The 72,089-nt window shown below is 33.3% G+C and overlaps 5 protein-coding genes across 5 annotated transcripts; 2 read left to right on the top strand and 3 right to left on the bottom strand.

Moving 5' to 3' along the window:
• Positions 1–9,422: 9,422 nt before the first annotated feature.
• On the bottom strand, positions 9,423–16,359 carry LOC138314356 (uncharacterized). Its single transcript, XM_069254657.1, has 7 exons — positions 16,023–16,359; positions 14,935–15,031; positions 13,863–14,005; positions 11,536–11,626; positions 10,770–10,864; positions 9,930–10,056; positions 9,423–9,564 (listed from the first exon to the last, which is right to left on the bottom strand). Exons 1-7 carry the CDS (start codon positions 16,199–16,201, stop codon positions 9,505–9,507), a joined length of 792 nt encoding a protein of 263 aa, XP_069110758.1. The 5' UTR covers positions 16,202–16,359; the 3' UTR covers positions 9,423–9,504.
• A 1,631-nt stretch (positions 16,360–17,990) lies between these two features.
• Positions 17,991–21,423, bottom strand: LOC138316418 (acetylcholine receptor subunit delta-like). Its single transcript, XM_069258113.1, has one exon. The coding sequence runs from the start codon at positions 21,421–21,423 to the stop codon at positions 20,152–20,154; it is 1,272 nt and encodes a 423-aa protein (XP_069114214.1). The 3' UTR covers positions 17,991–20,151.
• Positions 21,424–25,472: 4,049 nt separating this feature from the next.
• Positions 25,473–41,422, bottom strand: LOC138314357 (lysosomal acid phosphatase-like). Its single transcript, XM_069254658.1, has 11 exons — positions 41,230–41,422; positions 38,005–38,100; positions 36,962–37,048; positions 35,718–35,870; positions 35,336–35,431; positions 34,477–34,566; positions 33,872–34,013; positions 33,160–33,242; positions 31,393–31,570; positions 30,212–30,340; positions 25,473–29,248 (listed from the first exon to the last, which is right to left on the bottom strand). The coding sequence occupies exons 1-11, from the start codon at positions 41,326–41,328 to the stop codon at positions 29,139–29,141; spliced, it is 1,263 nt and encodes a 420-aa protein (XP_069110759.1). The 5' UTR covers positions 41,329–41,422; the 3' UTR covers positions 25,473–29,138.
• A 6,147-nt stretch (positions 41,423–47,569) lies between these two features.
• LOC138314359 (asparagine synthetase [glutamine-hydrolyzing]-like) lies at positions 47,570–56,274 on the top strand. The gene is made up of 10 exons (XM_069254659.1): positions 47,570–47,715; positions 50,391–50,656; positions 51,142–51,379; positions 51,840–52,010; positions 52,522–52,614; positions 52,879–53,006; positions 53,454–53,580; positions 54,038–54,245; positions 54,919–55,156; positions 55,553–56,274. The coding sequence occupies exons 2-10, from the start codon at positions 50,408–50,410 to the stop codon at positions 55,748–55,750; spliced, it is 1,650 nt and encodes a 549-aa protein (XP_069110760.1). The 5' UTR covers positions 47,570–47,715; positions 50,391–50,407; the 3' UTR covers positions 55,751–56,274.
• Positions 56,275–58,741: 2,467 nt separating this feature from the next.
• LOC138314360 (asparagine synthetase [glutamine-hydrolyzing]-like) lies at positions 58,742–71,988 on the top strand. Its single transcript, XM_069254660.1, has 10 exons — positions 58,742–58,917; positions 65,750–66,031; positions 66,430–66,667; positions 67,891–68,058; positions 68,431–68,523; positions 68,858–68,985; positions 69,466–69,592; positions 70,051–70,258; positions 70,751–70,988; positions 71,625–71,988. Exons 2-10 carry the CDS (start codon positions 65,783–65,785, stop codon positions 71,772–71,774), a joined length of 1,599 nt encoding a protein of 532 aa, XP_069110761.1. The 5' UTR covers positions 58,742–58,917; positions 65,750–65,782; the 3' UTR covers positions 71,775–71,988.
• The last annotated feature ends 101 nt before the right edge of the window (positions 71,989–72,089 follow it).

Below are 72,089 nucleotides of genomic sequence, written 5' to 3' on the forward strand. Positions count from 1 at the left end.
TGTCAATATATGTGGTCAAAATATAAACCTTTTTTTTTAAATAAATCCTATACTTAAACCTCATTTGTCCAGTCTAAGAGATCGTAGTGAGGAAGTTGTCCTTTCTCATCTGGTCCTACCGTTCTTAATGTTTTAAAATCATTTATACAACGCCGTCGTAATGTCATAGACCACCACAACCCACTCGCATAGCATATATATATCTATTATAAGAGAAATGTATACTTTTTGGATTCTACCAAACGCATACATGCATGTAGCCGCGGGGAAACCATAAGAGGCTGTATAATTTGACGGTTAACCGTATTGTTTAATTTTGCATCAATATGAAATTTATTTTACAAATACATGCTTGTATATTTCTTTTCGTTGACTACTAGAAACAAGAATAATACTATTTGACTCCGCTTATTGCATTATAAACAGTGTGACGTCATATCTAGGATAATTACGTCAGTTAGGTAAATATTAACGTCATTAGTGAATGTAAACTCAAGATATAATATACTGGCATTTGCACATTGGTAAAATATGATTATTCACGAAGTGACCTTCACTGTCAGTTACATATGCAGTTAATAGTCTTGTCGAATCATTAACATTCAGGATATTAGGACACGATCTGAATTTGCATAAGCTACAATTTTAAGAACTCAAACTGCAAAATTGACAAAATAAAATACTTATATGTGTTTCCATATTACACTTATTCTCTAACAGTATTGTACTGGCAAAAGGTATGGATAGCGGGTAAACTTAGAAATCCTCATGGACCATTTTGGATATACATACAGACACACATACAAGGTTTGTTAGAAAAACCTTGAAGTGAAAATACTGTTGTATATAATCTATTTGGTTCTTCATAGCTTTATCAATCCAAATCGTTACATATGCTAACTACCATGGGCATGAAATAATGTTGTTTTTAAATCACTAATTCATAAAAGGTTTTCAATATCACATATTGTTTTCAAACGCCATTTTTAATTTTTGTGATACATTTAATTAAAAAAATCGAAATATTATATGGTGCTTTAATAGAGAGCAACCAACTAAATGATTTTACATAGACCACAGTGTTAAACTTTGTTAAAGTTTTGTACTTTATTATTAAAACAAAGAATTATGTAGTTAAGTATTGTTGTTCTATAATAAAATTTCTCGGTTCTCATATAACGACTAGATAGAAAAAAAAGTTTGGGTCCTTCTAGCTCAAACTCCAACCAGGGTAGCACTTTATTGAAATCAGCAAGCGCATTTTTGCACTAAATATTCCGGAAATTCTAAGTTTTTTTACCTATTCATATTATCAAAATTGATATTTTGAACACTAAATCTCAATATGAAATTCAATTGAATATAAGTTTTCCTAGGAATATATTACCTGTCAGAAAACATTTTTACTTTTGAATCATGATTAGCAGACCATCAGCGGCCGGGTTTAAAATTCAATCCTGGGGCTCAATCTTGTATACACAGGGCCATTTCGAAGGTCTTATTTTTATTTAGTTGGTTAACCTAAAGCAGAAATTAAAATTCTAATACTCACCTATGATGAAAAGTGTATTTTTCGGCCTGTATGTCAAATCTGTAAATATTAACTTAAAGCGGTCATTTGGTTTGTCTCATGGACAGGGCTTCACCGATCGGGACAGTCCACCAGCTCGGAGTAATTCCTGGGAAACATGAAAAGGATGAACTTACACACACACTGTGTTGATTTAATTGCAAATTATGTATTAAATATTGAAATAGTATTAATGTTGATTTCGTGAATGTATTAGTTACATGAGTAAACTATACAGAATATAAAGAAAAAATATGAAAAGTCACCAGCCAAGGGGAGATAATCCATTACATCAAACAGGACCCCGATAATATAGAAAAATAGTCAAGAATTTGGAAAGAAACAATGATATACCAAAACCTTTTACATATTCAAAATTTACCCGGGACATGGTTCCAGAGCTCTTTCTGTTTAAAAATAAAACAAATTAAACAAAGTTCAAACCTGTTAATGTGCACGTAATGATGGCATGTCTTTGTCTAAAATCCAAGACAGAATCCCCCAACACCCCTCCCTGAATCACCAATGATACCTGGCATTAAAGGAAAAAAATTACAAAATGGTACATCCCCATAACATAAAACATTATGTAAAATACTAATGCCTAATTGTCTCCCCTTAATCAGTTACCAAAGTTCAATTATGTACCTAAGCAGTCCCCCCACTTATGTTTCTAAATACCACACCCCAAACTAGACATTATTATAGGCATGTAATTTTCTCCCCTTAATGTTACCAATTTCAAATGTATAAGCTGTAACTTATGTTTTATATACCTTTAGTATGCTCTCGGCACTCCAATATGGCAGAGATGACTGACCCCCCCAATTTCTTGTATTTGACCGCTAATTCCTGGTTCACCTAAACTGGAACATGCATACAGTTCTGTGAACTAAATTCTGACAACTGAGGAGACCCATGCACCGCGCACACCATGTGATCGTACCCATCTGATGTTAAACGTACACATGTCACTCGTTTACAGCCGTGCTAATTACCTGAATCTACGTTATATGTACCATTAACTTACTGGCCAATTCTAAATAAACTGCATGCATAGTCACAGTGACACATATTATTCTAAAACTTGGCGACTTACCTTTGTATCCATGGACTCACTCGGCTCCAGTGACTGACTCTTATACTTCCGGTTGCGTTCGCTATAGAGAGCAACCAACTAAATGATTTTACATAGACCACAGTGTTAAACTTTGTTAAAGTTTTGTACTGTATTATTAAAACAAAGAAATATTAGTTAGGTATTGTGTTCTATAATTAAAGTCTAGGTTCTCATATAACACTAGATAGAAAAAAAAAGTTTGGGTCCTTCTGCTCAAACTCCAACCAGGGTAGCTTTATTGAAATCAGGCGCATTTTGCACTAAAATATCCGGAAATTCTAATGTTTTTACCTATTCATTATCAAAATTGATATTTTGAACCTAAATCTCAATATGAATTTCCAAATTGATATTATGGTTATCTAGGAATAATTACCTGTCAGAAAACATTTTTTACTTTTGAAATTCATAATTAGCCAGCCAATCAGCGGCCGGGTTAAAATTCTATCCTGGGCTCAATCTTGTATATACACAGGGGCCATTTCGAAGGTCTTTTTTTTATTTAGTTGATTACCATCAATAATTTTGATCCTATATAGCGGGAACTTCCCGTGGTAATTTCAGTTTAGAAATGAACTTTATATCAAACAGAAGAGTTCACGACCGATAAAATGCAAGGGACTGTCTTCCTGAAAGATGCTGACTGTGTAATCATAATACAGAAAAATATCTCGACGTATATTTGATGCCAACCATGAAACATAAAATGAAGATTAAGTAACTACATAAACACAGAAAAACTAATAATGAAATTGGAATGGCCACCCGAAAAAATTTATAACTAGTTCCTTAAATACAAATAAGAAGATATATATGTTCCAGTTTATAGCGAGTTTGTAATTGTCTATGACAATACGATGCGCGTTGTATAAATGATTTTAAACAGTAACGGGGATGTATTTTTGATCACCCTTGTTTTCATTTTACGTTAATGTGTAGAAACAGTGGTGGTAACGAACATATTTTCATCTTCAATTTAAAAATACACTTAATATACCAATGTTGTGTATATTACTACTTTATTATCTGGTGATTGCGCCTTTGGCGTTTGTGTTTTTTTTTTTGAAATATATCATATTCTCTTTTCAATATGTGTTAAATATATAACTCAGCTCAATGTGTTATAAGGGAAGTTTTAGTGTTTTTTCTTATTTTTTATTCTTCGTAGTTATAAGTCTTGTATATTAGTTTTTGATATGTTTTCTCCTAATATTGACTGTATGCGGTCAATGTATTATGCTACGTATTCTATTTATCGCGATTAATGTCGTTATAATCATTTTGTATGGATTATAAATGAGACTGTTGTCAATCCTCGAAATATTAAATATACGTATAGATAAGACATCTGTTTGAACATCAACACACGGGTTCCTGCGTTGAGTTGTAACTGTCAAAATAATTATTGAAATTAACTGTAATGAGATTATTTACCTATTAACATAATTTCAGATTTAACACTCAATGTTGACAGTATCAATTGGTAAAACAAAAATTAATTTATATAACAGGTACTTACAAGAAGGAATTTTCAAATGACAAAGAACTTTATGTTCTTCTGTCTATTAAAATATTTGCTTCATGTTTTTATGTTTAATTGTGTACACAATCTAGTGTGTTCACAAACAGTGTGAATGGCATATTATGTGACAATTGTTGTCAAGACTAATTGCACATTCGCTCTTCACAATCAACATTTACCAACTACGATTGAAACAATCAGAATAAATAACCGCTGTATTCAATACAACCTGTCTCCGGCCAACAGTGTTACATCAAGGAGATACCGACATTTCTTTTCCTCGGATTTCATCTTACAGGGTGGTTAAAGGAAACATCTTCATATGATTTAATCAAGATTGATTTGCAATTGAGTTAGAAATTGCGTAATGCATCAGCGAAATGTATTCGATGTATGTATGATAAGAGTGGGCGGCTTATGACAGATCGCAATCAGAGCGTCAGTGGAGAACATATATGTATTGTTATTATGTGCGTTAAGGATTCAAATGTGTGGTAGGCAAGCACACATATGCTATTTGTATTTAAAAGTAGGAACATATCAATCCATAGGTATAAAGGATGTTGTATAGTCAGCTCATTCCAATCGTAAAGATGTTGTACATTTCCATTTGGAGTGCTTTGACCTTTTGACTGGGCATTTATCGTTCATGGATATCCGAACTTTCTTATAAATCTGGACAGTGCGATCTCGTATCGATCTAATACGCGCTGCTAGGCACTTAGGTCCAGAGGTTAAGCTTACATGTGCTTGGCATTTAAAAATTCGGTTTTCTGTTTCTACTATATGTTTAGTTCTTAGCGCTTATTATTTAAAATGGTTCCTCTCATTGTATTTGTCTACGAAATTTTGATCATGATCAGATTATCAACACTAGAATGATGCATTGGCTACTTTCATTTCAAAATTTTCTAATTAACGAACTTTTAAGTTGGAGTCATGTTATACATGTCATAACAGTAACAATCTTTCTTGAGATAATCCCACACTTCTATGTCCGCTGTGATTAACCAGACAAAAGTCAAAATCAGCCATTAAATACGCATTGTGCTGTCTTACTTTGGGGTTTTGTGGTGGATAGAGGAACATTCAAAAGTATAATGCGATGTTTTTTATGTACCAAACGAAAAGATTCTATTTCCATTTGTCTTATGTTTCTCTTCTTGCATTTGACATTTCGATTATTCACGTATTTACTTTGATTTCGTATATTTAATATTATCTCTTAAGACTTATACTCATAATTTGAGATTGAATCCTTGCATTGACCTATTTCTTCATTTTCAATATTTAATATTTACTTATTTATCTTTTTAGCATCTATGTATTCCTCTTGTTCATGTCTCAATAGGAACAATTGTATATCAGTATATAAGGATAGATATTACCACATGAGAATGATGAAATGGTTTGAATGTGTTTCTACACCCAATACAACCAAATCGTAACATAGAATCTTTGAAATAAGAAAAACAATCGCTGAAACGACAATATACAAATGTGTTTTCTAAACATACACTTTACATAGACATAAATGCGGTTCATTGTTTTATTCAGATTTAATTACACCATGTTTCTGTATTATAGCCTGTTCACTCTACCCAACATCATGAAATTCGCACTTTTCCTCGTTATTGCATTACCTTTGGTAATGTCAGCACCCAATAAGAAGGCTTTTGATTTCGGCTCAAACCCGTTCATAAACAGTCTGCGTGAGTATTAAAACCTATATATATATATTTGTGTACCCTACTATCTCTTCATTTCTCAGAAACATTTGCATTGTAACTGTTTTTGTTTATATCATATGTACCCTTTTATTTTGACCACGATAGTTTGCATCAGCTTACATCAAGCAAATGCTAAATCAGTAGGTATCCGGCTAAATTAAAGCCAATTGTTTATGTACGAAAGTCTATCATAAAATGTTCTTTTGTAACGAATTACAACATTTTACTATTTTATTTTAAGGAACAGCTGATTCTACGAACACCGTCAATAAGATGCTTATGTATATATAAATATTGATTACTCTAACATATTGCTTTTTAGTGGACGTCTTCCATGCTGACGAGCTCAAACAGCTGGTTACAGACTTGATTGATAATCTTGGATCTAATGCTAGGTTTGAACGAATGTCAGTCAAAGTGTAACGGTTTGGTAGACACACCAGTTTTCTGCTGGGACTGTCAACACACTGTCTCACAGCGCTTGTCCTTTAGCTTGCCATTCGTAAGTAGCCATTTAGAAAATTAAAGAATAAAGATAGCCTTGATTTCTTTTACATCTTTTGTACATTTGTTTGTACACATGTTACTGTTAATAAAAAACAGTTTTTGATTTGAAGGTTTTTTTTTTATAAACCATCAATCTAGTTTGAATGAATATGAATGAAAACGTTTATAAAGAATGGTAGTTTTGTATCAATGATATTTATTTCTCTGAAAGGTTTATCTATATATTTGTAGGCTTCAGGAGTTGGCGCACTTTTTCCATGTTCAAACCAACAACTACTGCTGCTCCAGCCGTGTAAACTTTCCCGATGGACTTTGTGTAGAATAGCGATGATCGGAATAAAATAAAATAAACCAGATGAAATAGCATTATTCTTGTTTCTTTTCCGACTTCTCATCAATAGTTCTGGTTTCCGCCATATTTACTATCGACTGATACAACAACTTAATTTATATTTCCCTTGAACCACTGTAAACATCTTCAGAATTGGATATAAAAAGGATGTTGTGTTCATACTGAGAAAAAACAATCAGGATTAGCTTATAAAATATTATGGTTGTCTTACATGGTACATATTGAAATTTGTGCGGGATATACGACCGTAAAAATAGTTAAATTGATCGATCACAGCAATTGATATATCTTTTACATGGATACATTTACAAAGGATACTGTCCATTGTGTAGTGTCAGTATAGAAAGGCCATGTTAAGTCAGTCACTCCTTGCTGAAACCAACTAAATAATTTTCCATAGACCCCAATATTAAAGTTTGTTAAAGTTTTTTATGTATTATTTTTAAAGCAAACTGAATATTAGTTAGCTACTGTGTTCTATAATTAAAGTCTAGGTTCTCAGACAACAACTAGATAGAAAAAGTTTGGGTCCTTCAGCTCAAATTCCAACCAGGGTAGCCATTTTGAAATAAGGTGCATTTTGCACTGAAGATCCTGAAATGCTAATGTTTTGTACCTATCCATTATCAAAATTTTGAACCTTAATTTCAATTTGGATTTCCAAATTCATATTTTTGTTATCCAGGAATAATTACCTGTCAGAAAACATTTTTAATTTTGAAATTTATAGTTAACAAGCCAATAAGGGACCGGGTAAAATTTCTATTCTTGGCGCAATCTTGTATACACAGGGACGTTTCGAAGGTCTTTATTCGTTTACTTGGTTGTTCCATGAAGGGAAAGGTTGATCGCCATGGTGACCATGTGCTAACCATCAGTATTAAACTCTTTTGTCAATATATATTCAAGATGAGTAACTCGATTGGTCTGATAAATCATCCAATTTTTGTGTAAAAGAGTTTGTGAAATAACGGTTGAAGTTTTGCGGCTGACATTAGTCTCGATTGAATGACAGATAACGTGTCTTTAATGTGCCATATAGTTCACCATATACCGTAATGTAGAATTGTTGGAATATTCAATGAAACATCGAGAAATTGTTTTTGGTTTGTCGGGCACTCATTTGTAAGGTGCATAACACGACATGACTCTAGTGGAAAACTTCACTACGAGTAGATGTCAACGCCAGTCCTTCCAGAATCAGATTAAATGCCAACAAAGTAATACAATTGAACATACGCAGATTTAAAGCAAATTCAAAACAAATATTATAAATTCTTATTGAAACATCGAACCCACTCATATTTGACTTACAAGAAATTATGTGAAAAGAAACCACCAATCTCCGACAATTCACAGTCTACAATAATAGTCCAACAACTTGAGGTAGGGCATTAGATGCTAAATCGGCGGGCGTACATACACACGTCCCTAATATACACATACAACTCAATACCACAATACAGGTTGTTGCCATTAGTGCAACTCTTCACAGACGATTCATTGTCTGTTCTATTTATCTACCTTTAAAATAACATTTTTTGTTGTGAATGTACAAAACAACATTGTATCGGATCTTCCAGTGCCGTTCATCTTTATGAGCGACTACAATGGATACAACAGTTTTCTGGGGTTCACCGATCACTGACGATATATGTAGACGCATTGAAAAGTTCATTTATAAAATCAAACTTAAGTCTGTTCATCGCCTCTGCCCCATCCTGCCTCTGGTTCGCTTACTCAACTTGACCTAACGTTGTGCCACTCAGTTACTAGATAATAATTGGTAGGGTCAAAACAATGATTAGGTGGAAGCTAGTATTGTGGGTTCTATTACCAACACTTACGCCGCCAAACAGTTCATCGATGAGAAGTGATAAATTTAAGAAAACCCTTTAGTTATGACCGATTAAAATCTTTCACATGTGCGCTTGATTTCAATCACACACAAACAAGGTATTCTTTAAATCCGAGTCAAAAACACATGAATATTTTCATTAGGGCTGCAAGAAACTGCATTGAAGGCCTCGGGAAATTAAACGTTTCAATCAGCTGGCCCAGATGATATTCCCTTCTAGTACTTAGACAATTATCAAGATTCACGTTGCCTATATTATATATATTCGAATCAAACAAATTTATGGGATAAAGGGTCAATCATTATACCTATTCTGTTCTAAGCCTGGGAAGGATGATAACTGTAACTTCCTATGTTCGCTCACGTCTTAACTTTTCTATCGAATATAATTATATGAAGTCGCGTTTGTACAGCATTTTTGAATATCACTTCTAATAGCAATCACTTTGATTTTGCAGTGTTTTCTTGTTAGATAAGCTTACTGCACAAACTTACAAGTTGCAAACACGTTTCTTGATCATTTGTTTAATCACTGATTCACAGTAAAATGAATATGTATGTACACAATTTACATAAACATATCGATGTCAAAGCAATAATGATATGAACGATAACTATGATATTAATGTTTATCATGTCATTATAATTGAACATCCCCACCTATCAATTATCAGTAACACTCATTAGTTAAAAGAACTAACAAATGGTCTTTGAAATCCATACCCTAGGAGTCCTGCAACCAGGTCACAATATTGTTCCAATTCACAATATTGTTCCAATTCCATATGAAATGGTTTTTTTTTTATCCTCAGTTTTGACAACACATGCTGGTAATTTCAATACCACTATATTCTATCATAAACTGTCGTTTTCCTTCCACATGTGAACACGAATCTAAAACCATCCTGAAAGAAATGAATATTTCTTTGTTTATGAAAAGTTTAAATTTTGCACTTGAGCAAAGTAAAGTATATTTATTTGTAAAATCAAAATTTTCTGACAATTGAAGAAACGTATTTGAAATGCAGCGCACATTTATTCAACAAAAATAAGAATTTGTAAAGTTGATTGAAAATTGTAAAGGGAAATAAATTTGAGAGCCATTTATTTTGCATAACTATTTACAAAAACATTGCGTATAGAAATACTTTTCTAGCTCTAAATTATGCATAACATGAAAACAAATTAATGAATATTCATCTCTTAAATTACTGATCAATATTCATTGTTTTCATTCATTGATTTATAAATATAAACATAATATTCTTACTTTAACTAGCCCTGGCATTGCTATCCAAAGCGACGCATTAGGCAGCCTTTCTATACCAATGTGCTTCCTATAGAAGATGTTTATCGACATACCCAAAGCTAAATATACAAAGGCTATGACAAAAATACTGAAACAGAAACACCATAATTACAGTTTTGTTAGCCATTTACGAAAGTCGAAGGCGAAACAATGATAGCCTGCATTAAAATCCATTTTCGAAAATCGTAGTAAGAACATGTAAGATATATTGGCAACTGGTCTATTGCAAGTTAATATTTACAAGCACATGAACACATTGGAAAATATAAAAAAAAATGTATTCGACAAAATACATTGACGAGCATTGAAACATTTTACCGTATGTTCTTCATTAATATAAGTTTGCTTTGTTTTCATAGTAAATCATACATTCTAATTAGCTAAATTTCGCATCAATAACCCTAACAAAAATCGCAAAAAAAAAGTTATCCTGGCGCAACAATATATCGACCGGGACAATTATAACGCCGTTACTGCAGGACAGAAATTAGAAAATAGTAAAATAAATGCCTAAGTATACGTGATAAGAAAAGCGATGAATGTTGGCAGGTTTTGAGAATTTGCGTAAATGTCTACTTGTTGACATGACTTTATCTGAGACTTGATAAATTTATCATTCCATATACATGTATATAGATAGTCAAAGGTTGGAATATACCCCCTGTTTCTCTTGTATCAAATTTTAAAACATTAAACATAATTAACCAGGCGTTATTGGTGATATTAAATTCACTCATAACTCATGTTACCATGTTATATCATTTACAATAGAAACGTATAGATACATTACATGTTACTTACGCTATACATATTATGGAACCTGCAGATATACCGCCGCCACCCTTAGAAGAACCTGGGCTTGTAGGACAAGCATATCTACTGTTTAGTCCGAAATACTGAATGTAAAAGTGATAAAACAAAAACATATTTAGATATTTATTTTTTCAAAATGGAAACAATATAATGGAGATTCGCAATAAAATAAAGTGTCTTTCCATACAGACGAAACATGGGAGAGTAAACACAAAAAAACCCAAAAAACACGGGTACGGACTACAACGCCGACGCCTGGTAAATTCTAACTATTAAAACAGAAACAGACGAATCAGTATTTTACTTCAGTAACAAAAGTTACTTACTTCTTAGCTATTACCATAATTCAAACTTTTGAGCTTCTGTTTTACTTCAGAGTAAAAGTACATTATTGTGTAATTAAAATTGCATCTCGCAAATCAATCTATGACACCTATGTTCTATATGTGTTATTTAAATTTATATATATACACGATTAAACAATTTATTGTCTAAATGGTAAATGCTGTGTATGCTTTGTCGGCGATGTGCCGTGTTTGATAATAATGACTGGAAACGAATGCATCATAAGGGTTTAACAACTAGGTGTGATATCAATTAAAACTGTACACAGTAGTTGTCTTGGTGTAAAAAATGAAATGAAGTTTATATTTATTCTATTGAAATGATTTGAACCCATATGCTGGTTGCACAGTCTGTAACCAGCTTACGTGTGTGTGTGTGTGTGTGTATGTTTGATAGTGGATACACTTACGTAATCTGGACTAGAAGGATCGGGTTGTGGTCCCTGCGCTGTCAGTGCACCGTCCTGTGATTGGTCACATGAGAGGAGGATGTGGGAGTTACTGTAACAAACACAGGTTAAATATTATCCAAAATGTACAAGTTATATAGATTTCATTCAATTCTTTTATTGGTTTTTGGTCAATGGCCCATCACGACAAAAGTAATTACACGTATACATATTGTGCAAAACATGCAGTATAACAAAAATAACAATTTAAATTACAAAAATAGTTATCTTATTAATAATAAATACAGAAAGAGAGTCATCATTTGATGTTATAAATTTGTACAAATATTGATATATTTTAATGACTACTTACAAAAAATAGAATACAATATATATCAGCTTTAACTTAAAGGCGATGCTTCCGATCAGAGGAATGATGAAAATAGACAAGACAACATATTAATATTTTTTATATCATCACATATCGCGTTTACAAGAAACAATTTCCATTAAAAGGAAACTAATCCACTATTCTGAAGCATCACATATGCCGCTGAAAGTGTTGATTTAATGCCAATGGCTTGTAGAGTAAATGACTCTAGATACATTCGTGTCTCGTGCTGCATCGTTAGGAAAAGTCATTCTTCAAACCTAACGTTATCGACACATGCCGTACCTACATGTATTAGGTAAAATCCTGCACAAAACACAATTCGAAGATGTAGTCTCTTTGATTATCCGCCAAACGCTATGGCATTGTGGAATATTGATGTGTACTGATTATAATTCCATGATTTTATCAGACATTCCAAATAAAGGCCTGGATATGTATGATTAGTGATTGAAGATTGCAAATTTCAAGCACACGTGATGTCAAATGATGATGTCCATTAATCAAATATCACTGTCCCATGTGGAGTTTACTTGGTCGATAAGTTGACCACCCCAACAATTATCGACAGATGTAGATAATAGGGGTATAAATCTATATTGCATACAGTACCACAGAGGGATGAATCAATGACCTGATGTAGCGGTGTGTACAGGTATATAACATTATTACAAGGAGCGGTATTTACATAGTAAATTATCATTCAGTAATATACTGACATATCTGAACCAATCGACCCCACCAAGCTGACCTAGTGCATGACCATGATATAGGCAAATATTAAATACACAATCACCTAATTTTTGGATATATTTAATTTATCTTTATACTATAAATATTTAAAGATGCTCCATCGCCGACAAAGCATAAACGATATTCATCATTTGAACAATAATTGGTGTTAAATCGTGTATTTATATGTTTAATTAACAAAAAAATACTATAAAAAATAATTCATGTTGCCTTTGATGCATGCGCAATCAGGACTTCATTCCATGTAGGATATAATGCCATGGAATTTTTTCGGGATGCAATTAATTATTTTTTATATTTTTAACTTAAAGTAAAATTAGAAGCTCAAACTTTTCAATGGTGGTAATGGTATAAAGTAAGTAACTTTTGGGACTGATGAAAGATACTTATCATCTGTTCCTATTTTTGATAGTGAAAAAATAAACCATTTGTCAGCGGTGGAGCATCTTTAATATATAATAAATAAATATGATAAAATAATAGAATAAATAGATGATCTAACATTAGTGGCTATGTGATATATAATTTATCAAACGAGTTCAATAATTTGATATGCCACGAGCCTTTCGGCGAGTTGCATATGCTATTCCTTTAACGAGTTTGTTAAATTTCATATCGCATACATGTAGTCAGGAGTACAATATTCTATTGATCACATAACTTTTAATAATAGAAAATATAACTTAAACTTCAAATGTCGTTACTATTAAAAACAGTAGAAATCCGGCTCGGATTTGACGTTTCTGCCTACTAAAACATTCATGCGACATCATATTTATGACGTTAAAATTACATATGACTTCATAATAGAGAAATTACTCATGTGTCTTACGATATTTTTAACATGGCTGAACGGACCAGTTATGTGTTAAATTTTAATATCGCTTGGAGAAGATGCCATCTCCTATTTGATGCTAATCCGCGTATTTCTCAATTTCTGACATGAACAAGCTACATGGTTATCATACTTATCACCATTTCTATTTTATTTGTGAGTATTTAAATTCGCGGAAATCAACTCCACTTTGTATATAACAAAATTGAATTACCGCAAATAAAAAAATCTGTACAGTAACTGATTTAATTTATGAAACAATTATAGGCAATGACATTTTAATTACATGTAGCTTCTAAATGAATATCCTGTGTATCCTATATAAAATATAAAATGTGGGAGTCATGTATTTAAGCTACAAACACCTACCGTTGTACTGTTGGTGTACCAGCTTGTGTATATTGATATGATATCGTCACTGCTCCTAAATCGTCAGTTGTATAAGATACAGAGTCAGTGGTTCCCAGATTGAAGTATTCCGCGTTAGGTAGATTTTGATGTATATTGCAAACCTGAAATTTCAAAGGAAATATAAAGCCAACAGTTCCACAATTACAAGACACAACACGAATATACGGCAGCCTCCCAAAACACGCACTGTACACCATATAACACGCCAAACATCGAAGACCGTCCTTAAATGGCCCTTGCTGTAAATTGGACGATAATTTGAAGGAATCAAGAAAGTATGTGGCATAGAAGAAAGAAAGAGAAAGAGTGAAAGTTCTAAATATGTTTCCAAATGGCATTGAAACGAATATCACCGATTTGTTTATAGTAACGTTTAACCAATCAAGCTTAAAGACATACTATTCCTTTCTACAACGTCGTTATATTGCACGCATTATTACTAATAAGCAGTTGACTCATAGACACTCTATATACGATAATGTATAATAAGTAAGTACGTATTCTCTATCAGCTAAGACCAAGAAATACATCTGTTTAGGGTTACATTGGCAAAAAAATAGGGTCGATAGGTCGAGATTTTTTAGTGTCTTTCACTCTAAAATAATTGCCGTAACCGGAGTCTGAGATCGAAATCCCTACTTTTCATTTTTTGTAGAAAAGTGGAAAAAACAGGGTCTTGAGAAAAAAAAAGTATGGTCGGTCGGGTAAACCTAAACAGAATTTTGTTTTTGTTTGGCCTAATAATCAAAATAAAAGATATATAGACTAAATGCCGTAATCTAGCGTGTTTGTATCATGTTAAAACGATTTGTAGTAATGCAAAGGGAACATGTAGGATAAAACCTGCACAATATTTTGCTTTCACGAAAGTTTTTCAAACAGCACCTAATGGTTGTGTGTGTATTAACAAACATAAAATAGATAAATATTCTCTGATTTTGCGGAGTCTAGGTTTTGATGGAAAAGTACAAACAGGTTTGTTTCTGGAAATATCGAGATGAAAAGTATTCATGAAAAATGGTTTACATACCGCTACGTTTTGACAATTATCTGGTCCTTCCGAGAAGTCAGCACAAGGATTCCACGAGTAAAGCTCACTTGTAGAAGCTCCTGGAATATCCATGAAACTAGAAAAGGAGAAATGCTGAATAACATATATTAATGTATTTGGTTGTAACTTTTCATTCAAACGACTTCTTTTCAATAACCGAAAGGCCCAGGGTACTGATATTTGGCCTGTAGCATGCTGGGATGAAGGGCTACCAAGTTTGTCCAAATGAATGACATTGACCTTCATTCAAGGTTACAGGGGTCAAGAAGACTAAAATCTTTAAACGCCTTCTTCTCTAAACCCTGATAGCCCAGGGTACTGATATTGGGCCTGTAGCAAGCTGGGATGAAGGGCTATCGGGTTTGTTCAAATGACCTTGACGTTTATTTAAGGTCACAGGGGTCAAATAGGCTAAAATCCTGTAAACAACATTTTGTGAATAACGAAGAGGCCAAGAGAACTGATATTAGGCCCGTGACATGCTGGGATGAAGGTTTTGAAAGATGAAAGTTTGTTCAAATGAATTACCCTGATCTTCTTTCAAGGTGACAGGGGTCAAAAAGGCTAAAATCTTTGAACGACTTCTTGTGAATAACTAAGAGGGCCTAGATACTTGATATTGGGCATATGACATGCTGGGATTCAATCAAAGTCACAGGGTTGTCAAATAGGCTAAAATCTTTAAACGACTATGTTTTATTGTGTTAATAGTCAGATAACCGTCAAGGCCCATGGGCCTCTTGTTCAAAATTTGAGGTCTTTATACAGGTGAAAATGGAATAGCGTTTAAAGATATATACATTAACAGTCTACATTACTGCTAAATCAATGGGGCGCACTACTTTAAACAATTCAACGGTATGGTAAAGAACAGTAACATTCAGAAAAATCATGTGATTAAAAGGTTGAATTCATCTATATAGAATACTGTTACATGTACAAAGGCTCGTCAATAATTCATCGATAACTAAATAATTTTATAGAAAAAGTAACAAAGTATTTAGAAAAAAATATTAACATCTTTAACGAGACGTTATACCATTTTTAAACCTGATGAAAATACTTACGTCGGGTTGTTCACATCTGTGCTGGACAAAGGAGTTAAATCAATTATTTGTCCATCCGAAAACTGACACGAGCATGGCCCTGTTTTAACACAATCAAAAGCCGTGATGGATTTTGTCAACACCAACAACACGGAAATCAATGTTAAAGAACACTTTCCAAACGCACTCGAGCAAGGCATCGTCGACCTTTGTTACTTTTTGGATTAATACTAAATATTGACACCCAGGACCATCTCTGATTCGTCTTACTGACTGTTTAGTGTCATATGATTTGTTATCGATGTACTCACTCCCACAACCGATATAGCTAGAGCAATGGTTGACGATTAAATATATCCACTCAGTATTCACTACAGTGGGGTTTATTATCAGTAAGTAAACGACATGTAAAGGCGTGTTTACATGTACTTACTGTTGAGGTAAGTCGTGTCATCATTCAATTTTCATGTTGCTATTTATCAGATAAAATATAACTTAAATTATTTTGATCGTCATGTTTCTTTGTTTATTTCTTCTACTGCCGTACATTCTGCCCGATAACTACTGCCGTATAAACTTTATCCGTCATTTACGATTCACGTGTATATATTCCACATTTAAAGTAACGTCCTATTAAAAGACTTCGACCTTAAGCCTTTCGTTGATAAAAACCTCATTAAAATCCGCAAAAACGTGACGTCACATTCACCGGAATGACGTCATTTTTTTCTTGGTTTATGCCAGTGATATTACATTCTGAATTTAAAAAAACAGGATTACTGGAACTGTTTACAAAGGCGCTCTATATAGTTCCCATGGCAATAAATTGGATTACACTGTCATTCAGGTACATTTCCCTGCGCAACAAAGTAGCGTCTTTGTGCATTAAATAAATTCCATAGATGGACATCATGTATTTCTAATGTATGGAATTCTTCAACACGGAATGTTGGTTGCATATTTTCTAATACGTAAAATGTACTTCCCAATGATTCAATGAATCAAATACAACTCAATTGCGTATGAAACGTGACAGATGTGATTAAGTTTGTTAATACGTACCAGTCCTTTGTTCTCCATCATCGTCTTAATCATCATCAACACACATTATCATCATCACATCATCATCATCATCCTTGTAATCATCATCATCATCATCATCATCATCATCATCATCATTCATCAAACATCATTATATCTTCATCCGCATCATTGTCATGATCATAATCATCAAAAAGAACATCATCATCATCAACTATATGTAGTTATACTCAAAAATTAGTCACATTATCTTCATCTACATAAACAACATCATCATCAAATCAATTATCATCTTCATCATCATCAGCCATATTCATTGTTTTTTTATTTGACATACACAACTCTATACTACCACATCCACACACCGATTCAAAAACATACATTCAATAATATATATACAAAAGAGAGAAGAGAGGAGAGAGAGAGAGAGAGAGAGAGAGAGAGAGAGAGAGAGAGAGAGAGAGAGAGAGAGAGAGAGAGAGAGAGAGAGGGAGAGAGAGAGAGAGAGAGAGAGAGATAATGATTATATTATAGATTCTATAGCTGGAGGTTGCAGTTATGTAAACTTTTGTATAAATACTTAATGAAGTGTGTTAAAATAATTTTGTAATAAAGTATATTTTATCTCATACTGTCAGGGATTTAGTGAAGTTTCTATAAGTTTAATCCATTTTTTCCAATTACGGTTAAATTTTTCTATGTATTTATTACCTTTACCAATACTTATATATTTCTGTATATCGTCATTTTCCTTTAGATTTTAATGATGCTACAGACAGGTTTTGTTGAAGACACCTAGATCTATAAATGTACTGTTTCATGATTAGTAAAATCAGATTATCAATTATTGAAGGAAAAAGGAATTAGTAATGCATCAAGTAAAAATTCAAAGTGTTCAAAAAAAGTTGTACTTCGCTGCATTCCCAAAATAAATGTGTTATTGTTTCTATCTCTGTCTTACAGAAAAAGCAGTGTGGATTTTCAGATAAACCAATTTTAAATAAATATGAGTTTGTTGTAAGGATAAACGATAAACGATCTCTTTAGAGATTTATGTTTATTACACATTACGATGAAATTATTTATTACATAATTTGTTTACACTGATCTATATATGACGAAATACAATATTTACAACTATTATCCCGACTGTTCAATAAAACCTTGTTATATTACACAGTTCGAAGTTATATTGCACGCTTCCATGGAAACGTTTTATTGCACGGCTCTAGATGTTATATTGCACGGCTTTAGGAACACCTCGTTGTTGTTGTTGTTTAGTTTTGTAGAAATATTCCGAGGAATCGCGCGTAACAGTAAGTTACGTTATTATGACGTCACAAAGGCTCACGCTCAATTTCGCGCTAGCTTTATAAATCTCAAACCAGACACGCCATGCAAACGTTTATCGAGTAGAGGACTGACACGGCGAATGTATTTGATTAAAAGGCTGCATGCAGGTCAAATAATGTTAAAGAAGACAATAAGACATCCAAACCGGAGTTACAATGTGACGTACGTGGATTATACGTCAATCTTCAATATGACTTGAAGCTTCTCCGTACGGTACGGTGCTGATGATTTTGTTAAGTGATTGTCTTATTATTTTATAAAAATATTCAACAAAAAAGCTGGTGATTATGTAATAAAACAAATATTTCATGGGTTACTGTGCTCTAGTTCATAATATTTACCCCTCGGTGGTGGTAATCAACAAATATTATATTGCACGAGGCCGAAATTTGTTGTTTACCACCACCTCGATTTAGATGAATCTCGATGTAGATTTAACCTACATTACAGTCAAATTCCCTCCGAATGGAATATGATTGATTTCAAAGTATGTTTCACTATCGATTGTTGTACTACCGTGCTACATCTATATGTATTATGTAATATACATTTTATATGCAAACTTAAAGACGCATTGTGATGGTAATTTTCATAATTAAATTAGAATTTAGACAGTTCTTTTTTCACATATCTTATGATGTATCTATGAATTATCTTTAAGATCAACAAATTTAAAAAAAAAAAAAATTGCAACAAAAGATTTTTGCGAGGAATATTGAAGGAGGACCAATGTACTCTATTGTACTTCAAAGCGATAGTGTATACTGTTTCAAGTCAAGTAGAAATCTGACCTTAAAATTCAGACAGACCGAATACTTATAATTATCCCGCCTCAGAGAAGTATCTTGTATTCCTATTGGTTAAAATGACGTCACGTGATATCCAAGATTAAAATAATCGTATCAGGTTAGTAGAGATCGTATCAGGTTTAGACGATAGAGTTATCGTTCTTTGCCCATAACGTCATTAGCAACACGCGATGACGGCACTCAAAGAGATGAAAACAAAATGTTTGAATAATAGCGCTGATGACCACATTCAAAGCAAACCGAAATCGGCAACACTTATTTAGGATTAAACTTAACAGAAATGAACCATGACAACCCATTCGAATAATTCAATGAGGTGAAAATTGCTTAAGCTTTGAATTGTTTTGGTTTCCATACTCAGTACATAATGCATTTTGCAGTAACTAAATGGAAAGGGTCTTCAACGAGATAAATTCGTTACACAGTTTTTTAGTGACCTAATACGGAAAAATATTGGGTTTAGACCCAATATTTTTCCATATTAGGTCACTAACAAACTGTGTAACTAATAGTATCACATACAATATATCTAGAAAAATAGAGTAACATATAATGTTCTCGAGACAAACGATTGATAGATATTATTTGCACGTGCATTAACAGTGTTTGATACTCTTTATTCCAGCGTGTATACTTGTTTAATGCATCGCCATGTTTTCATATTTCATTCTTTACCACTTCACTATGGAATTTCCGTTGTCATTTCCATGTCCTTAATGTATAGTTGGAATATCAATCCAAATGATCTTATACTTTTATCATAATTTTTAAAATTATACCATTTTCTTTAGTGTCTTGAATGACCAATATGGTGGTCCGGATTTCCCTGACAATAGTTTGGTTTGTTCCACAGGGTCAATACTCAAAAACGTGTAAAATGACATCCACATACTACACGTGCTCAGAATCACACTGTAAACCATTATCGCGCATTTGAAAGGACCTGTCTACTCGTCTTTGTTACTTCCGTTATATCCACCGACAAACAATGCAACTGTTGATACATTAACCACAAATAAGAACACCCAGAAACACAAAAAGTCAATCGCAGACGTCACATCCGGCCACGTGATTTTGTCGTCTCTACTCGGAGGTATCGGTATAGGCGACAAGCGTTCCTCAGCAGACACGGTTACGCTTTGTATTTTGATTTTCTCCGTGTCCTTCAAAGCTTGAATTTGTCCTGTTGAACGACATTGCAGCCGTATACAACATCTCACTAAGCTTTTAACACAGTTCGGGATTTCACGGAAGTTGTCCCTGTAATGTAAGCGTAGTTGCAGAGCCGTTATCATGATGATTGTCGTTCCTATACTTAAAAGTACCACAAGATATGTCGATAGTAACGACATGGTTCCGCTTTCTGGAAGTGACGAACTCACAATGGTCAGAAAAACAGCAAAGGCAAGATAAAGAGTCATCGCATAGCTCATCTTCTCGCCGCTTTCTATCGGGATAAGGAAGGTAAATACTGCCAGTATGGACAGCAAAAGAATAGGAAACACAATGCTTACCATGATATAATGGGGATTTCTTTTCATCGTTATCGAAAACGTAACAAGCGATTCACTATACACTGAAAGCGAGGCCACAGCCGACGTATTGACAACATCCCATTGGCCGTTAGACTGATAGTCGTCAAGCTGTATGCCTTTGGATCCAGCTTGAACATCAATGATGTCCACAGTGCTCATCCATACTCCTACAATGATAGAACAGGTCTGCTGGTCGAAAGGGAAGTATTGAATATCAATCGAACATTTCGTTTCAAAAACTTCGAACGGGAGCCAATAAACGTATCCATCGTCATCAACCCGCATTAGTATAAAGTCATCCCCGAGTTGCTTAAGTCTTGTAAATCCATTTTGAAGAGCAACGTCTGGTTTCCAAATGTCTGACTGTGGTACAAGGATGTGATCTATATCGTTAAACATAGAAGGAGTCCATTTTAAGTTGTTATCATACCAACTAATGGACAGGTAGGCGGTAGTGGTCATTCTTTCCTGTACTTCATCCACACTGTTGATCCCTATCAGATACAGGTCAATGTTCACTATCAATGCATCATCCTGGTATTCAATAGGTCTTATCTTCCTGTTGTACGTCTTATTCTTGAACAGGTAGTTGTGTAGTTCCTTTGTATCGTTGTAGGATATTGCTTCAGTCCATATTGGTAATATTGCAGAACAGAACACAAGTTTTATTGCGGTGCAAAACATGCCCAATCCACTGACACCATACACTGGATATAGAGTTCTGCGGTGAGTTTTTAAGAGCAATTGTTGACGTTCACACTTTTATGTTCAGAATGCTCTCTGACAGAGCCAGATACAATTATGATATTTGAATCGTATATCTATAAAGTTTTGTCCTGGGAAATAATGCCGGTTTTGCATACCATTACATCGGAAAATATTTCGCTGCTAGCTATAACTTTACGCGACATCATGGTCACAAGGGATATGTCCTTTGAACTGTAACTTTTATTGTAATTACGAATGGTACGTCAATGATATGATACTTTATTGTCTCTGCCTGTAGGGTCATGGACCTCATATTTTATTTACATGTTAAGTATCACTGATTTGTTGTAACCGATGCGTCATGAAATCATAATGTTGATAGGCCCTTTGCCAAATGGTAATGTCAGCCAGAATGTTTATTATTACTAGAATGTTTCACCACAATGCCCCGATGATGACACCAGTAATTAAGGATATGTATGTGCTTTTTTATTTATTTATTGAAATCTAACATTACTTTTCAGTTAATGAGAGGCATCTGTCCATGCTGGTGATTTATGGATGAAAGACATTTTTGCTAATGAGTATCGCAATGTTTGACATGCTTCGCACAACCTAAACATTAAATCATATATCAGTTGCGCATTGATCAATGTTCAAATGAGATAGTCGACCTTTTACGAAGTAAAGAGTGACCTTAGCACCTCTAAATTTAAACAATCTGAGCTGCAATATATCAAATGTGAACTTTTTCTGAACACAGAACACTAATCCTCTCTGTGGTCTCTGTGGCTGGCTCACCTGGTAACGCGTGTTCTCTGTGGCTGACTCACCTGGTAACGCGTGTTCTCTGTGGCTGACTCACCTGCTGCTAGCTGGTAACGTCATTTACAGAGGATAGGTAGAACTAGGATGTTTACCGGGGTCTGGGTAAGGAAGGTTTATGTTGTGGACTGGGAATCAATCGATTTTTAGCTTCAAATAATTACACGAATTTGCTTTTAGGCATTATATAACATTTGATAAACGCAGTAATAGAGTGTGACAAAAGTCTGGGCCACTTTTCTTATAAAATGATTTTGACAAACCAGGTAAACTCGTTTTGTACGTGTTATTACCTACAGTCTTGACGTGAATTATGGTAGATGTCACATAATCGAACTCGTATTGCTTCATGTGATCACATTAATGTAAAATGTAAGGTTAAGTCTTCAATACTAAATTTTTTGATGAAAGTTATATAAAAACCGCTATCACATTTGTAAATTTGTTCTATAAGATTTTTCTGTAGTATTAAATTTTGCCTTCCAACTTACCTTTTGCTCGCAGTCTTTTAACTCCGGAGCATGTCATATTTTCGCAAAATTATCATAAAAATCGATGCAAATTATATTATTATATTGTGTAAATAACAATACTTTGGCTAGACTTAATCAGATTTTGTCTCTGCTCCAACCAATTGTATATATAGTGATCCTAAATAATGATATTTCGTATCGATTTTCTATGATAATTTTTTTCTAAAACATTTAGAACTAGATATGCGCAGAAACGTGTTTAACTATTTGTACCATTTGCTAAATACATTGCTGAAATGTCAATTGAAGCTACGCTTTCATCAGCAGAGCATTTTATGTATTTTATATGGATTTCGCTGCCTACCACGGTTTGGACATTGTTTGTATTCTCTCCTGCTTTATTATTTTTATGTACAACTTTTCGAAGCCAGCACATAGAATGATTTATTCACCAGAACAGTATGAAGTCAATTATCACTATTTGTATATTACGTTTGTATGTGACTGCTGTCAATGCGCTACATCCTAATGTCTTCATAGTTACATAGACTGAGCGACATTGTAATAATATTTACAGCGATGCAATTTTACTCTAAAGTAAGTGATTAAAATCGCCGTTTCGCATTTAAAATCAACGCTACTGCTATAAAGCTTATAACTGAAAAATACAATAGAACAAAATACACCATTGCACAGTGGATTAACTATTCATATAAAAGATACATTATACTTTTTCATTTCAACATATCTTATTGACGAGATCGTATGTCAAAATGATAGAATAATAGGCGAAGCCTATATAAATTCTTTCCTTATACTTCACATTGCCACAGTTGAATGTAAGTCTGTTGAGCATTGGTTATCTGTGACATGCATTGGTGTGTTAAACACTATCGAATGTCAAGAATGTAACAACCAATGTTTTTAATTACATTTAAATTGGTCATAACCATTTCAAAGACAAAATAGTTAAGGTATGGAAATAAAACTTCTGTATAGACAAAAATATGATTTGATGAAACAGCTTATAATCTTATGAAAAAATATGAATTTAATTAATACAATACTCCCACTATTCTGTTATGCTCTATGATCTATAAGATAGTTTGATGGAGCCTAACGACAATAAAGAAAAGTATATGTAAATTTTGATCGTTATCTATATCTGATGTTACTGCAAACTTTCATTCGCGGTTACTAAATTTCGCTATTTCAAATTTAGAGTTTATTTGTGGTGATTAAGTTTCGAGGTTTAAAATTGAAATTGAAATATTTTTCGAATTAATCGTTGGAAGATACCTATTCGCTAAGATGAACTTTCGCAAACTATCATTAACTTCGAAATTCGAAAAAATAAATTATGCGCGAAAAAAAATGAATAACAGTATGTACCTATCGATAATGTTATTAATGACTACAATTGATGCAGGGTTTTAATCTATTGCAATGTTGTTTCCACATGCGTTTACGTATTGTACTCATTTTAGGGACTGTACGGACATTGGTAAACCCTACACGTGTCAGGTCCTGTCACGTCGAGTAATGACTTGTTTTCATAACTTGTATCTATTCAAGATTTTATTTATATGTCACTGTTTGTTCACCGTTTAGTAGATGCAATGAACAACCATAACCATCAATTTTTCTCTACCTACGACCGAGACAAGCACATGGGAGACGATTTTCAGTGTGCCAGAATGCGTCATGGAGGCTGGTGGTATAAATGGTGCTATCGTGCTAACCTCAACGGCAGATACATGAGAGATGATGGAGCGGATTTATCTACATCAATGAACTGGTGGTATTTTCCTAATGCGGGGACAGTTACCACATTTCTAAGGAAATCAAAGATGATGATCCGATAATTACAAACAGATTCAGATTTATTACACAGAAATGGAAAAAAATCAATTTAGGTTTAAATTGATATTAGTCCATCAGACGTGAGGGAGTTGTGTAAATTATAATGCCTTGTATAGTTTTGGTATCGATGACAAACGCACAGTTCCATTCAGTAGTAGTTAATGATCAGTGTATACAGTTGCAAGAAGTAAAATTTATGACATACGGGACATTATATTCGCTATTGCATTTTACAAACTTGTACACCTAGCTACGAAGTTGTTGGTGTAACGTAATGTATATTTATGATTTGTCCTTGATATTGGATGAGTATGTCATGTAGTATATTGACGATCATCTCCTCCGAGATGTACTAGACTTTATAAGTGAAACTTAAAGGCTGATGATAATATGATGTAAACTGAAAGTGTTAGCGATGAACAGATGTTTTGAATAAAAATTGATCAGAAAAAACCAACATCTAAACATATCATAGCGTGAATGTCAGATGAATGTCAAACACCGCCCTATGCTAAATTGATCTATAAAACTAAAAACCGCCATTGGGCGTTTGATTTCGGCTAAATAAGCATTATGTTCTCACTCATGTTTAGTTTGGTTCGTTAGAATTTATTGTTCTCGAAAATGGCGGTATTTCTGATCTATGGTATTTTGCAAATTGAGGATCTCACATGAGTGGCTATATGATATGAAATTTATTAAACTCGTTCAATAATGTGGTATATCATGTGCCTTTAGTTGTGAAAATTAGTTTCGTCATCTGCATTTTTGTCTTGTCTTCTAAAAATACATTGTTAAGAGATACCTAGAATAAGTAAATGATGACATCTGAACAATCCCCAATAGAATCACAGATTCCATAAATAGCATAAATAAATTTATTCATTGACAAGAACAAATTAGATTGAAATAACAAGAGATACATGTGACAGTAACATACAGAAGTGACAAAATATCCGAGACAGGACCATGAGGTACAATACAATGGCAAGAGCATACATATAAATTAGTAACATGGTGTCAAATGGTAATGGTTGTTTTTTCCCTAATCAAATATCACAAAAAGAAAATGTATTTCAATACTAGATTGAGTTGACTACAACAAAATACATTTAAAAACAAGTTACAGTAGAATAATAGAATATGTATTTCAATACTAGATCAAAGAAGACTATAAGAAATTGTATTTTAATACAAGATAGAGTAGAATACAAGAAAACGTATTTTAATACTAGATAGAGTAGAATACAAGAAATGTATTTTAATACAAGATAGAGTAGAATACAAAAAAATGTATTTTAATACAAGATAGAGTAGAATACAAGAAAATGTATTTTAATACAAGATAGAGTAGAATACAAGAAAATGTATTTCAAAACAAGATAAAGTAGAATACAAGAAAATGGATCTTAATACAAGATAGAGTAGAATACAAGAAAATGTATTTTAATACAAGATAGAGTAGAATACAAGAAAATGTATTTCAAAACAAGATAGAGTAGAATACAAGAAAATGTATTTCAAAACAAGATAGAGTAGAAAACAATATTTTTAAATCACTAGAGACACAAAGAAGACACTTATACGTAGCTGCTCGCATTGTATGGCTAGACCATAGTTCAATTCGTGAAGTATTCAAAATCTAGAAAAGTCCATAAGTCAAGTCCTGCAATACTTCTGGTTAATCATTTCCCTGATAATTACCCTCAAACGCATGTACGACACCCTAGATTATGGTCATAATGTTACGTTTGGCAAAATTTTGCAGGAAAGGTATTTATAAACGTAACATAACATATTGTACCGGCAATAAGCCCCTCTCCTGTTTATTATGTACATAATTATGCATTATGTACATGTACTGACTATTGTTCAACTTTAGTATTATAAATTAACAACACATAGAATCTATGAAACTTGATTCGCGGGATATTGGTGAGGATGAAGTGAAGACTTTGGAATCAAGATCACACTTTTAGATCATTGTTCATATGTAAGGTTATATTAAACAATAAAATGATAAAAGTAGCTGTTCATAATTATATTAACTTGTATCATTTTCGTATGAGATTTGGAGATTGGTGTAGTTGCTAAACGCTCAACCCAAATAAGTCGGTAATAAATAATTTTAATATACTAACATATCACAGAAAGTTGATTCACTAAAATGTAATTTTTCGTATTAAATCAAAATCATGACAATGTTGACGCACAAAAAAATCTGTAACTAGCTAAACAGTGATAACAATTATGATTTGTGTGTCTTTTGGTGAACGAGAGGAAAAAATATTTATGTATATCAAATAATACAACAGATTGTCAGTGATTTTACCCTGGGCTTGTAATTTGCCTTTGCACATGTATCTATTAGTATTTTATGGCCTACTCGTAAGTATTTTTTGCAGCTTCGTAGGGCAGGAAATCTATTGCGTTGCCATGACTACAACTATAACAAATGTTGTCAGGACACTATGTGACATTGAGATTGAGAACTGTGTGACAAAATGGTGACCTCTATTGTATCTATCTGTTGTATATTTTGACATTGAAATGTTTTGTATTTTATTACATTAATCAAAAGTATATTATATTTGTGTTAGCTTGTAATATGCAATTAAATCTTATTCATAATTTTGAAATTCTAATTTTACAGGCAAAAGGTCTCAAAATTTTAAACGACTTGTCAAATTACTAATTTTTTTAATTGATACATTGAAATTCATACAGGAAATGAACACTGATTCAAAGTATTATCTGTATATTATTTAAATTAATAGATTTTATTTTGTTGAAGTTATGAGGGTATAATGATAATGTTACATAAAATTTAGTCCATGTCTGTGTCAGTGCTAACTGTAAATATTTGTGACTGGAAATAAAGTGTATGTATACATCGATATATCTAGTATGTAAACATACTGGAATATTAATATATGAATGAGCAACTTTAGTTTATGGATCAATACATTAAATATTTTGCATTCAGTGAAAAAAACCATATGAATCAATAAACTAAATGTCATTATCATTATACATACGAAAATAAAGTTTTATGATGCATATACAAAATTAAGGACTTGTTCTAGATCACAATCACATTTTTGTTATATTTTCTTTGTTAGTGTAAAATTTATATAATTATATTAATATGATTTCACACGGAGAAATAGAGGATCTTACATGAATAGCTATGTATATGAAATTTATCTAACCAGTTCAATAATTTGATATGCCACGAGCCTTAAGGCGAGTGGCATATAAAATAATTTCACGAGTTGGACAAATTTCATATTACATAGCCACGAGTGTAAGATTTTATTTGTCATACATTTTATTAATAGAATTAAAGTGAACAGTTGGGCAAGGATGGCTAAAGTCTGTAAAAATGGTGTGAATGTATCCAGTATAATTTCTTATGAAATAGAAAAATAAAATCTCTCGCCAAAATCTGTCTGCGTATGAAGAAATTAATTTAAAGTATAGGAATCCTTAAACGTCCTCCCGGCTGACTATGTCCGTGGTTACATTTACACGCAGTCTCGCTTTCAATGCTTTCAACTTTTCTTTACTTTAATGGTCAGAACTGGGAAACGTAAGCAGAACTTGGCCGTCGTATTAATATTTGAGAACTTTTGGAAGGCCAATGAACGCATTTAGACTGGTTTTCTTTGCCCGACTATTCACTTTAAAAGTGAAACTTTTAATTTCGTCTATATATAAAACAGTAGAAAACCAGCTTGGATGTGACATTTCCATCTACTGAGACAATGATGCGACGTCATATATAGATTATGACGTCAAAACTACATGTGACATCATAATAGTGTTATTACATATGTGCCTTATGATATATATTTATGACATGACTAGACAGGCCAGTTATGTGATAGATAACAATTATAGGTTATGAAATTAGTATTCGTGTCAGGAATGTTTATATTTGAGGGTTTTATACAAGTCACATCCATGATAGCATGTTCAACTGAACATACACAGGTTATTCAAATATTGGCAAAATTTGACATTGTACATTGTTCCCCATCTACCAGTGTATCACAGCCAGAACTTGATCATATTCCCTGAAAATTAGGTGTGATTTTCTTCATCAACACCATGAAAAGAAACCGATCAATTAATAATCAAGTACTAGATAAACATTATATACAACCATAGATAAAATATTGCATTTCAAATATAAAAAAAAGAGAAAAGAAATCAAAGACAATTGAATGCCTGTAACCATAATAAAGCTTCATATGATAATGATTTTCCACTCTTTGAAAATAAGGCAAATTTATTCTTTCATTCCAAAGATTTTGATTTAGTCTGACAAATACCTTGCTGTATCAGTTTTAAGCAAACAAAAACTTTGAAACATGCTATGCTTCAATCAATTACAATTAATAATACATGGAGTTTGGATAATAAAAGTAACTTTTCAGTCTTTTTGTGACAATAAATCAAAGATACCCTGGAGTGTTTGAGCAAAAGAATTAGCCATGGAAGCAGTCACAAGTATTTGTAGTTTGATCAAAATTTTCTGAATCCCTCATTTCCTTTTCGAGCTCGTAAACATGTGACTACCAAAGCTATGAGGCTGATTAGAAGGATTCCACCAAGGACGATCGACATGATAGTAGCTACAAACAGACAAAAAAACAAGAATCAAATGTTTTACAGCAGTCAAATTCTGTCTTTACATATTACAGAGTTATCTGCCCTTGCAGGTAAGTAGTGATTGCAATGACATCTGCTTGCGAGTGTAGCATCATACTTTTAAGAGAAAATGACTAGAGTTTCATTCACAAAGCAATGATGTCACAATGGATACCTTCCAATAAGGGCAATAACTCTTTAATATGCAAAGGCAGAATATACCTGTTAAACTCAACATCATTTTTGCACGCTAGATTAAATCGCAGGATACACATTTTCACATAATTTTGTGTTCAGTTCAAGTGCCAATTCAAATAAGTGAAATGAATGACCTATGTCTGTATGAGCCCTGATGATCGTAACATTATTGTATTTGCAAATGGTATGTTGAAAATAATGAAATGTCTTATCTTATCTAAATAACTTAAACGTTTTTGTTACCTGTCTCTATATAAATGTAAATAAAGTAATTTCGACAATTGACCGGTCAATAGTTTGAGTGTTGACCAGTGCAGAATGTTTGCATGCGCTTTATTGTTGACGTCATAATTAATTGTTGACGTCTTAAACACGGGTGCGCTGGGTCGACCCAAATACCAATACGCGTTCGGCGAAAGTCTATCTCACCATAAGCTCAGTGATAAGTTTAAGATTGCGGTTCAGGTAAAAAAAAACCAGTTGTTTCATGCCTTTGCAGTCAACAGTCAAAACTATTTCCCCTCAGTGTTGGGACCAACCCTATCAACTGTTTCCCCATCTCCGGCCTCGGGAAACAGTTCATCAGGTTGGTCCCAACACTTCGGAAAAAGAGTTTTGACTGTTGACTGAAAAGGCATGAGACAACTGTTAAGTAGTATAAATATACAGAATTGTATGTACAGCAAAATTAGCTGCATGCATATAGCCGATAAACATTCAATGTTTTGTTATGATTGTAGAGAACTTACCGATGGTAAAGATCTTTTTCTTTTTGTTTCCGGAGTCATCATCTAATCCACACTCTTTTTTCCAATCAGTTGGAATCTTGTTCTTGGTCAAAGTGAGGAACGTGTCATAAGGACAATCTGCTTGACAACCTGAAATTGACATTTTATCATTAAATTTACATTTTGTTTAGATATTTGGTTTGGTTTGTTTATTTTTACGTCCTATTAACAGCCAGGGTCATGTAAGGACGTGCCAGGTATGTTGGTGGAGGAAAGCCGGAGTACCCGGAGAAAAACCACCGGCTAGCTGTCAGTACCTGGCAACTGCCCCACATGGGATTCGAACCCGCATCCCAGAGGTGGAGGGCTTGTGGTAATATGTCGGGACATCTTAACCACTCGGCCACCGCAGCCCCCTTGTTTAGATAATAAAGAATACAAGCACTGAAGCATAAAAAAAAATAAAAAATAAAAAATAACATATATTTGGCAGTTGCTTTATGTTTACAAACAATGAAAACACAATTATGTAATGATGAAGTTTGTGTTTGTATTATTTTGTTTAGATAATAAAGAATACAAACACAAACTTCATCATTACATAATTGTGTTTTCATTGTTTGTAAACATAAAGCAACTGCCAAATATATGTTAACTTTTTTATGCTTCAGTGAGTTAATCATGCATAAACAGAGCTTAAAATCATACAATAATAATGAATTTGCATGACCACACCATTTTAAATTTTTCTTATTTCATTTGTGTTGAAATATTGATTAATATTCTTCATCTGTAATAGAATAAGCTATGATGTGCAATGTGAAAAATAGTCAATTTTCATTTACCAGTAACTTATCTATCAGAAAGACCATATATAAACATTATTCAGCATTGGACATCTAATAGATTAAATATATACTACAACTGTTAGTAAAATAGCGTCCGATAAAAATAGGCTGAACTTTGTCCTACCATGGAATGAGAGTAAATACATAGGTATGCAGCTATATCTCATTAACACAAAGACCCGTTATCTTTTTTATGCTATATGTATTTTACTTACATTTATAGCAGATATATGCTATCAAATTTAAAATCAAACATTCAGCTCCATGTACTCTTATTAATACATATCAAAAGACGTTATTATGAAAGATAATAGTTTAACAATACATTAAATCTGTACAATTGCAATTACTTACCAGGAATAGTTAATTTGTAAACTGTGGTAGAGGTATTTTTATACAAGACGTTAACAAAATATTGACGAGTTGTCGGGTTCTGTCTAAGCTCTACAGATACCATTGCAGCATAAGGTGGACTTTTTCCATGTTCAAATAGGCCAAGAGCTGTTAAAAGGGCTGCTACAGTGGTATCATGCTGTGGAAGATAAGTCAAGAACAGAATCTGGTCATGGTGTTTATGGATTTTCCAGAATCTGGTCATGGTGTTTATGGATTTTCCACAGTTACTCTTTGGTTCATAAGGCCAAATAAAAAAGGTCTGTTTTGGGTTGCATTGGCAAACAAAATAGGGTCAGTAGGTCGTGAAGATTTTTTTTTTTTTAGTGTCTTTCACTCTAAATTAATGGCCAGAACCAGAATCTGAGATTGAAATCCGGCCTTTTAATTTTTTTGCTTAGAAAAGTGGGGAAAAAAATTAGGGTCGGTCGGGTAAGCCAAAACAGGCATTCTTTTTTTTTGGCCTAATACTGTACAATGTATATCGCTATATTTCGAAAGTGGTTCATTTTCAGTATATTTGTATTTCCATTGAAATCCAAGAATTTTCAACACCAATGAAATATTCAGAAAACCATTAACATACCTAAGAAACAACAGTATAGTATATAGATTCACAAATTGTAGGGATAAGTTAACCGCTTAATTTAGCCTCTGCAAAGAATGTGTCCCTTATAGAAACCACGAAATACTGACCTAGAAAATGTTAAGCCCTATACAGTAAGTAACCTTCGGCATTGTCATACACAGTAAGATGAGCACTTATGAGTCTGCAATCGCTCCCAGGGTGCATTGCGGTTCTCTAAATATCACCTCTGTAAACAGCCCAGCGAAATTTTAAGATTCTTGAAAAACGTATTTCGGACACATACTAAATTCTCAAATACATATTGTTAGGTGCCATATGTATCATTTTCCTGTAAACGACTGTGAGTTCTGACATTATATAATTTGATCACTCAATATCAAACCAAACAATAATGGATTCTTTTGCGGATACACTAGTTTTACTTGTAGGTAAATAGTCATGATTTGCATACGACGTCCTCCGTTTCAAAAACACTCACTGTGACGTCATATGAAAAAGAGGCCCCACGTATTAAACAATCGTCATGACATAATATTCTGTGACCTGAGGTCAACAGACGGTCAGTCCGTGAGTTGACAGAGGTGAATGTGGGGACCGCAATGAACCCTGGGAGAGACTGATGGGTCTGTGACGTAAATTACAGCAAATATGGGGTTTACACTGGCTGAAAATTTGCATGAAAAGGATGACATGCAATAGAAACGTGTATAGGATCAATATTTTAAAAAAAAATTTGTCACTCTAACTGTTTATTTACCAAAAAAATATTGTCGGAGTCTATTTTGAAATTTTCTTGAAATGATAAAAAGCTTGTAAAACAATATAATAACCAAACAAAGCTTTAATACTTGCAAAGAAATCATTCTAATATAATGTAGATATACAATTTAGGTATTGTTAAGTGTCAAATATCATTAAATCTTTCATGCTATCTTTCATCAGTGATGTAAGATTTGGATCTTTTAAATATTCAAATGAATTAATTTAAACAACATTTATATGAAGTATTTTGAAAAATATCAAAGCTTGCAATGAACGAAAGTCTAAGTTACCCTAAATCAAAATGGCTATCAGCACCATGTATGTAAAGTGAAATGTCCAAAGTCCACTAAATATACTGTATTTTATGTATTACCTACCCCTGAATGCATATATAGCTTTGGAAGTGCCTCACCATTCACACGATGCTTCATGTTTTCAATTATTTCTTTAAGTAGGGGTCCTGCAAAATAAAAACATATTTAGTCTATAGAAATCAATGAAACAAATATAAGTTAAGGGGAAACCCTGTATATGTATACAGATATTTTTGCATTATAGGAAAAAACAAACATAACATAATCATACATATATTGAAAAAAATCATGATGGCTGTCTCTCGATCAGCACCTTTTTTTACTGTTCAGTTACAAAATCGGCATATTCAGTGAAGCAATATGATATATGTGCAGACACATGCATTATAATTCCTGAGTTTGGCATTCAAATATATGCAAGACTCAAAGAGTTCTGAAAATGATTTGCTATAAAGCACCCTGGGATCCATTGTTGTTGACAAAATAGAATACAAATGGATCCATGTAAAATGGTAATTGTTATTTGATCACTGTCAGGCTATATATTCTGTTTATGCATGGTAATGAAAGGGTTATCTACCCTTGCAGGTATAGATATCGATTGTCATGATACCTTTACATTTGTGAGCATAAAATCATATTTTTCACACAAGTTTCAATCATCCACAAAACCATGATGTCACAATCAATACCTTCATGCAAGGGTGATAACTCTGTAATATGGAAAGATGGAATACAACAAGTAAAGATATCAAAGACATTTGAGCTGACTTACCTCCCTTTAACCTACTCTTTGGCCCACTGAACAGTAACCTAAAGCCTATATCATCCAGATCACGCAGCTTTTCATACACAGTCTTATTCTCATTTTTCCATACTTCTGTTGCCCAGGATGTTAAATTGAATCCATGTGTTTTCTGATACATAAAAAAGGAGATATATCATTTTTAACTAAAAAGATACTATAGGTACAGTGTGCATAGATGAAATTATCATGGGAGAAAATATGATTCACAGCAACAAAAGATACATTATATTCTATATATCTTTACATTGCAATATGATGATGTTTTTTAACTGTAAAATTTCTATTTACACTTTCCTCTCCGATTTAAAGGGATGATTCAATATCAAAATAATCTTTTCACCATATTTATATTTTTTATGTCATAGCATTTTCATTACAATATTATGACATTGACAATAACATACAAATTGAGAACATAAAACATCTTCTCCCTAACAAGGAAGATAGAAGTTTGTCTGACTTGCACTGTTCCAGGTACTCCAGCCCAGGGTATGGGGATAATAAATGTGGATGAGATGCGGGAAATTTAATCCGTGTCCCAACTGCATCAGTGCATTTAACATTGTAATTACCTCACACAGAAATAAGTCAGCTATCTTCCATATAGTTGTGACATTCTCTGGTCCCCAGCCTGTCTTATTGTACAGGAACTTGTAAAATTCCTGAAAAAATAGTAATGACAAAATTATAAGACTAACATTTGACAATTATTACAACCACAAAATGTTACCTTGTCTGGAAAAAAATTCCAGTGAATAATGAAAATTACTGAACCGTGACCAGTTGCAAGTGCAAGGTTCTGAATGCATTTAACAGGATCAGAGACAGTACAAAGGGAGTTTCAAACAGCCAAACATAAGACTTGCAAAGAAGGTTACTATAATGGACTTCGTCATGTGAGCTAGGACACAGTAAAACATTCAAAGGGAGGTAACTCAAAAATGACTAAATTAATGAGCAGATCAAAATGGATTTGCAGAAAGATCATGTTTGGCTGAAAATGATTTTAAGTACCACAGAATTAACTTGAAATGTCTTATTTGATACAGAGATTTTTGCCTGAGACTCCTACCTATATGAAGGATGGACAGGATATATCATGCGGCAGAATGGACCAGCCCTGATGAACATTATACATGTGTATGTACCTTATCATTTAATCAAGGGGATTTAATATTTTAATCAGTAAATTAGCTAATATAAATGATGGTCATGCATGGCAAAACATCACCATCTGCAGGACCATGCAGCTGATTAATAAACAGAACTTGATTGTCACTTATACATGTATTTGATATGAAGATATACACTGTTGTGTTAAACTTGAGGCCACATGTGAATTCATGATCTGACAGCTTTTATTGGGGGAACTCAACAATTTATATGACATATATATATATTCATTAACAAATTGATGCATCCGATACATGCCTCATTAGCCTTGTCAATGGCAGCTATTGGGGGAGACTTCATGTCTTCATCGTACTGCTGGGTATAGAATGGACATTCCTCTCCCATATTGATACGCTGGAAAGGAAACAGTCCATTTAATGCTTTGAAAACATGTGGAGAATAATGTATACAACATCAACATTTATAAAAATTGTAAGATACATTTATCCATTTTTTGAATACACCGATTGTTTTAGTAATGTTATCATGTATAGAAGTTTCATTATACACAATGTATACAGTCATTCTTGTCTGCAAGAACCACCAAAGGGAAAATAAAAACCATTATTATATATAGTCTTCATAGCCATAATGTTTGGTGTACGTGGTGTGCTAGTGATATGTATAAATTTACACTTACGTTATCCTCGTACTTGGGTTTGGTATGGATGGGGATAGGCTGCCAGCTGATATTTGTATTCCACACCTGGTCACCAGTTGGAGGATAAAGGCCGGCCAGGTTACAGGCTGCACTCATTAGACACCGATCCTCGTCTGAACTCGTCACTAATATCTGTTAACAACAATCAGAAATCACTAAAAATATCGTTATCTGTTAACACATTATATACAGTTGTCTCCCTTTGTAAGATGATAGTTGACAAATTATACAGAGTTGTCGACTCCTTCTTAATACAAGTTTCTGACTATTTTACGGCATATAAGATACGAGTCATAAAATATACTCATATTCTGATCAGTTTTCAGGGGCAGATAACTCTGATGATTATTTTTCTACTTCATATTATTATTAATTTTTGTAAGATTTTGCAGTACATATACGATCATGTACACACTTTACTCCTAACTCACATAGAACCATTCACCCGTTTGCAGTTTAACAGTAATCATCATTATATATCAATTAAATTCCCATCACACAAATATAAAAAAAAAAATATATATATCTAAATCTCATATCATACTCCTTGGTGTATAAATTGTACAGTAACACATACCTGGTACATATATATATATGACATCTAAGCAGTTTATCAGGGGCAGATAACTCTGATAATTATTTTTCTACTCAGTATTATTATTTTTTTGTAAGAATTTACAGTACAGATACAATCATGTACACAATTTCATCCTAGCTCACATAGAACCATTCACCCGTTTACAGTCATCATCATTATATATCAATTAAATTGCCATCACATGAACTAAAAAAAAAAAAAAAATACTATCTACATGCATCTCATATCATACTACCTGGTTTATACACTACACACATACCTTGTACATATATATGACATCTATACACTTTCACATATTTTATGATAAAAAAAATATGACATATCTACTCAGCATTATATTAATTAGCATAGTGTATAGACATGATAACATTCAAAATATTTGATATTGAAACAAAAAACAAACAGAAATTTAAAAAATGAAAAAAATTTTTTTTTTTTTTTTGGATAGAATTTTTAAATATATCTTTAAATGAATATTTAGTAGAAGGTAATTTGAATGTGAAATGTAAATTCAATAGAATGAAACCTTATCGCATATTGATGCTAAATTGGATATGGAATTTTAACTTTTAAAGCCATATTATTTTTAATGTTTAAAGGTTCCTGTAGGGTAGTGCATACTAACTTCTGAATGTTGATAGTCACTACTCAGGAAGCCATTGTATCTCTCCCGTAGCCAGTGGCCGAGTTCATGGTGCTGGTTCATCCCAATCTGTCAATAAATTATCCACAATAATAATAAAGTCAAAGCTATATCAGGTATAATATGTCACCCCTGAAGCCATATCTAGGCTTTTCTAAATCAAAGACTAGACCAGTCCATTATGAAATTTCAGGGTGAATGAGTTTAAGGAGCAATTTCAATCAAAAAGATGCATTAAACACATGATTTACATACATAAAAGGTAGGATTTGGTTTGGTTTTGTTTATCATATTTACGTCCTATTAACAGTCAGGGTCATGTAAGGACAGCCTCCCTTGTATGTGATTTGCAGCATATTTGTAATGCATGTTTTGGGAGACTGCGGTATAAAAAAAATCTGTCCTAATGAAAGTTGGGGTATATACATGTATACGTAGTTGCCATCAATTTGACCTGTCCATAAGTGTTTATACAATACAGAAACTATATGAAATTCTGAGTCCTTATATATTCATATACCAGTATCTATAATTTCTTATGCTTATTTATCATTTTTAGTTGCAAATTTCCTGGTTATATTTTCTTCATCCCTGTTATTTCAGCATTGGTTGTCATATGGCCAAAAACAAATGTCTGTTTAGGGTTACATTGCCAAAAAATATAGAGTCAGTAAGTCAGGATTTGTTTTTTGTGTCTTTCACTGTAAAGTAATTGCCAGAACTGGAGTCTAAGATCAAAATCCTGACTTTTAATTTTTTTCATAGAAAAGTGGGAAAAAAATAAGGGTCGGGGTAAAAAATTAGGGTTGGTCATGTAACCCTACATAGACATATATTATTTTTGGCCCAATTTTGAGATGCATTAGTGTGTAACATACACTGTCTGGGTGTTCTTCACATGCATGACATCCAACGGTGCATGCTAAAAAAGCTAAACCTGTGTCTATTCAAATTATCTTGAGTTTGATAAACATGATAAAACAACCGGCACTAGATCGGGAATTATATTTCTATAATGTACTTACCGTAGAAAGCCATCCTAATCCATTTGGCCACTTATCTTTACCATTTGGGTCTCCTTTGTATACCTCAATTGGTGATCGGTCACCATGTCGATATACCTGCAAAACATTCATGATCAAAAGTACAAATTAAAGTTTCACATATTATACATGTACAACCATTCAAATGCTATGTGTGGGTATATATGTACAATTATTATATGACTGGTGTATTTGCTGTATTTTGATAGGCCGATACGTTTCTCGGAAGTATTCATCAACTGCGATATCAACCCCGAAATCGGTGGCGAAAAGCATGCGAGGTTACTGGACTCAGTCCAGATACCTCTTGCGAGTCCAGTAACCTGTGTCAAAAATAGATTGAGGGAAACTCCCTTTAGATGTGATGTTATAATCACTTTTGACGTCGATTCGTACCCATATATAGCGTAACAGGAGTTTCCTTATTCAATGACGTCAGGATAATCTATTGTGACGTCATTATTATAGTTGGCAACATATATGGCGGAAGGCAGCAAGTTTACTGCGATCAATGGTGATCAACTGCGAACTTCAATTTATGGAAAACGTTCATAAATGCCAGATGGGCAGTTGATGCAGTGATAAAATATTCCAGTTCTGCCAGTCTAAAACATTAGCAAGAAACATTTGGATATTTACCATATACTACATGTAATGGATAAACTACTTTTGTGAAGAGAACATTTGCAAATATCATCCTGTTTTTTGTAGTAAAGTCTTTTTGAATAGGCGGGTTAATATCATATAAATGTCGTATAATAAAACAATTATTGACCTATTTTCAGGTGGATACGATGAGTTAACAACCCTCGAAAATGATATAACCCTGGCCTCTGGCCTCGGGATATATCACTTACTCGGGTTGATAACTCATCGTATCCACCTGAAAATAGGTCGATAATTGTATAATATATATACTGACTATATTTATATATCTAAACTAAATTAATATTGTATACATTATAAAAGGCCCACTACCTTTCTGAAACAGCTTTTAATTTTTAAAATTGGAATGTAAAATGTATGAGATCTATAGTTTTGTAGAGTCACAAAAGTTATTAACTTACCTTTAATACTTCACTAATATCATTATCTTCTGAACAATTTAATTAAAATCAATAAAATGTTAATTTTCATAACAGCACCAGACAGCAAAACAGCGAAATGAATTTCCACATTTATCATATATTACGCAGGGAATCTGGCAAATGTTTGGTGTTGTTACCTCATCTTGGCCATTGATATGTATATTTTCTTATGTTTTTAAGAAACCTTTAAATTTTGCTCCAGAAAGGTTGTGGGCCTTTAATAATGTAACAGGATTACAAGGTAACCTATATATGTCCTCCAAACACTAGCCAGGTGCTTTATATCATACCAATTGATCATATCAGCAAATGTACCTTCATAGTCAGCGAAGATTGCCCTATCCAATATGCCAGTACAATTCATCAACACTCATTCTAACACATATATTTAAGCATTAAACTTTCTCCCTATCGTCTCATCTCTAATCTGCATCAAATGTCTAATCATCTCATTATGTGCTAGCGTAAGAACACATTATGAGGATTGTCTGCAAAGCTCAGGCATCTATATAGACCATAGATGCCATAGGAAGTTAGTTTAATGCTTATATTTACTTTATCAACTCATTTTAGGGTCTCTGCATTAATATTGTTTAAGTTAGACCAGGAAAACTGTTTATCAACGACAAAATAATCCCCAAGATGGATTGCTCTTTATAGCAAGCAGTTAAGTGATAAACCACCTTCCAATATAATCAGTTGACCAAAAACGGAACATCTGTTATGGAAATGAAAATTTTTCCTTCTTTTATGTGGATTTCCTTCTCAAATGTAGGTTTTGGGGCAGGATAGGGTGTGAATATATGACTAAAAAATAAACAAAAATTTGGCTCTGTTATTTCCATAAATTGAACTTTTTAACAGTGCATAATTAATGGTTACTGAAACATCTGGCTGCGCCCTTTAAGGCCTTGCCTTCAGTCATATTATTATATTAATAACACCATTTCTATTATACATGCACATTTCATTTTTGTTACACTGATCAAGTTTCTACGCATGTAAACAATTTTTAATTTAACCTGTACATTATTTTGATATGCTTTTCATCAGATAAACCACACAAGCCCTTGGCATTCACAGCTAATAGCGACCTATATAATCATACCACCCCTGCACTTTCTCTGACCATCTGTCAGAAATATTTCATCTATCATCCAGCGCTATGTCTGTTGATCGTCACAGTTTTTAATAGCCACTGACTAAAGGGATCATCCCGACAAATATAATAAGCATTGCTGTTGTCCCTATAGTTTTTTTCTATATGTTTTTAGTTGCGCTATATGTCCTCATCTCCCATAAATCGTACTGACCCTATATACCTTTATAGGGGTTCAGTAACTGATAATCATATACTATTGTAGCGGGATTGGACTGGGTCGATCATTGGTGACCAGGTAGCTCAGTCGGTAGAGCACTCGGCTAGTGTTCGGAGGGTCCCGGGTTCAAATCCCAGTCTGGCCGCTACATTTTCTCCTCTCCTGTTACACTATTAATGTTGCAACAAATTTATCGTATCAAGGACCATTGATGATTTGTTTTAAGTATTTTTTTATCATTAATTTTGCCAAGAATCAGAAATCAAAATCTTGGAACATTTCTTTCCAGAATTTGCGAATACCCTGGAATACAATGTATAAAGGACCAGTCACCAGGTGTATAATAATTAAATAACCAAACAAATGAAAAAATCAACAATCATTTTGACACTATAACTCATTAGGCCGACCTCAGTGATTTTAAATAATGATGTATCAGACATCATATATATGACATTCATTTAAATCACATGTGAAGTAATACTCCAACAATGCTAGTGGTAAAATGAGACATGTTTGAATCATTATATAATTCTAGGTTTTGCAATAAAAAAAAACCTAAGAAATAACCGTTAGTCCTAGTTAACAATAAATGAAATAATATATTGATCTTTACGTTGGATTAATCATGTTGCTTTCAGTTTCATTGCTTATCATTACAAACTCCTGTGTTTTATTTGTACACTAGACCTTTTTTCGCATCATCTAAGATAAATCTCTGATCCTCTTTCAGTTTCGATTCACGTTCATGATCAGCATGAAACAAAATGGAAGCATTACTGTAACGTTATGTTTCTTACCAAATTAACAAGTCTTAAGTTTGAGATGTCATCGCTGTAACAAAGTTGGACGAATGTTGTAACTAAAACACACACAACTAATCGCCAACCTTCGACCATGATGAACAGTGAACACCTCTCGATCTCCTGTCTGTCTGCAGGCTAGCTGGGTCTAAATTTACCGGTCACAAATTGTCATGTGACACTTTCTCATTCTGGGTGCGTTCGCTTGTTTGCGTTTTGTAACAACTAAAGCTATAGCGGTGCGTTCGACCACGGAGTTAAAGGTACGTTATATGGAAAACCATAACTTTTGGTGAATTAAAGCATTCAAAGGCACGGGCAAAAATGTATGAAGCTCTCAACCATTTGCATCAACAAGGATTATTTTTACTGTAACACATCTGAAGAAACTAATAATTTACACGTGTTCGCTGTAAAAATTTAAAAGGAAATTTTAGACCACATTTTGGCGTCTTGATTTGACCATATGTCTTGTATAGTAAATATAATGGTTTTTGATAGTACTGTCAAATTTATTTCGAGCTCGTAAATATGTATAGCTAAAATATTTTAAAATTAAAACCTCTCAAAATATATTATGTTGGTATTTTTGGTGGTTAAAATATTAAAAGCTCTCGTTGGTTCGCGAGTATGAAAATTACGACACATACAATTAACTTTAACTTTAAATATCAAATAAACCATGCGGAAACAAGTCATGATCATTTTATCAGATTTCAAGGAAGAAAAACTGTAGTGATCATAAGTACAGGTAATATACAATGTAGGTAACATCCTTATACAGGTACAATTTTCGCTTGTAAATGTACATCTGTCAATAGATCCATAGGTATACACAACAGGTATGCGTAATTTATTTTTTTAATACGACAAATGATCTATGTCCGTATTCAATTAACATACAAAATTATTGATTAACAGATATCTTTGTGTGTACGACTGTCCATTTCAATGTGTGTGTACACACATATATGTATATAGTTATCTCATTGTTATTTTCTCCAGTACTAATCCAGCATGCAGTATTTCACATCTTTGGCATCGACAAATCACGCCGGAAAGTTAAATTTATTCCAATGATTACAATTTAACATTCCTCTGTCAAAGTGATGATGCAAGAAACTCCAAACACTTAAACAATATTTGCATGGCAGCGTTAATATGAAGACAATGAGATGAAGGCATCGATCTATTTCAACAAAAGACACACTAATCTACCGGTATTAGCGGCAGAAATAAGTGAATACATGGCACATGTATATTCAAATGTTCTGACTAAAGGAAGACAGGCTCACTAGTTCAGATCAGGGTTTTTTTCCCATTGCGTTTCGCTTTCAGTCTAATTACGCAATACATTGTACATGTTTGATGTACAGTTCCATATGCCAGTATAATCGTTTCTTCACAGATTTCTACTCATATCACATTAAACTTTTATAGAAGGCACTCGACGACATGAATGTGAATATTTTCCTGTCATGCAGTATAAAAATAAACAAACGATATATATAATAATTGTAAATTACTAGCTTATATATCTTAGAGAGCAATTTTAGGCACTAATTATCACATGCAAACAAAATATAAGGACAAATTATCAGTCAATAACTAGATATCCAGGAGGTACAAATGTACATCTTGACGCCCACAATTGGATATCTATCAGTCAATTTCTTAAATGGACCCTTTCTCTCGTCCTCTCTGTAAATGCTATAAAGCACTGGTACTCAAATAATGCAAGAAATCAAATGACAATAGTCACTATTCTGTTTTTTTTTTTTAAACAAGAGATCCCAGAGGGATCTTGGCGCCCACCAAAGAATTACATTGATATATGAATAAATGCAATTTGAGAAAGTTTCCTTCATTACTTTTTGAGAAATAGCGGTAACAAAGTTTTATAGACCTAGGGGAAACTACATATGAATTCTGAGACAGATCCCTTCAGCACTTTCTGAGAAATAGCGGTAACCAACTTCAACTATCAAAATCCAAGATGGCGACTTGTTGGTAATCTTGTCGACCGAACGCTCCCAAAATGCAATATGCACAACCAGGGACATACGAAACATACATTATATATATGCAATTTGAGAAAGATCCCTATGGTAGATTATTATAAATAGCAGTAACAAAAATTGTTAACGAACGGAAGGACGGACGCAAGGACGACGGACCATGGGCGAAAGACGATTTGAACCATAATTAGATAGTGGGCTAAAATGAGCATTAATAAATAGAAACCCATGACATTAAAAATTCAAAATATATATAGTAAACAAGAGATGTGAGAAATTGCCCTTAAACAGAACTTCCGAGAACTTATGCATATGATAACAAAAACTTCAGCTATCAGTTTGTCATCAGTATGGACCCACCAGAGAGCAATTAGAAATTTTTTTAGACGTTTTAGGGTCGTAAAAGTTTTTTCGGTAAAACATAAAAACCTTCTATACATAGGGTACGTATACATACGTATACATATACGTACTATGAAGAATGTGATTTTACCAATATTGCACAACGTAATACGTTCGTCTAATTTTGATATAATGGGCATTCATACACGTATACAGTGTAGCACAAGTAAAATCATATTATCATTATGCACAATGAGAAGATATTCAGTACAATTTGCAGTAGAAATAGGACAAAAATGCAAATCTCAAATTAATTCAATAATTTTTCACTTTGAAAAAAAATAATGTGTTATAATTATATTGCGGTTTTTAAAGAAAAACATATTTTTAATGGAGACGCATTTCGCGTCACATAAAACCACATTGACAATTTGACAATAATTAGTATAAAACTTCTTACTTTATCTAAGATAAAAAACTAGAAGGTATATAAGCATTTTTATGGACTTTTGTATTTTTTATGGATAAAAAGATCTGATGAGAAAGTGCATTCATTGAATGGCATTCCTTTCATCTCAAGCATTAACTTAAAGTTACTTTTCCAGGACAATGTTTCAATATACAGATGCATGTTTCGTTTTAAAAAGGTTTCTTTGTTGTGCGAAACAAGCCTTTTTTGATGACACCTACATAATGACCATGAAAACATTTTTTGAAATAGCTACTTTGCATTAAAAGCATACGAAGAAATATGGCACAATTTAGAATAAATATAATCATGTCACCTTGAGCGATAGGCAAAATCTTAATGTACAAGCGATATCGAGCTTAATATTGGCAAAAATGTTGATATATATCCCTATTCAATTATGTGAATAAGACTAAATATTGATTTATAACATTTTCATCCACTAAGCCACCGCGGCCCAAGATGCCACAATGGTTGAAACGGGAGAAAAATATATTGACTCATCAAATTATCGTGAACACCCATCTGTAGACAAGGTAATGTATCATATCAGGTTATCACAAGAGATAAGGCATAACTAAATTGAATAAAAAAGTTGTAATTGAACGCATATCATCTGTTGCACGCTTAGGTTTACAATTACAAAATAAATGTATGTAGGGATTCCGGAAATCAAATATAAAAAAGTTATCTATAAATGTATATGTAATATCAGAAAATCAAGTATCTCAAACGTTAATCTCAAATAACACAGAAAATCAAGTATCTCAAACGTTAATCTCAAATAACTAATACATGTCCTGCTAATAATGTTGTAATCGTATTTTTTTACCCCAGTACATAATCATAAAAGGCGACTTTTGGGAACTTTTCACTCACTACCCCTATTCTTCATAACTGACTTTCTTCTTCCTGATGTGTTTATTTAATACAACCTCTCTTTAGCATTTAGTTGACAGTAAGCGTAAGAGAAAGACTGTTTACAGGGCAAAACTCACCATAGTCGACAAATGTTTAGTTTCTGCACTCGCATACCGTTCAGCATAAAGACAATCAAGCAACTAGTTTGCATGTGCATGTCATGAGTAAGCGATCACAAATATTTCATGATATAGAGTATATTTTATTTTGAAAAGTAACAACGCGTTGATTATAATCGTTGATCGGTTTGTAATTTTATAGGAGTTTGAAAACTGATTCACGGAATTTTCAAACATTTGTAAATACCCAATGAAATTACAAAAGTGACATTATCAATGCTAAAATAAGCTTCATAATAATAACGTTAATACGTTGTTATTATCAGAACATGTATTTAATTGAGACTTAATTACACCTGAAATAAATGACATTATATACAGTTACTACATGGGCTACTACGTGTATGAAAGTATTTAATTAAAGACGGGGGAATATACATATAGCTAATCTTTTCAAGGTGTAACGATAGAGACATGTTTAGACAACTTGAAATAAAATATCACTGTTTTATCATGTTCCCGATCTAAAACAAAAACAGAGACACGAAATATGACGTTTTTCGTGTTTGTTTTCTATATGCAATGTATATACATGTAGATCAAACCCTCTTTGTAAGTTCACATGTATTACGCATGTAGTAAGTGCTGATTAACAGTGCTATAGATCTGTGTTTTTAGTATTAACAATATTTGAAATAACGCTTACGAATTGAGTGGTTTCTTAAAACTTATCAAACTTAATTTTTCTATTTATCATAACATTGTTACGATTGATATTTATCTGCCATTTTTAATAAGTATACATTAGATTTAAAGTAGTTATTTTAAGTAGATATGATTCAATCTCTTTTCTGAAATAGGTAATACTATACATTAGAGTACAAGTAAATAACATTACACATATGCCATCTAAGAAAGATAAAATGAAACGCTGTAAAATGACATCATTCTTTATATACATGTTATGAAGACATTTTACGACCGCACTCATCAATTGATACGTTGCAATGTTTGTTTATTGGCGGAAATTGAACAAAAATTGTTTGTTGACGATATTAGAACTTGTAGTTTTTAAAATAATAATTGTAGCGTAAGACTTTAACACTCCTAGCTACATTGTGTAAATGTAGTTGCCTGCTTTTTTCCTTCACAGAACCGAAAGTAACATAATTCCTATATATAGTTGCTGAATGTCCATGAATATAAATATGATGAATAACATGAATATAGGCAAGTGGTTGTACAGAGCTTTTTAAAATCGAATATCTGGTTATAGATAAAATAAGCTTTGATTAACTTCCATAATGGAAACGGTCCAAAGCAAATCGTAATGATCCGATACCAAACATGTTGGCGCCGATATCATATATTATAGTCTGTTCAGAGATGTGTCAGTCATTACTTTCATCTGTGGTTTATTCATATGCCATATTCAAAAGACACGTAGCTTACTTATGCAGTTATTATATAGAAGAAATCATAATGGCCATGTGATGTGCTGTACGTATATATAGTGTCAAATTCTAAAAATAAAACCATGCAATGTACCATAATAAGAAAATTAATGCTATTTATATCATACGCATCAATTTCAAAGAAACATTACACGGACATATTTCCTTATGTACAATATATGCATATGTCAAATATATGCACGGTTGATATTTTATATGCTTGACGCATGTGGAAGTTATTAATGTCGTAGATTTTTCAGCAAGTCATTAATTATTTTCACAGTTTCGATATAACCGATTGGATTGATAAAGAATCATCACAATATCAATTTGCTATTTGATTTGAAAAGTACATTTGCTCTCTTTATATGAATCAGTTTTTTCATTAATTTAGGTCACCAGGTAACGAGGATGAAAACATGTATCATTAAACTTATGCGTGTAAGGTTAAAGGTTAAGGTTAATAGTTAGCGATGATGAACTCGTGAACTAAACAATTATTTAGGAAAGCTCGATTATTATTATTGTTTGTTTGCATTTGTTTTAATGTAAAAAAAGAGCTTAATTAAAATCTTCATTATTCAAAATAGGTTTTGTACTGGTAAGTATAGACGTTGTGATGTGTAATTTATGGAGTGCAATGTTTACAAATAAAAGCATTATTTTTATGATGTTCGATGAACCGAACAATAACTATCCTCTGACCTAGCTGTTCTAACAAGATTATGGTAATTTAAACATTCATTCCACATTCACGTGTCCGAGGCGTGGTCTTATATTTCCTACAGCTTACGGGCCCATACAGCAGGACGTGTTCTTATATTTAGACGTAAAGTCACAATATATTGTCAGCTTAAGATGGGGAAGTTTATTTAACAACTTCTCTATATCTGTATTCTACGTACAAACTTAAGCTCATGATTATGCTGTAAACTCATTGCCAGGCGATATAGATCAATAAGGTGAATGTATGTGAAGCAAACACAAACTAAAGCAATATGTAGGGATTTTGTTTATCTGACTACTTACGTTAAGCTAACAACGCACATTTGGTTTTGATTGCATCAGCTGTTTTCCCCTTCCCGTTAGGCTGGGGGTTGCATCATCACTAGGGCTAACACTAGCGGGACTATAAAAGACAAACCAAAGGTTTCATCATCAGTATACGAATCGAGAAGATCCAAAGCGAAACTTTGAGCATTATTTCTACTGGAATTAAGGTAAGTCGCGGCTATTAATGGCTCTATCATTGATTATAGACCATGCTACTGCTTGATGTTGTGTGTTTTATTTTTTTGTATATGCCATAGGTATTGATCGTTTAAGATGCTATATTTCCTACGTTAAAATTGTATATGTGTTGATATTCATAATATATTAGCAATTGCTGTATGTAAATGTTTATATGTTGCATATGTTTTTTATCATAACTGAAAATATAATAAATTTAAAATATCTACCTGAAAACAGACGAAACATACGCAATTAAAGAGATATAAGATATGTTAAAATGGATATTTAATTTTACAAGTAACATTACTATGCACCTTTTTATCTGTCAACTGTCTTCATATATTGATAACTTTAATTCAGTTGAGTTAATTTGTTTTCATGTACCATACATGTAGCAAAGTTTGCAATCGATAATGACGATAGTGTAATGTAAACTGGCAAACATGTGGTATATTTACTTTCAACACAACTGTTCGATCTCCCTGTGATCTGGGAACCAGACAAAATCAACAAATTATATAATCAGATCATTGAGCAGCCCTACTCATGTACACATGTTCTGTTTGGTATTTCCCAGAAGTAGGATGAATATAATGCCTGGAGATTGTATGCATTAAGGTCCACTGACCTCTCATGCAATGAAGGACAGATGATAAACTGTAAACTTAATTATTTACCGGGTGACTTTATTTAGGATTTTGAAGCGTTTTGTTTTTGCTGGTATTGAACTCGCGGATTAAAACTCGTCTGGTTCCCCTGTACAAGATTTAAGTAAATTTTGCGGAAATAAATATTAAGCTGTTTTACAGTTTACTAATACTTTCAACTACCAATCAAAATTCGTCTCGCTACATCACAATTGCATTTATTTTGTTTTGTGATTTTACCTGTTTTAGACTAATGCATGTGCATTTTAATGAATTCCAATTAATGAATGCCTTCCCGTCACAGCAATACAGTTATACTGTAGCACAAGTGTATGTTTGTACAATGTACTATGGCTATACAGTCATATAAAATGAGTATATTATATACATTTAGATAATTAGGAACAGGCATGTTTCCTATTACTAAGAAGGTATAGGACAGAGTTTTCTTACGTTAAGTTGAAGTTACATTATCTGTAAAATATCATAATTAATTCATAAATTAAGTTTATGATACGTGTACATATACATGTATGTAGACATATGTAAATTTACATACGTTTTACGCTATCTTCGGTATCCTAATATACTGTGTCAAAATTACTTGTTATAAACCATTTTCTATGTGCACAAGCATATTTTTAAAATAATATCAGATGTTGATTTTGTAACACTTTTTAAAGTATATGTGCAAAACGTGTTGGTTAAATGATTAATGATCATTCAGGGCAAATCCCGCAAACCCGCTATAAAATTTACATACCATAACAAAATATAACTGTGTATATACAATAATGTATATAAAACGTGTGTATATAAAATGGCATTTGCCCTAAATACACGAATGTATGTCACGGTCACGTCAGTACGCGTGTCATTGACCTTCACAATGAACATGGTTTATTTAAAGCTGTTCTACGTGTAGTAAATGCTTTCATCACACAATAAAGTTTAAAAAACAGAACGCTCTTCATCGTGTTTTGTATGAATTTGTCGATATATAAACTACATATACAGTAGGCAGGTTTCACAATCAACCGCTTCTATCTAATGCAATGGTACTACAAGTGCATGGTAGTTGATTTAAATGAAAGATAGTATGCTTATATTTGAAAAAAATACTTTAAACCAACTTTTTTTCGCGTGCGATTTATTTTCGCGAATTTCGCGATCCAAATACTATTGTTGAAGTTTATCTCCGTAAACTTACACTGCATCATTGGAACTTATAGGAATGCCAAGTCAATTTTTAAAATTTGCGAATGTTGATCTCCGTGAATTCATTATAAAATGAAAATCGAGATATTAAGCAGCCGCGAAAGAATGTTGATTTACAGTATGTTTTAAAATCGTTGTTAAGAAGTTCATATTACTGATATTATCTAAATATGAATGCACGGATTGTCAGTAAATTTCTTTGATAACAAATACCGTATATACGATAAAAATGTAGCTGTATATTTTCGCGGTATGATATTTTCGCAATTTCGCGGGACATTATTATGATCGCAAAAATTTGATCTGCGAAATATTGAGAAATAGTTGAACGATATATATCCTTAAGTCCATATCGCGAAAATCTAAAACCGCTAAAATTGGATTTTCTCGTTTTTAGATCAAATCGAAATGTTTGGTCCGCAAAAATAACCGGATATACCGTATGTTAATAATGACGATGGCGCGAAATGATATTTTTGCGAAAATAGAGCAATAAAAAGATATCGCCAGAAACACTGTATGCATTTCGTGTTTATTATGTAAATTGGCAAAACAGTAGATGAAATAAAATAAAGTAGTGAAGAATACACTACCATTCTTTTCTCTTTCCCTTTAAGCGTCTCCACAATAAATTATAATTCTATATCTATGTAATGCACGTGAAAATGGGTTGCCGCACATGATCGTTGGTATAGTTTTGTCAGTTTGTTTCGGTGACAGTATGAAAATGCAATATTCTCTGTAATAAGAAAAATTAATTGGTACTGAAGCTATAGTTTCAATTTTGCTTTTTACAGAAAACAAAGCTATCAACATGTGTGGTATTTGGGCAGTATTCGGTAGTGATGACGACATAGCGGCTCAATGCAATGCCGCACACAAGATTGGCCACAGAGGTCCAGATGCCTTCCGAATTGAGAGTATCAACCATTTTCCTTCGTGTTGTCTCGGATTTCACAGACTTGCGATTGTAGATGACTTGCAAGGAATGCAACCTATGCGGGTATTCAAACATCCACATATATGGCTGATATACAACGGCGAAATCTACAACCATCAATTGGTAATTTATAGATATATCTCAATAAATAATCACATTACAAGCGCGTTCGTTACAGATTGGTGCATTTGTCATTACGATTATCATTATTCTCTTGTTATCTTAATCAAGCCAAATACATTATAGCATGCCAAACCGTCCTTTGTCTAATCCATCTCTACCCCTGTACATTATTTGTATATTCCGGCATAATTGTACATATATGCATTGTAATATATTTCTTCATGTATAGATGGCATAATGCAAATCTGATATGGTAACATGTCTACATTGGCCAAATATGTCGGGCCATTGACATCCAGTTTTTACTCTACATGAAATGTTTTTTTTATCACTAACGCAATATCTAAATCTTTTCAAACATCCATTGATACTACTCTCTTAAAGATTGTATGAAAAAATCATATGTAAATGGTTATATATCTGATCATTGTTTCATTATTGTTAGCCAATACACACTATACTCAACGACTACATTTTACCCACAGCTGAAGGAACAGTTCGACTTCCATTACGCCACCCAATGTGATGGCGAATCCATCATCCATCTCTACGCACAAGGCGGGATAGAGTTCGCGGCCAGTCAGTTGGATGGAGTGTTTGCCTTTTGTCTTCTGGATACAGCCAACCGGAAAGTGTACCTCGGCAGAGACACATTTGGGGTCAGACCCTCATTTCGACTTACTACCGAAAGTGGGTTCCTAGCCGTATGCTCAGAGGCAAAAGGTACAGCAATCAGCTTTGTATGGTTTACCAATCGATATAATGAAGTAAAATAACTTTTGTAAGAACCTTCTGTTCTTAAAACAAACTTACCAATATCCTCCATGTGTTTAAAAAGCAACGCATCCAAAGATATTGTATACATTCAATCAAGGACGCACTTATAAATCCTTGAGTCAATAGAGACTAATACACACTTTAAGCTGATGGAAAGAAAACCTGATTTTATTTCATAGTTTTGGTACATGAATATGTCTAAAAATAGATCTGCGGAAAAACGGAATAGAACAAAATAATCAAAGCAATTGACATCATTCGCCTCATCGACGACTCCTGCCCTATATATATCTGCCAAATCTTCAAGAGAGACATTGATCGTGACCAAATATAAATACTAGTAATATATATAAATTATTAAAGCATCTTGGAGGAAAAGGGTCAACTAACGCTATTGTTATTTTAGGACTTATGTCCATGATGGAAGACAAAACAACATCGACCCTCGAACCATTCCTCCCCGGTCATGTTGAGACGTACGATCTGGATTCAATTGGACGGGCGACCTTTGTGGAGCGGACGAGGTTCCACAAAATAGGAGATGCTCCTCTATATAAAACAGTGGCTAACCCTATAGGTAAGACGGCTACAAATACACGAGTCTTACAAATCAAACAATAACAGCAATTAACGAAATCAGGAAGTGTTTCTCTCCAATTCTAATAGTAGAAATATAACAGTATAAAACTCTTTAAATATAAAAGAACTCATATTTATTGTGCAGTCGGTTGTATCTAATACTGGGGTTTCGAGATAACAAAATGACGTGGGTCATCTATAATTTATCGTCGATTAGTCCATGTGACGTCATAATCACAACAAAATATGACGTCACAATCACCAGAAGGTGGGACTAATCGACAGAAAATCGTACTTCACGAACGTCGTTTTGGTATCTAGAAATAAATGTATTTAAAGCATCACTTGTTAATGAAAAGTAAAATTTTTAGTAAAACACTATTTGTGGGTGTTAAGAGAAGCCCTAAAGCATTTACCCGTTAAGGGTAATGAAGTTTGTTGATAAACGCATATAAATGAATATGTTTCTTTCGTATTCTTGAGATGTTGAGTGATTTTTTATCTTACAGATAATGACATTAAGGCAAGCATTAGAACGCTATTTGAGGGCGCAGTCAGCAAAAGGATGATGGCTGACCGACGTATCGGATGTCTTCTCTCAGGTTCGTCCAAGTATTATTCTGTAATACTTACATGTACACGTAACCGAGGTTTTTCACTCAAAATAGTCGTAATTAATATTCGATAGAAGTATTGATATTAATATTCGTATTCCCGAATAAATTCATATAATATGTTTACATGATATTTTATGATTTAAAAAACAAAAACTATACCAAAAATTACCATTCTTCGAAAAATATTAAATATGTCATCATGTACAAAATGAACAGTAAACTAACATATATTTTATCTTTTTATTGCAGGCGGTCTAGATTCTAGTTTGGTCGCATCGACATTAGTCAAATTAGCCAAAGAGCGAGGCATTCCCTACCCTGTTCAGACATTCTCAATTGGTATGGAGGGCAGTCCAGACCTTCTGGCAGCTAGAAAGGTAACGACAACATGATTGAATATACCATATATTGTAAAGACTTCATTGTGGTCATTTAGATAAACAATAGATAATGTAATCTACAAATGTAATGTAAAATATGATGAGTAGTTTCCAAAGAGGTCCAAGGTAGGGATTGCTTGAAAATAAACACAATGCTAGAAAGATAACTCCCAAATGCATGGCTATTATGCTAGACCAGTAAGTTTTTTTTATCATAATTTGAATATTTTATAAGAACAAAATGTATAAGTTATGTTAATACCAATATGGAGCAATATGAATGCCACTGTATCTTTTGTTTCAAGTAGCGGTCTTTACATATGTTTACATACTCCACGTACAACTCAATCGATTTATCTACAGCATCATCTTTACTAATTCAAAATACATTCATGACCATACAATCAAACTAATTTCTTATCAATCGCTTTCGTTTGGTAACAGGTTGCTAAACATTTAGATACAGAACACCACGAAATAATATTTACACCGGAAGAGGGGATCGCCGCAATTGAAGACGTCGTTTATCACCTAGAGAGTTATGACATTACTACCATTAGAGCATCTGTCGGTAAGTGTATATAGTTTTTAAAGTTTATTTTACATCGATTGTAAAACAAGTTACATAAATGTACGCAAATCACATTCGATGACCTGAATGTAAGCTCACACGAATGGCCTTTGAGTGGGAGGAAACCGGAATGTCTGGATAAAATTCACAAATACAACCCATTTCAAACTTGTATTATTACATGTATAGCCAAATACTTAACAAAGTATTTGATGAGCGAACGATTTGATATGATTTTATGTTATACCCTAAAATATATGATATCCTATTACATCAGGTAACCTATGATATTGCAAAACAATATTCTGTCAACATTGTCTTATGTAAAAAATAACAGCTTTGAGCTTCCTTTGGCTAACATTGGAGTATTTAAAATAAACTTTATAATTTCATTTACCAGAATACCTTAATAATACCGCACAACTTTGTATTTATACTTGTTATTTCTTTAACTCAGGAATGTACCTTGTTAGTAAATACGTCAAGGAAAAGACCGACACCACTGTGATTCTATCAGGGGAGGGCGCCGACGAAATCGCCCAGGGCTACATCTACTTCCACAAGGCTCCCACCGCACAGGACGCTGACGAAGAGAGCAGACGTCTATGTAAAGATCTGTATATGTACGATGTTCTTAGGGGCGACAGGACAACATCAGCATGGGGGTAAGAGGTTCATCATATATACATATTATGTAGTATACACGTTTAATTTATCTATGTTGTGTGTGTTTTACGTAGAGGGTATGCAAAATATGAGGAATATGAAGTTAAAATATTTGTACACATTTGTAAAAAAAAGTTTAGATGGAAATAATAGAGGCTTTGTTTATATATTATACTCTTACTATTACCGGTACCACTTACGTTTTCAAAAATGAATCCATGTTATATGTTTGGTATATATTTGCAGTATTAGTACCTTAATATTTGTTAATGTCTAAGGGGTATGGATATCTTATCTCAGCTGATGACACATAACATCTATGTGGAATGAATCGCAATACCTGTCTACAGACCATTTTGTAAATGCTATACATATTTAAACGCACTATGAGATGCAGTAATTACAAAATGCGATAGCATTTTACCTATTTCCCTCTGCACATTCGTGCCATATCTTACAGATACATTCACTCTGTCTTGCTATTTTTATGCCAAGGGTATATGTCTTAAAAATTAATTTGACGTAATGTTGGTCACAATTAACGCAAAAGGGATATGACGTAGAGAGATAGTATATGATACGTCTGTTAATATAGACTTACATATGTAACATAAAATATATCCTGGATTATTAGTTTTAATTAAACATTAAACTTACTTTTAACTATTTCAGATTGGAAATACGCGTGCCATTCTTAGATCACAGATTCAGCAGCTACTATCTCTCACTCGACCCTAAACTAAAGACCCCCAAGAACGGTATAGAGAAGCATTTATTGCGTTCAGCCTTCGACGACACTGGTCTACTCCCTACCGAGATCTTATGGCGCCCCAAAGAGGCATTCAGTGACGGCGTATCTAGTCAGACCAGGTCATGGTACGAAGTCCTTCAGGATTATATCGACGAACAGGTAAATTATTTCATTAATTTGATATCATTATGAGGCTAATTTTCTTTTAATTTGATGTTCATTTATAATCTATTTTTATTAATATTTTGTTCAATTTGATACTTTATTTCATTGCCGCTACGCTTTGATATATTTGCATTTGTATTGAAAGAGTTAGTGAAATATGATTTTTTTGTGCAAATCATGGGTCAAAAAGGACAAAAATTCAGATCTCAACCTATGTAGGTTTCCAAAACATCAGTGTGCCTAATTGTATGAAAGTAACATGCAGCGTCATTCTTTATGCATTATGATACATTTGCGATCTATCATTCAGTGGAAAGCTGTCCTATATTCCTTAGTCATGTGATCATACTTTGCAATAATTTCTTTCATTTTGTTTTTGATTTTGAACAGATAAACGACACAGAATTAGAAGAATGCAGTCACCGTTATCCCCACAACCCCCCACGTAGTAAAGAGGCATTATACTATCGGCGTATATTCGAAAAATCTTATACAGGCCAGGCTCATTTAATTCCCTACTACTGGATGCCCAAATGGTCAACCTCATCTGACCCCTCCGCAAGGACACTTAAACACTACAAACAGTGACCACATCAAGCGTAACATGACTAATAATATACTACACAGAACAAGGATCGTCACCGTCGTTCATTTTCTTCCTCAATATGTGCCAATATGATTTGACAATGCAGATCACAATTGCAGAGCATCAAGTTATGCCGGTATATTTGAATTGCAATTTTGATATTTGTGTGAATAAACACATATCAAACATTAAACCAATGGTTTTAAGTCACATACTTTTCATTTTAAACAATCACGGACTTTTTCTTCATTCATACATATTAAGATATTCATTTCCATACACAAAAAGATGTATCTGAGAGGCGACAATCACTTTATGCCTTCAATGCAATGGATTTTATCGAATAAATGATTAGAAAATCTCTCGTTAATAGAACAAGGTAATCTGGTTTTATATTAGATAGTAATAAATGTACATACATTTTTAGGTAATGTTTATATTGACCATTTTGTCATTTTTGTTTTGATATTTAATTATTATGTAATTAATATGTACTTTATCCGGTTAATAAAAAAAACGGAATTGATATCGGTCTTTTATCTTATTATTACCAATATAGGAGATATATTACGTTGCTTTGATTTGACTTGAATGAATTGTCTCTTTACCTTAATAGAATGAGATTGTCTTTTTTCCAAAATTTGTTCCCCTTTCTAACTTAATTATCTTAGTGTATAATGATCAATGCTATTTATCAATCTAGTTTCAATCTCTTTTTTGTCTGAGCACTTCTAAATCGAACTCTTTTCTCATTGTAGTGTTTTTTATTGATATTAAAAAAGTGGAGTAATAATTTGAAAAAAAAACCCAACTAAATAGCCGCTAAAACAATAACATTGTTATGATCTCTCTGTTATAGTAATAATACAAAATATTCCTCAACAACCGAAACAAATAATACTGATATGTGAACAAATGACACTAGACGATATTAATAATACAAAATATTCCTCCTACAGCTGAAACAAATAATACTGATATGTGAACAAATGACACTAGATGATATTAGATTTAAGTCATGTGGGCCGTCGTGAATGTTTAATTCTATGCTGTAACCCAACTTTCTAAAGATTATTTTTCATGACGCTTTAATTTCGCAATGTATTCTTCCATGATTCTATTTGACTTACTTGAAACAATTTTGCGGCAATATATTTTCACGATTTTGCATCTCTCGCGAATGGTCATCGCAAACGAACATGTGTTAGTTTATAGTAAGTTAAATGTACGCCAAGCGATCAGAGGAAGGCTTTGAAGTTGGTGTTGCTCTCTGTAATCTTCAACGGAAGCTGCTGAAATCTGTGATTGGTCAGTTGTTTTCTCCTGAAATGCCTTCAGTTTTGTTATTTGTTATGATATTTAGATCAGGGTAGATATTTAGCCCAGGCGCTGTACAGTAATAGTATCTTTTAGCATATCGAGGATGAAGTGAGTACTTTGAAAAAAGTTAAATGTAACCCTACGCTTATATATTTGCTCCATAATGACCAATAGGATTCCTGCTTCGGTCTATGATTAATTTAATCCACCAATTCAACGAATTCATCGTTCATAAATATGTAAAAGCTGGTTAATTGCATTGTCCTTTGATGTCCATATATAATTATAACCAAAGAGATGTTAATATTATCTTGATTTACACGCTGGGTAGGACCGAAGAACAATAATAATTCTTCTGTATCAGATGGCTCTTTATCCCTGCATGTTAACAGCTGTATAAGACAGTAAGTACATACATATAAAAGGTCTGTTTTAGTGACACCAAGGCACATAATGTGTCGCGTTTTCGAGGCGACCTTCTCCTGTATCAGTATAAGACTGAATCAGACTATTTGATTTTTTCATATTTGCATTTTACTATTATTAACACATTTCGGATTGGTAATAATAAATAATATTTATATCTACTCAGATATTTTTTATTATGTTTAGATGTTTAGTCTAAATAAAAGTATTTCAAGCTGTTACCATATAGCACGATATTTTAATTTTAAGAAACAATATCACGTAACAAGTGATTAATTACGATACCATCATTTCATTTAGCTACAGGGAAGTGCCTTTACTGACCGAATATATCATAATAACATGTAACTAGGTAACATGTGCCTATATTGTCCATATGTTTCATGATATTCAGTGTGATCGCGTGACAGCCATGCGATTAAATGATACCGTATACAGGTCAGACAGTTAAATCCACTTAAGTAATCAAGGGGAACCCACCATTCATCCAGGTGTTATAAAGGGTGAGAGTAGGGAAGGGCTCCAGGATAAGGGTAGAATCCCTCGAACACGGTTGGACCTGGCTGATGACAATGAAAGATGAGCAGTAACAGCGGTTACTATATAAAGAACTTATCAAATGACTAAATGACGACCTATACCTTTAAAATGGTTTAATGAACGAACGGTGACCTTCAAAATTGTTTAATCAGCAAATAATGAAATTTATTTATTTTGAAAAAAAACCCCTTGAATTGAATAATTATATAATGTCATTTCGAATGTTTACACAGTGTTATATGGCAGGAACAATGCTAGTAAATATGTATATATAAATATTTATAATGTAGAATGTGACGTAGAGTACCACGACTTCTCCCATTACGATTATCTGCATTTTTTTCCAAAATAGATTGTAAGATTGATAATACCCGGTACATTTTTTATTATTATTTTTGATTGATTTTTTTATAAAATCATGTGATATATTTGTAATGAAGAATAAATTTACAGACAATTACAGACAGATTTTTTGAACAGTGATGTTGCGGATGAACTTGGATTGCCTTAAGTGATTCCCTGTCTTATGTGACTTTTTTGTGATGGTCCCTTGGAAAATCACATAAGACAGTCTCGACTGTATTTGACTCGACTTAGTCTGACCGACTTACTCATGTGGTTATTGAAGTACATATATAGAGATTTTTCGAAGTCACGTGTCCGTCACATTGAAAATGTTTACACACATGGATGATAAGCACTGAAGGGGAAATAACGAACGTTGATGGGTGGATAAAATACCACGCAGCACTCAGTGAATTCCACATACTACATTACATTACCTGGATAAAATTGAACATAAAAAAGTTTGTGGCTAAATATCCTACGTCTATACACTTATAAACAACATATTTGATTGACACTTGACCCGATCTAAAGGCTGGTGAGTTTATTTAATTTTCATTTAGTAAATTATACACGTTCCGATATACCACACTTTTCACTTTATTCACATGGTGATAAATGTGTATGCATTATAAAACAGGTTGTTTGGATGATGAATTGTAAACCTGGTGAACACTTCCTGTTTTCAGGTTTCGGTCTCCGATCCCAAAGAAATTTGGTCTGTAGGGGTTTTAAGGGATAGTGAACAACATGCAAAAATTTCCGCAAAGATTTTAATATTCCAAGATGGCCGCTGGGCTAACTTCCTGTTTTTATATTTTGGTCTCTGATTTCAATAAAAATTAACATGTATGGGTATTAAGGGATGCTGATCAATATGATGAAAATTTTAAAAGACTGTCGCTATGCCAACTTCCTGTTTTCAATTTTTCGTCAGCAATTTATTAATAATTGGTAAATGGGGGTTTTAACTTAAAATTTTAAGGGATGCCATACAGTCATGATAACTGCCACATCAATTCCTCTGAAAATAGCCTTGTATAACCGTATTTTTACGCGTATAGTGCACACTTTTTTCATAAATTATCAAGTGAAAAGTTGGGGTGCGCACTATACGCAGTAACTGCAATATTGTAGCTCAAAAGAATTTTAGACAGAAAATCGTGTCGTCTTTAGAGCTACAATTGGTGCCTATTACTGCTAATGGAGCAAAGTAATGATTATGCAAATCATTATAAAACGTTTTTTGCATTTTATAGTACTTGTTTGATATCGCTTACCTACTAGGCAATAAAACTGAACCACATAAATTATCAAATCCTCATCGAGGCATTGTTTTTTTACATAATACATATGAAGATTTTTCTGAAGAGCATGTCCACAAATTGTGAATTTGACGTCTTGTGAGCGGTACGGTAGATATTAAGAATGGTAGTTATGTTTGTTTTGGACAAAAATAATATATTTAAATGAATGTATACGCATAAAATAATTGGAAACTTACGAAAAAGTATAGAAAACTGTGCCCGAGTGATTTTCGGAGGCAGTGCTCCACTACGACACATAGGGACCAATTCGTACCCGGCCGAAAAGTATAGTAGGCCGGGTACGTATATTCGTTCTATATACGCAGGTACAAGGCATGGCTAGGTCCTGGGTCATGATCACCGAGTTATGTAGTTATGTATGTACATTTTAGGAGAACCTGAATTCCTATATAAAAGTACATCAAAATTCTCCCAAGATGTTCATATACACTGTGCAACTGCATTCTTGATTTGTTGCAATTGGGGGTGCGTTCGGGGGACTATGTAATGGTGTCAATTACAATGAGTACTTGTTATATAATGTCATTTCGAGTGTTTACGCAGTGTTATATGGCAGGAACAATGCTAGTAAATATGTATATATAAATATTTATAATGTAGAATGTGACGTAGAGTACCACGACTTCTCCCATTACGGTTATCTGCATTTTTTTCAAAAATAGATTGTAAGATTGATTATACCTGGTACATTTATTATTATTATTATTGACTTATTTTTTATAAAATCATGTGATATATTTGTAATGAAGAATAAATTTACAGACAATTACAGACAGATTTTTGTACAGTGATGTTGCGGATGAACTTGGACTGCCTTAAGTGACTCCCTGTCTTATGTGACTTTTTTGTGATGGTCCCTTGGAAAGTCACATAAGACAGTCTCGACTGTATTTGATTTGATGATATACTTTTGCATGCATATGTTTGTTAAACATGACAAAATGTATGGTATATGCCAAGGTTCAATTATGTTTCAATCAAAACATCATTTATAGTCAATATGTGATAAATGGATCATGTTATCAAAGAGGTTTTCACAATTTACACACATACAGAGTCGCAAGGTCAATCTTAGTCTTACCGACTTACTCATGCGGTTATTGAAGTACATATATAGATATTTTTCAAAGTCACGTGTCCGTCACATTGAAAATGTTTACACACATGGATGATTTTATATCGCATAACATTAGGCATAAGCACTGAAGGGAAAATAACGAACGTTGATGGGTGGATAAAATTCCACGCAGTACTCAGTGAATTCCCACATACTACGTTACATTACCTGGATAAAATTGAACATAAAAAAGTTTGTGGCCGAATATCATACGTCTATACACATACACGTTCCGATATACCACACTTTTCACTTTATTCACATGGTGATAAATGTGTATGCATTATAAAACAGGTTGTCTGGATGATGAATTGTAAACCTGGTTAATTGCCCCGTGTGACGTATTTTTTTTGGCTCTCTGGTAACACTTAACTATATTGTTTTCATTACCCAAACTAGCATAGTATATGTGATTAGCATACTGACAGCATACAAGAACTACATACAAGTATAATTTGTAATCATTCAAAAGTATCTACGTAATTGATTGGCGTATATGATGAGTGATTTCGGTCTATTTTATAATCTATCTAAAGACTATAAAATCTGTATGGTCCATGTAACCTGAATGAAATACATATCTTTCTTTCATACCTACGGGTTTAATACTGGGTGGTCTACGGTAATACACTCATGCCGCCTGAGGCTATATTACAAGGCTACGCATACAATAAAGCCTCGTGACGTCACGGCGTCAACAAAATTTCTATTTCCTCGGTAAAATTTTAACATTTTTTTCACAAATTTGACTGGTTTTACTATAAAATATGCAAACAACGGAATTTTTGTTGAAAATATCACATATTTTCCATGTATAAAGATTGACCTTCAGCAGTTGATTTCTTCGAATTTATTTCAAAATGGCGGGATATTATAGTTGTAAAATTGCAATAAAACGTCGAGCTAAGGAAGAAAAATACTCTTTCATAAGTTGATATGAAGCATAGGGATATTCTACCCGCGGGATCACAAAATGTTGCAAAACCCTCGGCAAGCCTCGGGTTTAACTACATTTTGTGACCCTCGGCTAGAATCTCCCTATCCTTCATATCCGCTTATGAAAGAGTCTTATATAATTCTCCCTCCTCAGCTTGCAAATTATTTCGTCCCCGTCAAGAATTTAGAGGTATTTTGATTGGTCAATCGGTAATAATACCTCATGGGATGTTGTCAGATCGTCCATGAAACAAAGCGAGAATATTAAAGGATCTGTATTTTAATGTAAAATTTGTAGGTCTTACTTTTAAATTAGTATTGCGTATGCTGGTGTAAATTGTTTCATTGATTACCAGTAAAGATACTAATATGTTTAAGTAATGACAATAAAATAGATGATGCATCATAATTATACCATTTATCATTTATATTTATTGTTTTTTTAAGTTTTATCCCTAAATGGGTTAATAAAATGTTATGATGTAACATCTGCAACTACTACATTAGGCCATGGGCTAGGAGGGTCCCACATGCACCCCCCCCAAACCTCCGAACCAATATTTTTCTTAACCCTTATGACCCACTGATCACAAATCAAAATGTTAACATTGCATAAGTTGGGATGAACTTCCGGTTATGACGTCATCAAGATGGCCGCCATCTCAAATTTCACTACAAAATAAAAAATAGTCATAACATTGACATTTCTCAACCGAAGTAGACAAATGAGGCATCAAAATGACCAAAATAGAACACTAAAAACATATCAGGACCAAATAACCAAATATATGTAGTGATTTTTACGCAGGAAGTGAAAAAATAGGATTTTAAGCTCAAAAATGGTAATTTTTTAGTAAATTTTTCATATTTTGATTGACGCAACAAAAACGTTTTCCAACCGCAAACTATTATTTCTAATTAGTTTTTTGTCCACTTATAAATCAGTTTAAACAAAAACAAGAAAAAAACCAATGTTAACATTATATAAGTTCCGGTTATGACGTCATCAATATGGCCACCATCACGAATTTCACTAAAAAAATGAAAAATATTCATAACATTGACATTTTTCAACTGAAGTAGACAAATGAGGTATCAAAATGACCACAATAAAACAACAAATACATATCAGGACCAAATCATCCAATATATGTAGCGATTTGTACGTAGGAAATGAAAAAATAAGATTTTAAGCTCAAAAATGGTAATTTTTCAGCAAACTTTTCATATTTGTCTTCATGCAGCAAAAATGTTTCCCAACAATTATTATTGATCGTAATCAGTTATTTAATCTCTTGTCAATCAGTAAAAACAACAACAAAATATATAGATATGCAAAAGAGAATTATTGTTATACCATCATTTGGTTTACAAAGCATCACGGTTTGCGTATACAGGTCATATGATAGTGTATTTTTCCCAAACCGCCGAGACTACAGTTTCCTGGTGTCTTAGAATTTCCTGAATATAATAGTGGCTATTGAAAATTTAAATCTTAACAAAGAATTTTAGGTTGGCTGAATATCTAAGTGGGACTTCAAAATAATTCACTTTCATGTTCGAAATGTTGTACACTAGTAGCGTCTCAAACTGAATTATAACTGCAAAATGCCAACTAATAGCTATATGGTATCAAATTAAAACTGAGGTAATTCTGTCATACCGTAAATACCATGACACTTTCCGAAACGTTTTGTGCCTTTTAGAATGAGCACATCCAGTATTATTTCCTGTGTATAACGTCAGGAAATGTCAGATGGTTACTTAACAGTGTCACATATTTCTTTCACTAGTTCTTTGTCTTCGATAGCGATGAGCTGATGAGCTGATGTGACATTACATTACCGGGTTGCCATCGTGGTTGTAGCTTGTCAACCGTCCATGGCCAGAGTTAACATAAGAAACATCAGTGACAGGGATGTAGGAGCTCTTCCTGTTTCCAACCTAGTGATTCAAATATCGTATATGATGTTCCAGACTATCAGATCCCCATTCTGCGAAGGTTTGGGCTGGTTCTCCTTATTTCGTATGAAGCACAATTCCTCAATCTTGTGAACCTTCAGTGACCATAGATGGCACAGGTGGATTCTTTGAGGTCATAAATGAGGTCTGCAGTGAAGTTCCACTATTTGCCAAGTCTGAAAAGCACTGTAGAAAATTTTATTTCTGGAGAGTCTTCAATGGTCTCTTTACGCATACACCAGATGTGACACAACCAGCACCTTCAAGGGAGTGGGAAAAGTCAGACCAATGAAAAACATTTAACATTAATGGCCTCATTAATGACCTCGATGATATCACCTGTGCCATTTATGGGCGCACGAGGGTCCACTAGATTAATGAATGGTACTTCAAATTATGGAGCTATGTGCTAAGGAGAACCAATTCCACCATTCGAATAATGTGGATCTGGTGCAGTTTCCATTATGCCGAAGAAGTCTGGAACAGTATATACGATATGTTAGAATCTGAGGGAGATCCCACATCTCTGAACCTATTGTTCCTGATATGAACTCTGGCCAAGGATGGGTTATGAAAGATGACAGGCTAGAACAACACTGGTAATGTACTGTCACATCAGCTCATCGACATTGAAGATAACGCTATGGCTTTCGACGAATTTGATACTGATATCTCGATTATTCTGATAATTTGGACTACCAGCTACCAGACATGCCGAGTCTCTTCAGTGGATGGAGCAGTGAGTCGAGAAAGCACGTACAATGATAATGGTTATCATAAAGAACCAGTGAAAGAAATATGTGACACTGTAGTAACCATCTAACATTTTGCCTATGCTATGCATAGGAAATAAACAATGAATGTTCTCATTTTCAAAGACACAAACGTTCTGAAAAATGATATAAAGAGAAACACAGGCTTAGGTTACATTTGTTACTCTATCAGTAGGTGTTGTGCTGTAATAATTATTTCTGAGACGCTGGTCAGCGTCAGCGGTTTCGAGTTCGAAAAATAGCATATGCCCATTATACGCACCTGGTGATGTTTTGTAAACCTAATGAGGGTATAACAATAATTATCTTTTGCATTTCTATATATTTTAATTTTTGTTGGTGTTTTCATTGATTTATTGATTTATAAGAGATCAAATAACTGATTACGAATAATGATTTGTTGTTGGGAAACATTTTTGCTGCATGAAGACAAATATGAAAAATTTGCTGAAAAATTACCATTTTTGAGTTTAAAATCTTATTTTTTCATTTCCTACGTACAAATTGCTACATATATTGGATGTTTTGGTCCTGATATGTACTTGTTGTTCTATTGTGGTCATTTTGATACCTCATTTGTCTATTTAAGTTGAAAAATGTCAATGTTATGAATATTTTTCATTTTTAGTGAAATTCGTGATGGCGGCCATCTTGATGACGTCATAACCGGAACTTATTCAATGTTAACATTGTTTTTTTTCTTGTTTTTGTTTAAACTGATTTATAAGTGGACAAAAAACTAATTAGAAATAATAGTTTGCGGTTGGAAAACGTTTTTGCTGCGTCAATCAAAATATGAAATTTTTTCTAAAAAATTACCATTTTTGAGCTTAAAATCCTATTTTTTCACTTCCTGCGTATAAATCACTACATATATTTGGTTATTTGGTCCTGATATGTTTTAAGTGTTCTATTATGGTCATTTTGATACCTCATTTGACTACTTCGGTTGAAAAATGTCAATGTTATGACTATTTTTCATTTTTTAGTGAAATTTGAGATGGCGGCCATCTTGATGACGTCATAACCGGAAGTTCATCCCAACTTATGCAATGTTAACATTTTGATTTGTTATCAGTGGGTCATAAGGGTTAAGAAAAATATTGGTTCGGAGGTTTGGGGGGGGGGTGCATGTGGGACCCTCCTAGCCCATGGCCTACATGTTTATCAACATGAAAATCGCGTATAGGTTTGTGACATCATTTTACTATTCGACAATTACTTCACTCAGTCACCGCTTCACTTTTATTTAAGACGACATTGTTCCATCAGCATATTGCGACCAACATGTGTGGTATATGGGCACTTTTCGGGAGTACAGAGGATGTGTTCACTTTATGCCACGCAGCCTATAAAATATCCCACCGTGGACCGGATGCCTTTAGACTTGAGACCATTTATCAATTTCCATATTGTTGCTTGGGATTTCATCGTCTTGCCATCGTGGATGCCCAACATGGGATGCAACCGATGCGAGTTAACCAACATCCTCATATTTGGCTCATCTATAATGGGGAAATATATAACCACAAAGAAGTGAGTATATTGCAAAGATATTTTCCCAAGTGTATTTCGATGGTATATGTATACATGTCTTTTATTTGGACAAAGGTTTTTACACTTTACTTACACAGGGGTAGATAGCTTGCACACAAACGCCAATACGGAGGTAAGTCGATTGGTCATGCATTCCAATGCTTGTGACACAACAAAACTCACATCAGACGTCACGATCACGGTCTAACTAGTTAACGACAAATCTTACTTTATCTGTGTCGTTTTGGTATCTCGAAACTAACGTACTATATGACATTACGACAATGGTACCATGGTACATATAGTTATTGTCTTGTTTTTCCTCTTTCATTTCAGTGAAATAAAGCTGATGATAGTCTGAATATTGTCATTATAATTTTTGTTATCTCTTCCTACAGCTTCAAAAGCAGTTTGACTTTCATTACAATACCCAGTGTGATGGTGAATCCATCATTCATCTGTATGCTCGGGGAGGGATAAAGTTCACGGCCAGTCATCTGGACGGAGTATTTGCCTTCTGTCTATTGGATACCAACAACCGGAAAGTCTTTCTTGGAAGGGACACATTCGGTGTCAAACCTCTATTTCGTTTTCTCAATGAAGACGGGTTTTTATCAACATGTTCAGAACTGAAAGGTAAGTGAATATTTTCTGATGTAGTTTTATGTGGTTTCTCTTTGAAATGCAAACACAATAGGGGAGTGATCCTTGTCCGACCCCATTTTCACAAATTAAAGACGTTTTTTGCTTCCCCGGTATTAATAGATGTATACTACTTTCATGAAGATATTAAAAAACCATGAAATCAGAGTTCCAGGCTTAAATTTATCTTTGCTTACCTATTGAACATAGAATAAGAGCTGTTGTGCTCAATACTGCAATACATATAATCGTTTTGTAAAAAAAAATTCCAAATAGAGGGAACATTTGACGTTCGTCATTACAAAAGCATACTTGAAATGCCTTCATATATGTAACTAGACAGTAACATTTGTAAGTTATAGAGAAGTTGTATTGCATAAAAAAATATTATCTTGATTATACAGTAACAACATATGTGGTTTTGTTTACAATACATCTGTCACAATATTTCTAATTTACTACGCGCATAAAATATACATTATATCGCTGTCAGAATTTAAATTATGAAATCACGCTATAAAAAGCGAATTACGGAGACATCGTGTTATCACTAGATGCGTCTTTCGAGTCCAATTGACATATGAAACCATATGTTAATATTCGCAAAGTATATATTATATATTTTCATGGGAATATTAACTATTAAATTGATCAGTGATATGTATATATTGATAAGTTAATAACATGATCAATTATCGAAATGTATAGTCCTCGAGTCGCCGATATCACAGTGGAGTTATTGAATTTCGCAATTTTCTGTTTTAAAAAGCTTCGTGGAAGAATTTACCGCGCGCTGTCACTTAATTACAGTCATACGAATAAGCAGTTTTTTTGACATTCGTTCTGTTTATTCGCCAGTATTTTAGTTCGCGGATAATAACGCGACCGCGAATAAAATTAATCCTCGCAAATAAATTTACCATGCAGTAAGTATACATGTATATGCGGCATCAATCTTGTTATCTACTACACGTAAGCAGTATTTATGACGCGCAATATATTTCATAAGTGATGGTTACCCAATTATCTACAATTAATTGGGGAAATGTCTTATGGTATAAACATTTTGAGAAAAGTTTACAAACGATATCGCTTGTTTTCCAATAGTTGGACAAAAATCATTTAGTATAAAAAACGCCTACAAATAATTTCAAATTTTAAATTGAAGATGATTTGGAATATATGACTCAATCATGACTTATATTGTGTAATTTCAGGATTGATGGATGTAATTGGTCACAATTCAAAAGACCGTATTCAACCTGTCTTGCCTGGCCATGTGGAGACCTATTCACTGGACAGCAAATGTCGGGTCTCATACGATGGTTTGACCCAGTTCCATGCGATTGGTGATATCCCATTTTATGCAACTGTTACACTACTAGGTATGGTCGATTAATCGCACTATTTAACACCAATAACAATTACATATACTGTTCTAAACCATCTTATTTTCACGCCGGTATTTGACTTCGCGAATACCATTGCACGAAGCTTAACATTTAATTGCTTCGATTTCTTTTCATAGGTGTCGCATATTAAAATATATCAGGGGTTACTTCCCATAACTTAAATCCTTCAATGCAATGAAATAGCATGCAGGAATCAAAATGGAGTTATATATGTTTCTACTCTACCCAATCGAAATACGCAAAAATAATCGCACTCGAAACGGAGCTTGCTTACGGAAACTGATACACAGCCAATTATTTTTGTGTTTTATTTATCTCTGAATTTTGCCATTTTTTTTATTACAGATGATGATGAAAAAACAGGAATAAAAACCTATCTAACGAGTGCGGTTGATAAGAGGATGATGGCTGACCGTCGTATCGGTTGTCTTCTGTCGGGTTTGTGATTTAAATAATTTAAACGTACATATTTCGCGACAGCAATATTTTAGCGCCCTTTGCGCGACAAGTGATGCACTGAACTATTCATACGTATGGATGCGCTAATTTGATTTACCGTTTATCGTTTATGTAACAAGGATGCGCTGAACTGTTCAAGATCGATTATTTGCTAAAATTTTATTCCGCTTTTGTTATTTAGTATACTGGTATTTACTTTTGTGAAATATGAAAAGGTGTTTTCCTGCATTACTATAAATGACTTCTGAATGGAACAGTATAGTTCATACTTAAATTAGTTCAGAGATTTAATAATCATTTTCATGACTTGCAGGTGGGTTAGATTCGAGCTTGGTCACCGCGCTCCTGGTTAAATTTGCGAAAGAAAGAAATCTGCCTTATCCGATTCAGACGTTTTCCATCGGTTTGAAGGGAAGTCCCGATCTAGTGGCTGCAAAAAAGGTAGAATTTCTTAATTAAAATGTTCTCGATTGCATCAATATTATTTATCTTCCAGTATATATGAAAATGTTTCATAATTATCAAACGTTTCCTTATGTTCCATATAACAATTATGCATTGAATGAATATTCCAATTCTACATTGTTGACTACATTTAACTGATTAGTATAATTATAATGTTTATTTTTAAACTAAGTCTAATAGACTACTATTTTGATGCCTAATTACAACTAAATTAAAGATCAAGTTGTCTATTCTATATATCCATTTATATTGCTAAAATAACATGGTATTAAGTTTAGAGCAAAGTACTCTTTCTAACTATAATCATTCCAATTAATAATAGCTGGTTTTTTAATTAGTTATTTTTAATGCAATTAGGATTCCTTGTCTGGTACTAAGAAGCAAGTGAAAGGAGGTATCCTTATTTTACATTAACCAATGTACTTGAAGAATTTTTATTATAAAATTTTCATTAAGGTTGCAGATTACTTAGGAACAGAGCATCATGAGATTATCTTCACGCCTGAAGAAGCTGTTACCGCCATAGAAAATGTCATCTATCACTTAGAGAGCTACGATATTCTGACTGTCCGAGGCTCTACTGGTAAGTCGTTATCCATGTATCTCTTGGGTGATAAATCGCCATGTTGTCGGAAGAATATTTGAATTTTCTATAATTGATTTGAATGTCTATGATACGAATACATTCCTCACATTAATATTGAGTATATGTTTAAATGCAATTTAAAAAGACACGTGAATTGTTAACGAAATAAGTTGCAACACATTATTTCGGTTGTGATATCAAAGTATCAACTGAATTTTAAATGCATATGCATGTTTGTCTTTCTCGTGCAATATCAATTATAATGTATTTAAGACATGATAAATGCACTAATCTGGCTTGCCTTGGAAGTCTTAAAGTGTAAGTGGGGCTAGTCAACACAATACAACAAGTGTTGAGTTGGTGAAAGAGCGTTATTGCATCACTTTAAACGTTCTTTAAACTTTAACGACATGACATTTAAGCAAAATGAAATGATTATATAGCTTTTTGTACAGCTGTATACTTACTTTGTAAGTATATTAAGGAGAATACCGACACGACAGTGATTCTCTCAGGGGAAGGTGCCGACGAGATAGCTCAGGGATACAGCTACTTCAAAAATGCGCCCTCTGTTGAGGAAGCCGACATTGACAGCAGACGACTCTGCAAGGACTTGTGTATGTTTGACATCCTACGAGTGGAGCGTATGCCTTCGGCTTTTGGGTGAGTTAAAAACATGCATATAATACCATCAACAAACTAATCATTCTGCAGCGTTTTCTTCTAAACGATGCAGGGTAAGTAACGATATATAGGTGTACTTACTTTCTAACTGATCAGCGATATTTGCCATTTTTAACTTCATATATCTATATGAAACGTTTCAGTCTGATATCTTAGGTCATGTTGCGATACCCATTTTGTCGGATTTAGACGTCAAAAGAGCGCAATTAAGTATGGGGCAAGATACATAACGAAACGATTTTATAAAACGAATTACGCTTAACCGTTTCAGTAAACTGCACACATGAATATTTTTCGCGATTTCATTTCACGGTATATGTAATTCGGACTTCTGGTTATAATATAAAATGTAGTTTATATATTTACAAACTTTTAGGTCTGGTGGAAATTTTTGCGGTAAAATGGGTTTCGAGTAATTTTCTAAATAGTTAATTAGTTCTTCCTTGGTGTATATAATCTTGATTTGTTCAGACTCGAATTACGAGTTCCGTTCCTTGACCACGGATTCAGCAGTTACTACCTGTCACTTGACCCCTCCCTAAGGAGTCCGGTTAATGGTATAGAGAAACACCTTTTACGGTCTGCCTTCGACGACACTGATCTGATACCAAAGGATATACTATGGCGACCAAAGGAACAACTCAGTGACGGCTTGACCTCAAAGACAAAGCCCTGGTATGAATTCATACAAGATTACGTGGAGGACAAGGTTTGTTTATTTCATTTATTTAAAATCATGTCTTCTACAATATGTATTGTATTCTGCTCGAATAATAGGTTACGTGCAACATTATATATACATTATTTCTTTCAAATTTCGTCAAATGTCGACTTACATATAACTGTATAAATATATGAGTTATCATTACATACAATTTTCTTCTGATAATGTGTAACGATTACTTTTTTTTCAAATCCGACAATTTTAACGTACATTTGTACTTCCATGACATCATTCAATGACATAATACCAATTAATACGTATCCGTTAATCAGAATATTTCATTTAACCCATGCAGTTGAATTATATCAGTACCGTCTACATGTATCGTCATCTTTGTGGAATGGATAAAGTTGTCATGTGTTTCCTATGCCATTTGTATGTTAATGATCCAAATACTGTTAGCATACATGTTTATGCGATTATATTATTTTCGCACGAGAAAAGCTGAGGTTAAATATGGTTGTGTTCATTCGATGACTGAACATGTATCTCATACATAGCCATGATGATAATTGCGCGAGTTTATCTTTCTGCTACCCTTCCTAAGATCATATTTGCGCTAATATTGATTACGCAAATATAGGAAGACTGTAAGTCTATAGTGCTTCATTCCTGTTACAGATACAGAATTCTGAATTGGAGGAGTGCACTCAGCAGTATTACCACAACCCACCAACTAGTAAGGAATCTTTGTATTACCGAAAGATATTCGAGAAGTTTTATCCCGGACAGAGTCACGTGATACCATACATATGGATACCTAAGTGGTAATCGACTACTGATCCCTCACCTAGAACACTAGACCAGTATAAACAATGACCATGTAACTTACACATGTACATCTATATTAAGGGTCGTTTGTTCATGCTAACCAAAATAAAATCAAAGAATTACGAGCTTCTTTCAGCTTATATAATTATACTCTATGTAAGAAAGATAACTCGCACTACATGTATGTTAAGATAATAAAATGCAAGCTGTGAAAGATGGTTTCGTGATTTTTTGAAAACATAACAAGGCGGAAATTATAAATAAAACACCACACAACGCTTATTCAAACCATGAACAACAAAATGTTGATTCTTA

This window comes from Argopecten irradians, chromosome 2, assembly GCF_041381155.1.
Source record: "Argopecten irradians isolate NY chromosome 2, Ai_NY, whole genome shotgun sequence".
NCBI classification, from domain to species: domain Eukaryota; kingdom Metazoa; phylum Mollusca; class Bivalvia; order Pectinida; family Pectinidae; genus Argopecten; species Argopecten irradians.

Bases quoted from the DNA above. Each gene is read 5' to 3' on its own strand.
- LOC138314356 (XM_069254657.1), bottom strand. From the start codon at position 16,201: ATGCCTTGCTCGAGTGCGTTTGGAAAGTGTTCTTTAACATTGATTTCC. The intron at 15,032-16,022 runs GTAAGTATTTTC...CTCCTTTTCTAG, and splicing joins ACAGATGTGAACAACCCGAC to TTTCATGGATATTCCAGGAG. The intron at 9,565-9,929 runs GTAAGAATATTA...CATTTCTTTCAG, and splicing joins CAATGCCAGGGCTAGTTAAA to GATGGTTTTAGATTCGTGTT.
- LOC138316418 (XM_069258113.1), bottom strand. From the start codon at position 21,423: ATGTTTTGCACCGCAATAAAACTTGTGTTCTGTTCTGCAATATTACCA.
- LOC138314357 (XM_069254658.1), bottom strand. From the start codon at position 41,328: ATGGTCGAAGGTTGGCGATTAGTTGTGTGTGTTTTAGTTACAACATTC. The intron at 30,341-31,392 runs GTAAGTAATTGC...TGTCAATTTCAG, and splicing joins TTACAAATTAACTATTCCTG to GTTGTCAAGCAGATTGTCCT. The intron at 29,249-30,211 runs GTAAGTTCTCTA...GTCTGTTTGTAG, and splicing joins GAAAAAGATCTTTACCATCG to CTACTATCATGTCGATCGTC.
- LOC138314359 (XM_069254659.1), top strand. From the start codon at position 50,408: ATGTGTGGTATTTGGGCAGTATTCGGTAGTGATGACGACATAGCGGCT. The intron at 50,657-51,141 runs GTAATTTATAGA...TTTTACCCACAG, and splicing joins AAATCTACAACCATCAATTG to CTGAAGGAACAGTTCGACTT. The intron at 54,246-54,918 runs GTAAGAGGTTCA...TAACTATTTCAG, and splicing joins AGGACAACATCAGCATGGGG to ATTGGAAATACGCGTGCCAT.
- LOC138314360 (XM_069254660.1), top strand. From the start codon at position 65,783: ATGTGTGGTATATGGGCACTTTTCGGGAGTACAGAGGATGTGTTCACT. The intron at 66,668-67,890 runs GTAAGTGAATAT...GTGTAATTTCAG, and splicing joins AACATGTTCAGAACTGAAAG to GATTGATGGATGTAATTGGT. The intron at 70,259-70,750 runs GTGAGTTAAAAA...TGATTTGTTCAG, and splicing joins CGTATGCCTTCGGCTTTTGG to ACTCGAATTACGAGTTCCGT.